Below are 72,089 nucleotides of genomic sequence, written 5' to 3' on the forward strand. Positions count from 1 at the left end.
GGTTCTTGGATAATCGATAGTGGAGCAACTGACCACATGTCCACAGGGTCAAATCTTTTCTCCACTTATAGTGCAAGTCCTAGTAAACCTTGTATCTTGACAGCGGATGGATCTCCAACAATTGTCTCGGGTGAAGGACAAATACCCATAATCAAATCTACGTCTTTATCTATTGTGTTACATGTTCCTAATTTTTCTTCTAGCCTTCTCTCCATCATTCAAATAACCAACGCGTTAAAGTGCAGCATTACCTTTTTTGACTCACATTGTGTATTTCAGGACCTACTCACAGGAGCGACGATTGGACTTGGTAAAGAGAGAGGGGGCCTTTACTACCTGGACTTGCAAGGACAACACAAGATTACAATACAACGGCTTACAACTCGACAAGTATATCTAAAGTAGAAGAGAAAATCTGGTTATGGCATAAACGATTGGGACATCCTTCTTTTGGGTACTTAAAAAAGTTATTTCCTAAGTTATTTTCTGCACTAGATATATCTAAACTCCACTGTGAAGTGTGTGAGTTAGCTAAACATCAGCGTGTCCCATATCCATTAAGTATAAATAAAAGCTTATCTCCTTTCGCAATTATACATAGTGACGTTTGGGGTCCTTCACGTGTCATTAGTTCTTATGGTGCACGTTGGTTCGTTACTTTCATTGATGACTACTCCAGAGTTTCATGGGTCTATTTATTAAAGGACAAAAGTGAAGTCCACTATGTCTTTAAAATCTTTCATAAGTTTATCCTTACCCAATTTAACACGAGGATTCAGGTGTTAAGATCTGATCGTGGTGGTGAATACCTAAACCAAGGATTATCATCTTATTTCTTAGATCAAGGAATAGTTCACCAAACCAGTTGTACTGATACCCCTCAGCAAAATGGAGTTGCTGAACGTAAGAATCGTCATTTGGTAGAAGTTACTAGATGCTTACTGTTTTGTATGAATGTGCCAAAAATGTATTGGGGCGATGCTATTCTTACAGCAACACGTTTGATTAACAAGATGCCTTCTCGGCCTCTTGATTTTCAAACACCACTCGAGGTTCTATCTAATGGTACTTCATTTGAACCTCCTGTACGTGTTACACCAAAAATATTTGGATGTGCTTGTTATGTTCAAGTTCACAAACAGGGAAGGAGTAAACTAGATCTTAGAGCTCTTAAGTGCATATACTTAGGGTCCTCATCTACCCAAAAGGGTTACAAGTGTTGTCACGCTCCCACTGATAAGGTTTTTGTATCTATGGATGTAACCTTTAATGAAGATACTCCTTATTTCTCGAGAGTAACTTCTCTTCAGGGGGAGAGTAAAATTGGTGAAGATTAGTCTGGGTATGATTTATGGTATGACCTATGCACTGCACCTAACATAAGTAAGGAAAGTGAGACTACTCCACCAACGACTCCTTCACTTCTTCAAACTCAACCTCAAGTGTACAAACGAAGAGACAAAGCCCCTCTTTCTCAGCCTTGTCAATTGTCTTCTCCGGTGACAGGTAATTCTGAATTAGAACCTCAGATTGAAACTACTTTAAGTACTGACGAGAATGAAATTTCAGCTGATGAGTCTACCAATGTTGTGGAAGAAGAAGACTCTAATTCTTCTAGATATCCTACTCGTACTCGTAATCCTCCATCTCGATATGGCTTTTCTACAGACCACCCTATTTCCAATTTTGTGTCCTCTCATCGGCTGTCACCTACTTATGTTGCTTTTGCAAACCACTTACCATCTGTGAGTATACCTACAAGGATTGAAGATGCTCTTGGTGATCCGAAGTGGAAGGTAGCTACCATTGAAGAAATCGAAGCTCTAGACAAGAATGGCACCTAAGATATGGTCAAACTGCCAAAAGGGAAGGGGACCGTTGGTTGTAAATGGGTATTTACTGTGAAGTACAAGTATGATGGAACAGTTGAAAGACATAAGGCAAGATTAGTAGCTAAAGGCTACACTCATACTTATGGAATTGACTATCAAGAAACCTTTGCTCTTGTTGCTAAGATGAACACTATTCGTGTCTTGTTATCTTTGGCAACAAACAAGGACTGGCCACTTCATCAGTTCGATGTGAAGAATGCTTTCCTTAATGGTGATCTGGAAGAGGAAGTATACATGGACATTCCTCCTGGATTTCAAACAACCACTAATAAAGGGAAGGTATGCAAGCTGAAGAAATCCTTATATGGTTTGAAGAAGTCTCCAAGGGCATGGTTTGGACGATTTACCCAAAGTATGCGGATATATGGATTTCGGCAAAGTCAGGCAGACCATACCTTATTCCTCAAACGTTCCAGGAACGGAAAGCTGACCATGCTTATTGTCTATGTGATGAAATTATAATGACATGTGATGATGTTGAAGATATGGGGAAGGTAAAATCTTACTTGTCCAAAGGAACTTGAAATAAAGGACCTAGGAGAATTGCGCTACTTCCTAGGAATTGAAGTGGCAATATCAAAAAGGGGCATCTACATCTCTCAAAGGAAATATATCCTAAACCTTCTAGTTGATACAGGAATGTTGGGCTGCAAGCCTATTGAAACACCAGTGGAACCGAATCAGAAGCTGGGAGAAGACATCGATGGTATTCCGGTGGACAAAGAATGATATCAAAGGTTAGTGGGAAGATTGATTTATCTCTCTCACACTCGTCCTGATATTGCATACTCTGTGAGCGTTGTAAGTCTGTTTATGCATGCTCCAAGAGAGACACATATGGATGCAGTGTATCGAATACTTCGCTACCTAAAGTCGGCACCAGCAAAAGGACTTTTATTTTCTCGGAATAACCATACAAAGGTTGAAGCATACACAGATGCAGATTGGGCTGGCTCCGTAATTGATCGTAGGTCTACCTCTTGATATTGCTCTTTTGTGGGAGGAAATCTAGTAACTTGGAGCAACACGAAGCAATCAGTTGTAGCTAAATCTAGTGCAGAAGCAGAGTTCGGGGCTATGACTCATGGAGTCTGTGGTGTGACAGGCAAAGACACACAGAACTTGCAAGTATACAAGGCCAAGTTTATAGAATAGAAGGAAAGCAGGGGAAAGTCCACAGGGAGTGGGAGCACTATAAAAGAAACCTAAGCTAACAATGGTGACAATGCAAGGCAAAGCAATATGGCATAAAAAGCAGCAAGGTAAAACAACAAAGAACCAAGGCTTGAGAGCCAAGGGCAGAGGTGAGTTTGTGCACTGACTTCAGTGCACAATAGGCTTCAAAATGCAAGAACTAAGCAAAACAGTAAAGGAATGTAACTAAGCAGTGAATAAAAGCAGTGAATAAAAGAATGTAACTGAAGTAAGGAATTGTGGCTAAGCTAAGGCTTAGATTCCACCTGGTGTCCTAATCAAATAGCATATTCCTAGGTTGAGTTGAGTCCTATGCATACAATAGAAAGGAAAGAAAAACAGCTTGCTAACAGAAATACCCCTAGTATTGACTGTCTTTTGACAGCACAATCAATCACAAGCAATCATAGCACTGCTTTCTTCCCAATGCACAAGAAAAACAAGCATATGACATCCTAACCTAGCAATCTACCATTTGACAGTGCACCAAGGCTTCATCAAAGCCTCAGCTTGTTGCTAATTAGCTCACACTACACATGTTAACAGCATCAATATTCATCACATATGATAAATTAAACACAATAATCAACATTCAAGATAAAAATCAAAACATCACAACTTTCACTGTTAACTGCATGGATGAACTGAAATTTGGAATTGTGATATAAAACAGAACAAAGGTTTTTCTGGCTAGTCCAGAGATCATCCCCCCCTAATTCACAACCCTTACACCTATTTATACCAATAAACAAAATCCACAAAAATCAGGACCACCACAGCAAAATTAGGGTTTGCTGAAAAATACAATTAAAATCAAAATTGGCTTACCTAATCTACTGATAACCACCCTACTACGTGACCCATACTTCAATTTATACATTCAATCACTTTCCCCCCAAAATCCCCAATTTATGAAATTAGGGTTTGATAAAAAATGAAATCAAATCATACCTAATCTCTGAAAACTGCTACTGACTTCGACCCATGCTTCTCCTTAGTCTCCTGCTCCATTCCCATGCCTTCAATTGCTTTTCTAGCTTGAATTGCTTCATCAACTCCACACCCTAGGGTTCAGTGGCGTGAGTGTGGGTTTGATGAAATAATTTTGGCTAGGTGAATAGGTTTTGCAGTATGGGATGATGGGTTTACTGAATTGGAGGTGGTTAGGTGGTTATGGAGTAGGTGGTGGCGATGGCAGTGGAGAAGGTGGTTCTGCACAGGGTAAGGTGGAGAGGAAGAAGGTGAGGGTCGACTGTTTTGGGAAGAAGGGGGTGTTTGGCGATGGGGTATAGGTATTGGTTGTTCTAGTGTGAGGCGGCTTCATCAAATTTTGATGTTTTGTGACTCTGAGCTGCGGGATGCGATGATGGTTGGTAGATCTAACGGTGAGATGAGAGATGAATCGATGCAACCGTTGGATTTTGAAACACAACGAAGTCAACGGTTTTAGATGATGTTAGGTACTGTAGTGCTAAGCGGAAGTATCGAGATTTGATGCGCAGACAAAGGAGCGACCGTAGGATCTAAATGTGATCTAATCTGAAGGCTTGGAATTTAAGCGCTGTGGTGTTTGGCAGAGACTTCAGATTTTGATGATCTATGAATGAGCGACCGTAGGATGATGAATTGGATCCAATCTGACGGCTAAGAATGGAGGCGGTTTTGGATATAGAAAATGGGTTTGGGTAAGGGTTTTGGGCCTTGGGTATGCCAAGCCCATATCTTCTTTAAGAACAATTCTTCCTTCTTGAGCCCATTCCTAGCTTTTTGGACGTGCGCTCCATTCTTTGCGGCTTCCTTGCGTAATTTCTTCCGGCTTTTCACCACTCTTCAGCTCTTTTCTGCTCCGCAAGTTATCCAGACTTTATTTATTACCTAAAAATGCAAAATTAAGTAAGAAAAATATTTATTCTTGAAAACAATGAAAATACAGAATATGGGATAAAATGTAGAATTACTGCACAAAAGATGAGTTAAATGCCAACAAAAAGGGATAAATATATACAATATTTGGCACTCATCAAATACCCCCAAACCTGAATTTTACTTGTCCTCAAGTAAAACAAAACTAAGGAAATCCTACCTATACCACTGTCGCTGGTCTCTCGAATGCATTTAGCGTATGCACTAAGCCTTTTAAACCACTAAGTGTCCCTAGTGGACGAGTTGAAGTCTCGTGAAGGTTTGCTTAGAACGTACCTACAAAGTTCTAGGTCAAAATATAAGCTCAGATTCCATCAAATGTGACATGTGCAAAACAGTTTAAGCTCACAGCAAAATGGAGATGTCAATCTAGCTATCAAGGCACAATCCTAGCACTGATAACAAAAAAGACATGTGATAAGAGTGTAAAGTGTATCTACACATGTGTAAAGAAAGATCTGAAGTTATGACTACTAATCACCAAGAGATAGTTTCTCAGGCTAAGAACCAAGGTCGAAATCTAGCTAGCTGTCCGGACTTTACGAGAATTGTGAATGAGTTGGAGGTATTTCACAATTACTCGCGTTGTACATCAATGGCATACACCCTCCTTGCTTATTACAATGAAACAACAAAATGATTTACATGACTCTTATTTACATTGACTATTCTTTTTATTTTTGGAACAAGAGATGATGGAATTGATAAATACTTGATTTTTTTGTATTTTTCTGATATTTTTTTTTTTTTTTTTTTTTTTTTTTGAACAAGGACACTTTTGATACATAACAAAAGGAAACAAAAATTACATGACACTTTGCAAGAGGTAGCCCTTTTTGATGCACCCAGTTAAATTCGATGGTTGTCTTTCTTAATGTAACCTCCACCTTCTATCCCAACCAACCAAAGAACAAGCTAGTCAAGTTTCGTTCAGTATTCTAAAGTGATTGGCAATCGTAACTTCCTATCAAACACCTTGAAGATCGAGGCCATACATGTATTGGTAGATCGTGCGCGTGCAAATTTCTTATCACTATGTGAATTGTGCTAGAATCAGGGTGCCTAAATATCTAGACTAAGACTCCTAATAATTACATATTTGCACAAGAGTCAACATTTCAAGGTAAATGAGCTCCATTTTTATGATTTTTTTTTAATTTTTTTTTTTAATTTTTCGATTTTTTCAAAAAAGAAGGAGTTCGTTTTCAATTATAGCATATTATCATGGTATCTACTCTATACCCCCAAACCTAAACTAAACATTGTCCTCAATGTTTCAAAATATGGAAAGAATTATAAAACAATATATGAAGAGGAACATGCTGAGTAGAGTAAAAGGAGAGAGAATACCCGATTGTACGGCGAAGCTCGATTAAAACTCCGTTATTCAAGGCAAAAATCCATCATATTAGGAGTCACAATGGATGAGCACAAAATATATACAAAAGGAAATTTAACTAACACATTATCTACAAGAAAATTTGGTTTTTAATGGGATTGGACTTTTTGGAAAAAATTTGGTTTTGTTGGGAAACATTTGGTTTTGATGGGAAAACGAAAAATTTTGGTTTTTAGGGAAAGATTTGGAAAACTTTTTGGTTATTTAGGGAAAGAGTGGACCAGTTTAGTCCACATAGACTGGGTCCTCCAGGTTGGTTGTTTCAATGTCGGGTGGAAATGGCTCAAGGAATGGCTTTAATCTCTGCCCGTTGACTTTGAAAACGTTCTTGTTGGAGACATCCTCCAGCTCTACAGCTCCATGAGGAAAAACTGTGCGTACTAGGTACGGACCCTTCCATCTGGAACGCAGTTTTCCTGGAAAAAGATGTAATCGGGAGTCATACAGCAAGACTTTCTGACCAGGAGTGAAGGATTTGCAGAATACGCTTATCATGAAAATCTTCATCTTTGCTTGTAACTTGGCACTGTCATAAGCCTCATTTCTCAATTCTTCCAACTCGTTGAGTTGAAGTTTCCTTTGAATTCCAGCTTCGTCCAGAGAGAAGTTCAGCTCTTTGATTGCCCAGTAGGCACGATGTTCTAATTCCACAGGTAGATGGCACGGCTTTCCATACACTAGACGATAGGGGGACATGCCAATTGGTGTCTTATAAGCTGTTCTATAGGCCCACAAAGCATCATTCAATCTCAATGACCAATCTTTCCTGGACGGGTTGACCGTCTTCTCCAGAATGTGCTTAATTTCCCTATTAGACACTTCCACTTGTCCACTAGTCTGAGGGTGGTACGGAGTAGCAACCTTGTGAGTTATGCCATACTTGCGTACTAAAGACTCAAAGTACTTGTTACGAAAATGTGAACCGTCACTGATGATAGCTCTAGGGGTACCAAAACGTGCAAATATGTTTTCCTTTAGAAATGAAAGTACCACCTTGTGGTCATTTGTTCTGGTTGCTATGGCTTCTACCCACTTAGAAACGTAATCAACTGCGACTAGGATGTACAACTTGCTGTCAGACATGGGAAATGGACCCATGAAGTCTATCCCCCAAACATCAAAAATCTCCACAATCAAAATGGGGTTCAATGGCATCATGTTTCTCCTCGAAATGCTTCCTAGCTTTTGACAGCGTTCACAAGCAACACAATAATCATGGCAATCCTTGAACAATGATGGCCAATAGAATCCACACTGCAAGATCTTTGCAGCGGTTTTCTTGGCACTGAAATGGCCTCCACATGCTTGGTCATGACAGAAAGATATCACATCTTTCTGTTCAGTGTTGGGGACACATCTCCTAATGATTTGGTCTGGGCAGTACTTAAACAAATATGGGTCATCCCAAAGGAAATGTTTGACTTCAGCCAGGAATTTAGAGCGGTCTTGTCTCGACCAACGTGAGGGCATCCTACCTGTAGCGAGGTAGTTAACAATATCAGCAAACCAAGGAAGGTCTGAGATAGACATCAGCTGTTCATCTGGGAATGATTCTCTAATCAGCTCACATTCATCAATAGACTCTAAAGTTAATCTAGACAAATGATCAGCAACCACATTCTCACAACCTTTCTTATCACGGATTTCGAGATCGAATTCCTGTAATAAGAGTATCCATCGAATAAGGCGAGCTTTAGCATCCTTCTTGGAAAGAAGATACTTCAAAGCCGCATGGTCTGTGTATATGATGATCTTAGACCCTATCAGATAAGATCTAAACTTGTCTAATGCGAAAACGACGGCAAGCAATTCCTTCTCGGTAGTTGAATAATTGAGTTGGGCATCATTAAGGGTTTTGCTAGCATAGTATATCACATATGGTAGTCTATCAACTCGCTGTCCTAAAACAGCACCAACAGCATAATCAGAGGCATCACACATAAGTTCGAACGGAAGCTTCCAATCGGGTGGTCGGACTATAGGAGCGGTGGTGAGAAGGGTTTTTAATTCCTCCCATGCCTTCACACAAGCAGCATCGAAATTGAAGGCAACATCTTTGGAGAGAAGACTGCACAGAGGTCTGGAGATTTTGCTGAAATCTTTGATGAATCGCCGGTAAAAACCAGCATGACCTAGAAATGATCTGATCTCCTTCACAGAGCAAGGTTGTGGTAGATGTTGAATGAGGTCAACTTTAGCTTTATCCACTTCAATTCCTTTTTCTGAGATGATGTGTCCTAGAACTATTCCTGAATTCACCATAAAATGGCTTTTCCCAATTTAGAACAAGGTTCTTTTCTTTACATCTGGATATCACGAGGGCAAGATGCTTCAAACATTCGTCAAACGAGGAACCAAAAACAGAGAAATCATCCATAAAGATCTCGAGAAAACTATCTATCATGTCAGAAAAAATGCTCATCATGCAACGCTGAAAAGTAGCAGGTGCATTACACAACCCGAAGGGCATACGTCTATAAGCAAACGTCCCAAATGGACACGTGAATGTAGTTTTTTCCTGATCTTCTGGAGCAATGTGAATTTGGTTATAACCGGAAAAGCCATCTAGAAAACAGTAGTGACTGTGTCCAGACACACGTTCTAGCATTTGGTCAATGAAAGGGAGCGGGAAGTGATCCTTCCTTGTTACTGTGTTCAACTTCCTGTAGTCGATGCATACTCGCCATCCTGTGGTTGTACGAGTAGGGACTAATTCATTCTTGTCGTTCTGAACTACAGTAATGCCTGACTTCTTAGGCACAACTTGAATGGGACTAACCCATTTGCTATCGGGAATTGGGTATATGATACCCGCATCAAGTAGTTTCAGGATCTCTCCTTTGACTACATCTCTCATGTTAGGATTAAGTCTCCTTTGCATTTCCCTCGATGGTTTGGCATTCTCTTCAAGGTTAATGTGGTGCATGCAAATGGTGGGACTAATTCCTTTGAGATCTGAGATGGTCCATCCTAAGGCCTCTTTGTGTTCCTTAAGTACTTCTAAAAGCTTACTTTCCTGTTCCGTGTCTAAACATGATGAAATAATGACAGGTAAAGTATCAGAAGAACCTAGGAATGCGTACTTCAACGTACTAGGCAATGTTTTCAATTCAAGCTTGGGTGGCTCAACAATGGATGGAATAAGCTTGGAATCAGAGAGTAAGGGTGGTTCCACTTCATATTTCCTTTCAGTGACGTCCATTTGAGGTACAGATTCGAGCAGAGATAGGACGTCACTACAGTATGCATCATCATAGGAATCTGGTTAAAGTTCTCCATACATGCTTGAAAGGGGTCGACGGATAGAATGTTAGTCAACGAATCTTGCATTAATCCTTCAATCATATTAACTTCATGCACATCATCATCATCAAGATTCACAGGTTGTTGACTAATATCGAACACATTCAATTCTACCGTCATGTTACCAAAAGACAGTTTCAACACTCCATTACGACAATTAATGATCGCGTTGGACGTAGCCAAGAAAGGACGTCCTAAGATGACAGGAATGTGACAGTCTGGGTTTTGTACAGGTTGAGTGTCTAAGACAATGAAGTCTACGGGAAAATAGAATTTGTCAACCTTGATCAAAACGTCTTCGACCACTCCACGAGGAATCTTGACAGATCGGTCTGCCAGTTGTAGAGTGATAGATGTTGGTTTCAACTCCCCAAGACCTAACTGCTCATAAACAGAATATGGCAGTAGGTTAACACTTGCACCTAGGTCTAATAACGCTTTATTGACCGTGTGTTCTCCTATAGTGCAAGAAATTGTTGGACATCCTGGATCCCTAAACTTGGGTGGAGTTTTGTTCAGAATGATGGAACTCACCTGCTCAGCTAAGAAAGCACGTTTTTGCACATTGAGCTTGCGCTTTTGAGTACACAAGTCTTTGAGGAATTTGGCATAAGCAGGGATTTGCTTGATTGCTTCAAGAAAAGGAATGTTGATGTTGACTCTCTTGAACAGATCTAACATCTCATTGTAATGGGTACTTTTCTGTTGATAGATCAATCTTTGAGGAAATGGGGCAACAGGAGAATGAGTTGGCAAAGGGACATTCACAGCAGTAGAATTGTCAGATTTTCCAACTTGCTCAGTTCTTTGGTTTTCTGGGGTTGTGGAGACAGCGTGGAATTTGTATCAGATTCATTAGGTTCGCCCACGTTGTTCTCGATGACTTTACCACTTCGGAGGGTGGTAATGGCATGGACTTGATCGGGTGAGGTTTCAGTGCAGGATGTTGTGCCTGTTTGAAATATCCTCTTTGGATTTTGTTGGGGTTGGCTCGGAAGTTTACCCTTTTCTCTCTCACACATTTGATCCATCTTTTGATCTAGATTTTTCTGACTTTGCATCAAACTCTGGAACATTTCCTCTAGGGTGGATAATCTCTTGTCGGTATTGTGTTGAGGATATGATTGTTGTTGAGAGTTTGATTGTTGTTGAGGGTTTCTCGGGTGTTGATAACCTTGATTGTTCTGATATCCCTGATTGTTTTGATAGCTCTGATTGGGTTGAGATGGTCCTCCTGAGTGGGTCCTTTTGACCATGAAAAGTTAGGGTGGTTTCTCCATCCTGGATTGTAGGTCTGTGAATAAGGGTTATGCTCTGGTTTTTGAAACATGGCATGTGCCTGTTCAAGCCTAGATTCCTGGACTGCAAGCAAATCGGGACAATTTTGGAATTGATGGTTGGGTCGTTACAAGCAGCACAAACAGACGAAGCGACATGTTCTCGGAGAGTAGTGGTGGAAGGTTTTGAATTTTTATGTAGTTCTAACTCTTCTAATCTCCTAACTATTGATGCCATGTTTGCTCTTCCCTCAAAATCCGCTTCAATCCTAAAAGCCTTTGCTTCGGATGTAGTCTTTCTGGTTTCACGGATGGATTCCCACTGTTGCGTCTTTTCAGCTACTTCAATCAAGAAGTCCCAAGACGGTCAGCAGTTTTATCTACGAATAGACCATTACACATCGACTCAACCGTTGTTCGGGTGGACACATCTAGACCTTCATACAAAATTTGCACAAGTCTCCATTTTTCAAAACCATGATGGGGACATTGGAGCAATAATTCATTGAATCTCTCCAAGTATCTAGCTAAGGTTTCACCCTCTAATTGCACAAAGCTATTCAGACTTTGACGAATTGTCGCAGTCTTGTGGTTCGGGAAAAACTTTTTGAAAAACTCCTTTATGAGGTCATCCCATGTCATGATGGATTGAGGCTGTAAAGCATAGAGCCAGGCCTTTGCCTTATCTTTCAGGGAGAAAGGAAAAAGCCTTAACTTCAGGGTTTCGTCGGACATTTGAGTGAAACGCAGAGTTCCACAAATTTCCTCGAATTCTCTCACGTGGTGGTACGGGTTTTCATTCTCAACACCTCTAAAAATAGGAAGCATCTGTATTGTGCTTGATTTCAGCTCATAATGGCCATTAGCCTCGGGCAGCACAATACAAGAAGGTTGACTGGCTCTAGTTGGGTACATATAATCCTTGAGGGTACGGGGTTCTCCCATTGTTTCTGGTTGATCTGGACTGTCTCCCTCAGAACTTAGAATTTCGATAGGTTCGTCTGGGTTAATTCTAACAAGTCTGTTTGTCTGGTCTCTGTAGGTCACAATCATGTCCTAGTAGGTACCTTAACTAACATGTTGGTCAGACAGAGCAATCGGAAACAATTTGGCCCACAAGGGTTACGAAGATTTGGTTTTGAATGGGTGTTGGACTAACAAGGGATTTTGGTTTTTGGTTTAAAATTGGGCTTTGGAAATTTTGAACTATACCTAGCATAAATTAGCACAACTCATAAAAGAAAATAAAAACAATAATAATAATTAAGACAAGCCCATAAAAGAAAAAGAAAATAAACGAAAAATAAAAAAAAAAACAAAAAAAACAAAAAAAATAATTACAGTCCCAAATATAAAAAAAAAAGAAAAAGAAAATAAATAAAAATTATTACAATCCCAAATAAATAATTAAATTAATTATTACAAGCCCGAAATTGAATTTAAATGAGGCCCAAATGGGTTAACTCATGGGTTAGGCTTACTTGGTTTTTGGAGGGAAGCCCAAAAATAGGCTTTTAGTCCCCTTTTAGTTGCACAACCCAGTTGGGCTTTAGGATCGTCCTAAGCAGCTCACGTCCAAGCCCAGCAGCAATTGAAGTGACTCAGCAACACAGGCCCAGCAGAATCTGCAGCGAAGCCCAGCAGAAAATGAGGTTACTAAGCCCAGCTCAGTTGGTTCAAGCCCAGCAACAAAGGTTGGAACAGAGCCCAGCAGCAAAGGTTGCACAATCCCGGCAGCAACAGAAATAGGCGAGCCCAGTTGACAGCTTCAGTTGGCAGCCCAGTTGGCAGCAGCAGGCTTTGGCTTGGCAGCAGGCTTGGCAGCAACAACAGCAGCAGCAGCAACAACAGCAGCAGGCTTTGGCTTGGCAGCAACAGCACAGCAGCAACAGCAGCAGCAGGCTTTGGCTTGGCAGCAACAGCACAGCACAACAGCAGCAGCAGCACCACTCCCCGGCAGCGGCGCCAAAAACTTGGTGTGACAGGCAAAGACACACAGAACTTGCAAGTATACAAGGCCAAGTTTATAGAATAGAAGGAAAGCAGGGGAAAGTCCACAGGGAGTGGGAGCACTATAAAAGAAACCTAAGCCAACAATGGTGACAATGCAAGGCAAAGCAATATGGCATACAAAGCAGCAAGGTAAAACAACAAAGAACCAAGGCTTGAGAGCCAAGGGCAGAGGTGAGTTTGTGCACTGACTTCAGTGCACAATAGGCTTCAAAATGCAAGAACTAAGCAAAACAGTAAAGGAATGTAACTAAGCAGTGAATAAAAGCAGTGAATAAAAGAATGTAACTGAAGTAAGGAATTGTGGCTAAGCTAAGGCTTAGATTCCACCTGGTGTCCTAATCAAATAGCATATTCCTAGGTTGAGTTGAGTCCTATGCATACAATAGAAAGGAAAGAAAAACAGCTTGCTAACAGAAATACCCCTAGTATTGACTGTCTTTTGACAGCACAATCAATCACAAGCAATCATAGCACTGCTTTCTTCCCAATGCACAAGAAAAACAAGCATATGGCATCCTAACCTAGCAATCTACCATTTGACAGTGCACCAAGGCTTCATCAAAGCCTCAGCTTGTTGCTAATTAGCTCACACTACACATGTTAACAGCATCTATATTCATCACATATGATAAATTAAACACAATAATCAACATTCAAGATAAAAATCAAAACATCACAACTTTCACTGTTAACTGCATGGATGAACTGAAATTTGGAATTGTGATATAAAACAGAACAAAGGTTTTTCTGGCTAGTCCAGAGATCATCCCCCCCTAATTCACAACCCTTACACCTATTTATACCAATAAACAAAATCCCCAAAAGTCAGGACCACCACAGCAAAATTAGGGTTTGCTGAAAAATACAATTAAAATCAAAATTGGCTTACCTAATCTACTGATAACCACCCTACTACGTGACCCATACTTCAATTTATACATTCAATCACTTTCCCCCCAAAATCCCCAATTTATGAAATTAGGGTTTGATAAAAAATGAAATCAAATCATACCTAATCTCTGAAAACTGCTACTGACTTCGACCCATGCTTCTCCTTAGTCTCCTGCTCCATTCCCATGCCTTCAATTGCTTTTCTAGCTTGAATTGCTTCATCAACTCCACACCCTAGGGTTCAGTGGCGTGAGTGTGGGTTTGATGAAATAATTTTGGCTAGGTGAATAGGTTTTGCAGTATGGGATGATGGGTTTACTGAATTGGAGGTGGTTAGGTGGTTATGGAGTAGGTGGTGGCGATGGCAGTGGAGAAGGTGGTTCTGCACAGGGTAAGGTGGAGAGGAAGAAGGTGAGGGTCGACTGTTTTGGGAAGAAGGGGGTGTTTGGCGATGGGGTATAGGTATTGGTTGTTCTAGTGTGAGGCGGCTTCATCAAATTTTGATGTTTTGTGACTCTGAGCTGCGGGATGCGATGATGGTTGGTAGATCTAACGGTGAGATGAGAGATGAATCGATGCAAACGTTGGATTTTGAAACACAACGAAGTCAATGGTTTTAGATGATGTTAGGTACTGTAGTGCTAAGTGGAAGTATCGAGATTTGATACGCAGACAAAGGAGCGACCGTAGGATCTAAATGTGATCTAATCTGAAGGCTTGGAATTTAAGCGCTGTGGTGTTTGGCAGAGACTTCAGATTTTGATGATCTATGAATGAGCGACCGTAGGATGATGAATTGGATCCAATCTGACGGCTGAGAATGAAGGCGGTTTTGGATATAGAAAATGGGTTTGGGTAAGGGTTTTGGGCCTTGGGTATGCCAAGCCCATATCTTCTTTAAGAACAATTCTTCCTTCTTGAGCCCATTCCTAGCTTTTTGGACGTGCGCTCCATTCTTTGCGGCTTCCTTGCGTAATTTCTTCCGGCTTTTCACCACTCTTCAGCTCTTTTCTGCTCCGCAAGTTATCCAGACTTTATTTATTACCTAAAAATGCAAAATTAAGTAAGAAAAATATTTATTCTTGAAAACAATGAAAATACAGAATATGGGATAAAATGTAGAATTACTGCACAAAAGATGAGTTAAATGCCAACAAAAAGGGATAAATATATACAATATTTGGCACTCATCAGTCTGTGAGTTATTGTGGTTAAGAATATTGTTGACAGAGATCGGTTTCAGGCCTAGAGGCCCTATGAAGTTGTACTGCGACAACAAGGCTGCCATCAACATTTCTCACAATCCAGTACAGCATGACAGAACAAAGCATGTGGAGGTGGACAAACATTTCATTACAGAGAAGTTGAATGCAAGGATTATCAACACTCTGTTTGTAAGAACAGGATACCAGAAGGAGTTCCTAGTCGACCATTCAACTCTTTCCTCGATAAGCTAGGAATGCATGATATCTACGCACCTGCTTGAGGGGGAGTGTTGGAATGAGTCATGAATGTCACTGTACAGTTAGAACTATAGTGTTAGGTTACTGTAGAGTTAGTGTTAGTGTTAGAAATATTTTGTTCCTAACCCTAAATGTGTAAGTTTAAGGATACTTAATTATATAAAAGAGGAGTCTCTCCTATGGGTGGAAAACAACCCTTTCACTATCTCTTTCTCTATGTTTCTACTCAAGCGCCATTTGTACCTTGGTTGCACCAAGATTGTACACCAAGAGGCTTGCTTAGCTACCCTTAGTTACCGTATTTGATACCCCGACTGCAGCTATTGCATCAGGATCAACATGTATATAACTATGTACACATTAAAAAATATTGTTCACTAAAACTTGATTAAGAGTCCTATAGCGGGCTATTTTGTACACATATAACTTCTGTCACATGTGTACACCAACGTACACTTATATATAGGTGTACAAAAATGTACACATGTCATTTCGGTCACAACAAACGGTCAATGAAGGGGTATAAAAAGTCAAGGATACGACCGTTGAATATGTTCAAAGATAAATAAATATAATGGCCAACACATTCTTAAGCATATCATTTGGTTTGCTCAAGATGTTGGAATTAATCAGGCTTAAAGATGCCATGCATCTTCGTTCATTTAATTAATAAGAACAAGAACAAGAACAAGAAAAGAAAAGAAAAACAACCAAAAATGACTAGTACTGACAACCCTTTTCTGTATTGCTAGTGGATTAGCAATCTGTGCCTTTTATTCTTTATAAAATGATGAAATCCATTTGTTATTTTTAGCAGTTAAAAAGTAACATTCAAAGTGGGTAGTGGGCACATGTGAGAAGATGGTTGAATTGTCGAATTTTGAAAATTTTGGGGAGCTTGTTATTTCACTTCAAGAAAATCAAACAAAAAGCATTATTTACTAGGTGTTCTCTGTCATAGTTCACATCTAACATACCTTACTCATATACGATCTAAGAGCTTTCCATTTAGAAATCCTTGTCTCCAATAAGATCGTCAATACTATATCAACAACCTTCCATGATGGGGTGTTTTTTAGAAGCTGCCAAGCGTACAATAAAGGATCAACAAACAATACAAGCTAAAGGTATAATTCTTACCCGTATAAAGGATTACTTAAAAGGACGATAATAAAAAGTCTAATGTCAATGAAAACAAGATATGTATGATAATTTGAATCATAGACAGTAGAAAAAAGTTAGTGTCATGAAAATTTTGAGCCTTGGTAATGAATTATAAGTTATAACATATTATTTTATCATTCATTTTGTTGAGCAAAGTATCAAACGTGTCAGCGGTCCAACAGCAACAACATTTTCAATAACAATTCACTTGAGAAATAAAAAATTACCTGTTGAGTGATAGACTGATAGTACTCCCACCTCCCTTACTAGACCAAGATGAAACCGCACAAGTAATACCAACAAAATTAACACCGTGTAAACGTTGAAAGAATCGCGATCTTCAGAAGCAATAATAACTTGCCACAAATGTGAAGGATATTTATCACACACTTTAGTTCCAGCTTCTTCAGAAAAATCAATCAAGTTATTCCACCTGTTTGGAAAATCTGAAAGGGTATTAACAATCACTTCTTCTCTACTGATAATAATCACTTCGGATTTCAGCGAATTACGATTTGACAAATTGTACAGTTAGGAGATATAGAGAGAGTTAATCCAAAATTTAGAAAATCTATGGGAAGTTAATCCAAAAATGGTTTATTATTTTTCAGTTGATTATCTCGTGAAATCAACTAAAAATGAATGGAACAATTTTCAGAACTCTTGATATCAATCAAAAATAATTGATCAAATGAAAATTGATTCTCAGACACAGAAGTTACAAAAAATTGAGATTTAGCGGATTCTAACAGAGTAAATCTAAACTGAGGTATGAGACTAAATTCACATATATTGGAAATTGAAAGATAAAATTAACAAAATTATTGAAATTAGTTATGAAACTTACTTTTCTTAACGGATGCAATTAGATCTTCTTTGTTATCTCTTTCGGTTGGTTGTAATTAAACTCATTTATGAGATTTACATATCAGCAAAATTAAACAACACGAACGTAAATTTTCTGTAAATGAAATGAAGAATACTTGATGTAAAATAAAATTGAGGGCTAAATGGAGTTGAATAAACTAAATATGAGATTTCCATAAACATATAATACCTAGAAAATGAAAGAAGAAGAAATGCAGAAATCAACATCAAATGAGATCAAGATGCTGACATGAATTACGAATCTCTCTTTCCAGAAAAGAAAAAATTGAAGATCTGAAAATTGAATATGGAAGCATCAAAAGGGTAATCAAGGTAGTATGGAAAATAACGCATTGTCTGAATCTGCTGAAATTTGGACCAACTCGTACGAATTTGGTATAAACTGTAGGTGTGTTTGTAAATTAGGATTAGCGAGTACTAGGCCTCATATGCGGACTAGAGCGTCCAAAGCCCATCAACAATGGGACTGAACGTAAATTTCTACTTTTGGCTACCCCTTAAAGCTTAGTTAGGCCCCCCTACAACTCTTTTTTGGTCCGCCCTGTTTCCTGGGGGGCCTCCTGGCTCTGCGTCGGTTTAAAAGCAGAAACGCTTCCACGTCTTCCATTCTTTAATCGAAATAAGATCTGAAATCCCGTCCGGCGATCTTAATCGGGAGAACTTTTCTCAGATCTATATTACATACGATTCTCTTGTGAGTAATTCTATATCGTTCCTTGATTTTGGTATAATTTAGATCACATTATGTTCTGATCTGAAATTTAAATTAAATATCAACTGAATTGCATTGATTTCACTTTGATTTTATTATCTCTGGATTTCATCTTTATTGATTCTTTATATGGATTTTCCGGTTTCTTTTAATGGTTTTGATAGTCAAAATCAAAACCAAAACCTGAACTAGAACACAATTTCGACATCTGTAGACTTGAATGCTGCTGAAAATTGAATTTGATAAGTATTTTGTAAATGTTATTCCTGAACTAGAGCACAATTTCATGTTTGACATCTGTAGACTTGAATGCGGCTGACAATTGAATTTGATAAGTATTTGTAAATGTTATTCCTGAACTTGCATATGAACTGAATTGCATGCTAGGGAGGGGGAATTTGCTGAAGAATGACTACTATACTAAGATGCAGTGATGAATGCCGATTGTGCCACAGAAATGAATATTTAGAAGTTTGAGAATTGACATGTAGCTGATAAAAGGAATAGGAGTTGAATTCAATTTAACAATTGTCATCGTGATTGACGATGTAGCTAGATGGGTTAGATTATGTGGTTTGGGAATCTGAAGTAAGATATTGAAGTAGCCCAGGAGACTTCGTTTTAGCTATTTTCTGATTCATGAGTAACACTGTAGTACTTGGAGGATTTATAGCATGAGAAGGAAAGGAAACTATCATGAACAGTTTAAGATTTAGCTTTTCGTCTCAGAGTACTCATCAATTGTTATGGTAGTGTCAGCATGGATTGCACTTATAGCACAAAGGATAGATAGGAGTTAGTGTCATTAACTGAAGTGATTATAGCATTATAACCTTGAGTAAGACTGGGATAAAAATGCTGACAGTTGAATTATCTGTAAATATTATTCTTGGACTTGAATATGAACTGAATTTTGAGTGCTAAGGTAGGGAGAATTTGCTGAAGAATGACTATACTTTTGTACTTGATGTGTGTTTTAAGCTGTATATTTGGGTCTTATTAGTTTCGTGCTCGCTTGCATATTGCTTCCTTCCTTGTTGCGTCCCAACTTTATTTGACTGTTGTTCTGTCTTTTAATTTCAGCAGAAATATAAACCATTCTGTCTTTAGATGGCAAGAGGAACTGCATCTATTTATGATTGCTGATTGTACATGTTATTTTTGGACTTGCATATGAACAGGAGTTGATTTCATTCTGTCAGTTGTCATCATGATTGACGATTCAATTAGATGGGTGTGGTTTAGGAATCTGAAGTAAGATATTGAAGTAGCCCAGAAACATCATTTTAGCTAATTTCTTGATTTATCATTAGACTAACACTTGAGCACTTACATAAATGCAATCAGTTCGAGGATTTTATAGCATTATATTATGAAAGGAAAGGAAACTATCATGAAAAGGATTAGATTTCTGAACAGTTTAAGATTTAGCTTTTCGTCGGAGAGTACTCATCGGTCATAATTTTGAAAAGATCGAGTTATAGTAGTGTCAGCATGGATTGGCACTTATAACACAAAGGATAGGAGTCAGTGCATGCTAGGAAGGGAGAATTTGCTGAAGAATGACCGTCTAAGCTGTATATTTGGGTCTAATAGACGTATTGGCTATCTTGTTGCATTCCGACTTTACTCAACTTTGTTCTATCTTTTACATTAAAAATAAAATAATGCTTTCATTTAGCTAATACTATTTGCCATTGTTGATGCTCTTACAAGTGTTATTCTCCTATTTGAATTTCAGCTGAACTATATATCATCCATTCAATCTTTTAGATGGCAAACAGAGGAACTGCTTCTAATAACTCGGCACTCATTTCTATGATTGCTGATGAGGTATGTCTACATTTAACGGTCAATTCATATTCGGGAATTGGAGTTTGGAAGTCTTATTTATTGATTAGTTCCCTATCTCATAATTCATTTGGTTTCATTGATCTAGTAGTAGTAGAATCTTTGTTGTTTAAAGATGAGAATTGCCTTAGTTCAAGTTGCAATACCCTTAATTCTAGCTAATACATGATATATTCTTTTCTCTGCAGGACACTATAACCGGATTCCTGCTGGCTGGAGTGGGAAACGTTGATTTGCGCAGGAACACAAACTACTTAATTGTCGACTCAAGTATGAATATCTTTTGTTAAAATTGAACTTCGATTTAAAGTGCATGCTTAGCTAAGTATATCTTACACCCAATTGAGAACTGTATAGTTGTCAATGAAATGTTAAGGAAAATACGTGCTTTTTCTTTTTCGTATTTACCTATATTGTACTGTCATTTGAACTTCTTCTTCATAGATTCTTTGGTTAGATGTCTAATAAAAATTCTTTGTTTTGTTTCAGAAACAACTGTAAAAGCAATTGAAGATGCATTTAAAGATTTTACCGCAAGGGAGGATATTGCCATCGTCTTGATTAGTCAATATGTAAGTTGTGTAATTCTTATTTTGAACCAACTTCTGTTAATCTTTAAAGGGACTCCTTTCCAAGGGATTGCTTAGTTTGACGAAGTATGTTGTGTAAAGATTAGAGATATGGCACATCACATCAGGGTTAGAAAAACGTAGGATTACAAAAATAAACCATAGTTGCAACATTATTGAAGACTTTAGAATGGATCACATATTACTTAGGTTGATCGTTGATGTACAAGAAGTAAGAGCAAAATTCATAACCGTTTTGTCATTTTTTTTTCAGGTCGCAAACATGATAAGGTTTCTAGTCGATAGCTACAACAAGCCAGTACCCGCAATTCTTGAAATTCCTTCCAAGGACCATCCATATGATGCACAACACGATTCGGTTCTTTCACGAGTCAAGTACCTCTTTTCTTCTGAATCAGTGGCTGGAGACAGGCGGTAGTTCAATATGCTTCTTCCGCTTCTTCTGGTTGTTTATCTGTATTTATAAACCTCAAGTGCTATTCCCATTTGTATTCCTATTGTAATAAGTAGTCATCCTTTTTATTCATTCGGGAACTGTAACTGCAATTTGACACAGCCTGTTGTGAGAAATATTTCAAATAAATTATTGTGCAAGGCTCAATGAGAAGTTTCTTCTATTGTTTGAGTTGGTTTCCGTGAATACAAGCCTTGTTTGCTTGATAATGATGCTAGTTAGCTTATTCTTTGTCATGTCTTCTTTGATTTTCGATATCCCTGAAGCAACTTTTATTGAAAAAAATCCACTAGTTACAATGAAATAATATCATACCGTATCTATTTATTGGGCAACAGGTGATCTACCGACAGATTCATTCATTGTGTATTAACTCAATGAACAAACCAACAAATTATTATATCATCATAGTGTATCTATTTATTGGCCGCCCAACAGCTATATTAGTATATCATTAATCTCTCGCTACATCGTCCAACTCAATGAACAAACCAACAAATTTGTTGGTTTGAACATCCATTTTTCATGTTCGTTGAGTTCATAGTGGGAGCAAAATCAACAAACTATCAAGTTTGTTGAGTCCATAGGAACTGCTCTTACAAATTTCAATAATTGTATTTTGTTTTGTTTTAAATCTCTTCGTGTTTGCTTTCCTCTTACAGAAAAAGCTCTTCTCCATTAACCAATGTGGAGTAGTCTGTTTAGGCAATATATTTGTAATTTCTTTTTGTCCACTGCTTTATGTCTTTGATGCAATTTTCATCCGCCTTGCCTTTTTTCTGTGAGTCAATACCCTTGTTATTGAAATGGTGTGGCGTGTCTTCAAAATCGTTCTTCCACCTCCGCCTAATTTACAGGCCAATGTTTAGTATATTTTGTTTCTTTGTTTTGTGTCTATTTGGTGCTCCGTTCAAATTCTAATGATGCTAGTTTGGTCTTGCATGTGCGATTGGGCAAGTGAAACGACAAGGTAGAAGACGAAGATTTCTTATTATCGAAAAGCTTTAATTACAAAGCGCTTCTTCCAAGGCTAAATAGGTAGACACGGTTAGCATAATTACACAAAATAATATCTTTCCTAACTAACCTATTAATGATCATATATACAAAATATACAATAATATATGTATCTCCTAATACCCCCCTCAAGTTGGAGCATGGAGATCACGAATGCCCAACTTGCGAAGAAGCAGCTCAAACTGGGTCGCCCAAGAGCTTTGGTGAAAATGTCTGCAAGCTGGGCGGTTGTGCGAACATGAGAAGTAGTAACAGCGCAGGACTGAACTTGATCGCGTATATAATGACAATCAATCTCAATATGCTTGGTACGCTCATGAAAAACAGGATTAGCAGCAATATGAAGTGCAGATTGACTATCACAATAAAGACGCATAGGCTGAGAATAAGACACGCCTAGAGATTTCAACAATGCCTTTAGCCACGTGAGTTCACTACAAGTATGAGCCATGGAACGGTACTCGGCCTCAGCAGAAGAACGAGATAGTGGTATGTTGCTTCTTTGTCTTCCAAGATATAGGTGAGCCTCCCAAGAAAATAAAGTAACCAGTAAACGAACGACGACTAAGAGGGCATGAGGCCCAATCAGAGTCACAATAAGCAGTAAGCTGAAGAGCACTATCCTTGTGTAAAATAATCCCTTGACCCGGATGACCCTTTAGATAACGAAGAACCCGAAGAGCAGCTTTCCAATGAGACGCCCGAGGAGACTGCATAAATTGAGCCAAAACATGCACCGAGTAACACAATTCAGGACGCGTTATGGTCAAATATATCAAACGTCCAATAAGTCGACGATACTGGGATGAATCAGAATACAGAGGTCCATCATCTAGAGCTAAACGACGATGTTGATCAATGGGTGAAGAAGCTGGTTTGGCTCCAAGAAGTCCAGTCTTAGAAAAAATATCCAAGGTGTATTTCCGTTGAGATAAAAACAGACCATCAGCTCCTCGAGACATTTCAATACCAAGAAAATACTTGAGATGGCCCAGATATTTCATATGAAAGCAAAGGCTTAAGTATGCTTTAAAAGCAGTAATAGCAGCGGAATTGTTCCCAGCAATAATCAAATCATCCATATAGACAAGTACGTTAATAGAATTCTCACCTCGTCGCAGGGTAAATAAAGAATAATCAGCATAAGATTGTACAAATCCAAAAGCCTTAAGAGCACCTGCAAGCTTAGCAAACCAATTACGAGGAGCTTGACGAAGACCATACAAAGATTTATGGAGGCGACACACTTTACCAGGAGAATTAGTCGAATATCCTGGAGGAAGTTGCATATGTACTTCCTCATCAAGATCCCCATGCAGAAAAGCATTGTGAACATCCATTTGATGTAACTCCCAATCACGAGCAACTGCGACTGCTAAAAATGTTCTAACTGAAACCATTTTAGCTACGGGAGCAAATGTTTCATGATAATCCACACCTTCCACTTGTCTATTACCGAGGACAACCAGCGAGCTTTATATCGCTCGACAGTACCCTCATAATTATATTAATTTTGTAAACCCATTTACAACCAATTGCCTTCTTGCCTGGGGGAAGATCCGTAACAGATAACGTGCCATTCTTATCAAGAGCACTAATATCCTTAGACATAGCTACACGCCAAACGGGAAGACGAACAGCTTCGGCATAACTCGCAGGTTCTTTAAGAGTAGTAATTCCCGCCAAAAAATGAGTATGATTAGCAGAAAACTTTCCATATGACACATAATTAGTTAAGGAATAAGACGTATCTGAGGACGTTGACGAGTGAGGAGTGGAGGAGACGGGGTCTATTGCTTTGATAGTATTACATATATAATCCTTTAACTGAGTATTAGGTACCGGAGACCGAACACTTCGTCGAACTGTCTTATCAGAACTATCACCAATTTTTTCCCTGACGGATGACGTATTCTGTTGGAGCCCAGAAGAGACAAAATCATCACTTTCTCTTAAAACTAAAGATGATTCAGTGACTGTTCGACTTCTGTCACTTCCTGTGACTGTTCGACTTCTGTCACTATGAAACACATCACGTGAATTACTGCCTGGAGCAGTATTCTTGTCACTGCCGGACAAAATCTGTACATCATTGCCCACTTGACTTCTGTGACTACTAGAATCACCTACATCACTGCCTGGAGCAGTATTGCTGCTACTGGACAAAATCTGCACAGCAGTGTTTGGAACCCACTGCACGGGACACCTGCTGACTTCCTGTCCAACACCAGTTCGGGTTATCTCGCCTGGAACACTCTGACCGTTAACATCAGATGAGACAAAACTGTTTAGCATTTCCTGTGTACCGATTACAGGAGTATCATCTGTCCGTTTCTTTGAATTAACAGCGGGAATAGGAATGCTATCTGACATTGTCTGCAAATCCGTATGTAATATGTTACTCTCCCTATGTGCTGGACTTGTAATGGCTGTGTCAGACAATAACAAATCTGACTGTTTCGTAGGGAGCTCCACTTCAACTCGGCATTCTTCATTATTGTTATTATCATCGGAAGAAACATCGTTAGAAAAAACAACCGCGTAAGGAAATTTATTTTCAAAGAAAACCACATCACAAGATATAAAGAATTTTTCGGTTTCCAAATCAAATAACCGCCAATCCTTTTCTCCACAAGGATAACCAACAAAAATGCATCTTCGACTTCGTGAATTAAACTTACTACGATCACGAGGGATAAGACTTGCATAGCATAAACATCCAAATACTTTAATATGAGTATAAATAGGAGGCTTCTTATGTAACAATTCATATGGAGTTCTCCCATTGAGTAAGGGCATAGGCGTGTGATTAATAATATGAGCAACACTTAATATACACTCACCCCAAAACCGAAGAGGTAAATTGGCTTGAAATCGTAAAGCACGCGCCACGTTCAATACATGACGATGTTTGTGTTCAACTCGCCCATTTTGTTGTGGTGTATCCATACATGAAGTTTGAAATTCTATACCCCGTTCAATAAAAAAAGGAATTAATGGAAGAAATTATGTACCATTATCACTGCGCATCTTCTTAACTTGTCTATCAAATTGTGTCTTCGCCATAACACAAAAGTTCCTAAAATTTTGCACCACCTCAGTTTTATGTGCCATCAAATAAACCCAAACACAACGAGAGTAATCGTCGACAATGGTAAGAAAATAATGTGCACCACAAGAAGATGGAGTACGATAAGGACCCCATACATCACAATGAACTAAATTGAAGAAGTCATCCGCTTTATTCTCACTAACTGGAAAAGTAGTCCGAGTTTGTTTAGCTTTAAAGAAAATATCACATGGTTCATTAAGAAAATTCCGACAATCAACTTTATTCTTACCCGGAAGTAAAGAAACAACCTTATTAGGCGCGTGACCTAAACGTCTATGCCATAAACAATAATCTTCTCCAGCAGATACTCGATTTGCAGTAATGAGCGTTCCACTATGAAAGATGTAGACCCCGTCTCGTTCCTCACCCACACCAATCACCGTCCTCGTAGTGCGGTCCTGTATCACACATAATTTATCAGTCAAAGTGACAATACATCTCAAATCTTTAATTAAACATGCTAAGAAAATCAAATTGCAGTGGAGATCAGGAACGAATAAAACACGGAATAATTTCAAATTGTTTCCAAACACCACAGTGCCTTCGCACGGAGCATGAGAATATGTGCCATTCGGAAGCTTTACGGAAGAAAACCATATTTCATGAGTTTTAAACAAAAATTCTTTAGTTCCTGTCATGTGTCGTGAAGCCCCTGTATCAAGTATCCATTTACCAGAAAGCTTCGAATCATTATTCGAATTTTTAAGCATTTGCACAATGATTTCCCATTGGGTATCGGTAAGAGTATTATCAAGACCTAGTCGATCTTGAAACGATAAAGATCCCCTACTAGAATTGATGCTTGTGATCGCTACATTAGCTACACAAGTCATGGTGCTAATCTTAAGCACAATTTGCTTAAGCATAATTTTCTAATTTGATTTTAATTAGGTTAAGTCTTTCCTGGCTCAGATGCCATGAAACGACAAGGTAGAAGATGAAGATTTCTTATTATTGAAAAGCTTTAATTACAAATCGTTTCTTCCAAGGCTAAATAGATAGACATGGTTAGCATAATTACACAAAATAATATCTTTCCTAACTAACCTATTAATGACCATATATACAAAATATACAATAATATACGTATCTCCTAATAGTAAGTCATTCAATATGCCACAAGTACTTTAAGCATGATAAAACATGAATCAATATCATGGGGTTACTATTAGGGGTGCACATACCCTACCCATACCCGCCAACCCTACCCTACCCGTCAGTTTTTTAACCGTATCCTATCCTATCCACTATTTGGCGGGTAGGGTGGCGGGTAAAGATTTTCTTAACCGCCAGTAAACGGGTAGTTTTTTAACCGTATATCCTTGTTGTCGTGCATTTCCAAAAATGCGAGAATTTTTGGGAATGTACAATAACAAAGGATACTAGTAATTATAGATTTTTCAAAGTTAGCTAGTATATAGCTTTTCAAAGTCACTCATCGGATTTGTTCCGAACAACTATCTTGATACCTGAACTCAGAACCCGATTCATTTTATTTTATCAGATTTGTTTTGAACCTGATTCATTTTTATTTTTTCTAACATTCGCACTGGAAAGCAAACCAATACTAACGATCTTGATATTTCTGAAACCTAAATCTTGAACCGTAGCTGTTAAACTAGTCTATTTTGATATTCCTCAAAGCTGAACCCGGAACCCGACCCAGTACTAACCAATTGCTTTAGTCAACAACTTCTTTTTATGCTTCAGAGTTATAACCCCAAAGATGTCACTATCCATCCATAAAAAACTCATCAAAACAAAAGTAACACAAAAACCCATCAAAACAAAAGTAACACAAAAATCCCAAAGAATTTTGATGAAACCAATTTTGAAATTTGGAGTTTTTGTATCACTTTTTAAAAATTTGGGGGTTTTTGTATCAATTTTGTTTAAGATGGAGTTTTAATTGATCCCAACATTTGAACGGGGTTTCTGTAACACTAGTTTGGTCACCTTGGGTTTTTATGACTAGCTGTCAAAACAAAAAAAAACAACTCTTTTTCTTTCAAAATTCACACTGGCAGAAGGTATTGTTCACCCATGCTATAAGTCAGTTTAGAAACACATCCAATCATTCACATCCGTTAGATTGTTAACCAACTTAATGAATTTCATCAAATCTCTAGATCATCTCATTCACCTCTCTTTTCATCTCTTTTTCTCTCTCTCTCTAAAACAGGCCAAATAAAAAAGCAACCTTTTTTTTATTCCTCTTCAATCATCATTTTCCTTTGGATTTTTGATCGATCAAAAAGATTTTGATCGATCGATATCCAATCAAGGGGTTGTTTCGTTTTCTCCTGAGATTCGAAAGAGATAAATTATAAGAAATTTGGTTGAATGTGATGGAAATGGATAATATTGAATGTGTATCATCAATTGAAGAAGGAGGAGAAGATATTCATCAACATCATCAATTTGGTTCTTCAAAACCTTTAATTAATAATTTGATTTCTCCTGCTACAAGTGTTTATGAATTGCTGGAATGTCCTGTTTGTACTAATTCTATGTACCCACCTATTCATCAGGTATGCATTTTTAATTTCTGTTTCCATTTTCATTCTAGGGTTTTCTCTGGATTGTTGTAATTGTTGAAATTAGATTATTGGATTGGATCAAGTTTGAATTTTTCTTTTTATGTTTAGGGTTGAATTTTGGGGATAAAATGGTAATGTGTTTGATTTTGTTCTCAATTTATGGGGCTCATCATGGTTATAATTCTAGGGGTTGATTGGTGGAATGTTTTCTGATTAATTGGAATGATTTAATGATCAATTCATGTCATTTTGTTGTCGGAAAGGTGGCGGCGCTCCACCATTTGGTATTATTCAGTAAATTGATAGGGCAATGCCTAGGAAGTCGGTGGTTCATTTAGATAGTCCGTGTTCATCGTAACTAGGAGGGAACTTATCATCCTTATGTGTTCGATTCTGAGAAGCCTATGAGTTGTTTGATTCTGAGAAGCCTATGTGTTATGCTTTAGATGCATTGCAGTTCATCATAACCAAGATTATTTGTGTCGCTGAGTTTTGGAGTTAGAGCCGTGTCCTTGTGCTATTGTTACTTTATTCATCCTATGAATGAAAACCATGTCCCTGTGCTATTGTGACTGTGTACATCTATGAGTGAAAGCCGTGTCCTTGTGCTGTTGTGGCTGTATTCTCCTAATATTAGGTCATGCAGATGTATTTTGATGCTTTCTAATGAGTAAGGGAATTTTTGCAGTGTCACAACGGGCACACGCTATGTTCTACATGTAAAACAAGGGTACATAACCGGTGTCCCACTTGTAGACAAGAACTTGGAGATATCAGGTGTTTAGCGTTAGAGAAGGTTGCCGAATCCCTTCAGCTTCCCTGCAGGTATGGCTCGCTGGGGTGTCCTGATATATTTCCGTATTACAGTAAGCTCAAGCATGAGGCTTTGTGCAACTTTAGACCATACAACTGCCCCTATGCTGGATCAGAGTGTGCTATTGTAGGCGACATTCCGTCTCTGGTCACCCATCTTAGAGATGATCATAAGGTAGATATGCACACTGGATGTACGTTCAACCATCGATATGTAAAGTCTAATCCTCGTGAAGTTGAAAATGCTACATGGATGTTGACTGTAAGTGTGATTTCCTTTCTATCTCGTATTCTCTATCCTTGGCCTCCAATAATTTTGTACTACATTGTTGGAGAATATTTGGTGTTTACGCCATCTTCTGTAAATTTAGACTGTGAAAAATGGTTTTGAAAAAAAAACGCATTTCTTAGGCGTCCTAAAGCCGTAATGAATATTGTAACAGCTGAGTGTAGTTTGAAATCAAAATAATACTACCATTGTTGCACTGTTGTTATTCAGCAATAAGAGTTGTTTATCATCACTTTGCACTATTTCGCACTCAGAAATATATGATTACGTAACTCTACATCAATGAATCGCTGGTTGCATCAACAAAAAATGATCTGATTTTGAGATGAAGCCATCAATTCTTACTTACTAGGGTTTCCAACTGTTTCTTTCGTCTTTTTTTGCGCTTCAGGTCTTCAACTGTTTCGGTCAGTACTTCTGCCTACACTTTGAAGCCTTCCAGCTCGGAATGGCCCCTGTTTACATGGCCTTCCTCCGCTTCATGGGAGACGAAACTGATGCCAGGAACTACTGTTATAGTTTGGAAGTAGGAGCAAATGGTAGGAAACTCATTTTTGAAGGTACACCGCGGAGCATTCGCGATAGTCACAGGAAAGTCAGAGACAGCCACGACGGACTCATCATCCAGCGAAACATGGCTCTCTTTTTCTCTGGTGGAGATAGGAAAGAGCTGAAGCTTAGGGTTACAGGGAGGATATGGAAAGAACAACAGAACCAAGAAGCCGGGGCGTGCATCCCAAACCTTTGTAGTTGAGATGAGTGTATCACACACAAATTTGCTCTTGACAGTGCTGCAGGTTGGATTCAAATTGGCTTATAATGTAATTTAATGGCAATCAGATAGAAATTTTTGGGTCTAATTTGAATCTTACAGCATGAAGTTGAAATCTTATGTACGGTTTATTTTGCTGCTGGCACGGTGGCAGCGAACAAGCAGAAGAAGTTTCTGTTTGGATTTTCTGGACTGCATTTGTAGGTTATAACATTAAATTTTCCATGTCAGGCAAAATCTACCTTAAATGCTAGCTTGCAACACCTTGTTGTTCTAGTTAGTGATCATAAAATACAAAAGTTTGATTATCCGTGTTTTGAATATCATCCCTGGGACGTCGAGGATGCTGCAAAGTACATTCCCTCTGGGACGTTATGCAGAATAATGTCCATCAGTACAACTGAAATGGAGATAAATTGATAACAAGGTCAAGAGACAGATGATGGTGAATTGATGGCTTTGGCTATTCGACTTGGTTAACAGATTGTGACCTGGTCTACATTGCATCATCCATGTTCATTGAAAACATAAAGAAACAGAAGGTTGCATATTCAAAACTTGCCAGGAGACTTCCTTGCTTGCATAATGGGAGAATATCCAATCCTGATGAGTACTGTTTCAAACACCATTTATAGTGCCGCCGTACGGCACGATCGACGTCAACGCAGCGTCAGTTGATTTTGTTTCTATCTTCATCTCAATTGTTTCTCTATATCTGAAACTGCAAATTCATGGCGACCTTGTTTCAATTTTCAAGGTGGATTGTCTATGGTATAACCTTGTTTGTCGACATGATCACCATCTCCATTTTATCTACTTCTGATCTAGTATATACCACCATTTCTTTCTGTTCCTCCAAAGTCATTGACTTTTACTGCAAGGTATTGGGGAGACTATATGTCATGTTACTTTTGTGTTTTTCTATGGTGCCTATGCACATATACACCGGTGTCGCTCTCGGATCAATGCTTTGGTACTTTCTCAAGGTTCATAGAGCTCAAGGAGATGTGCACTGGTATCAAATTTTCATGATTTTGATTGTTTGTGTATCAATCTCTTTATTTATCGGATTAGTTTACATGACCACTGCTTGGAAGAAAATCACGGCTGAAATTGCGAGAGTAGAAGAAGACTATGCTGAAAAATCGTTGCTTAAGAGTACGATGAAGTTGATCAAAGGAACAATACGGGTTTCGTTTGCTGTGTTTATTCTGATTGATCTTGCAAATGCAGGTACAAAATCCACACTCTTGTTGCTTCTGATATATGGATACATATGGAGTTTGTCAGGTACAATATTCGGAGGAAATGTTTGGTACTCGGTTGCAACTATTTTGATTCATTCTTCTCTTGTAATCCGAATAGTTATTTATGTTTTTTCTAGCAACTCTCATCACAACAAGGACAATTTGAATATTGTTGCACCATTTGAAGTGTCAATGTAGCATAGCACAACAATGTTTCTATTTGGTCAATTGTCTATGAAATGAATAAATATAACACTAATTGCCAATAATCCAACAGAACTGAATTTTGAAATGAAGAGATTAATTTTCTATAGATAAAATTACCTGAGCAGTCTTTGAAATGAAGAGATTAATTATAACCCAGGAACTTGTTGCTATGATAAAGCCTTTCCAATGAAGAGCTCCATTCAAAAACCAAACGGACAAGTGACCAATAAGACCTTGAGGAATAGAGGAGTATCGGTGCATGGTTTGGATAGTTTTCCATGACATGTTTCCTCTACACATGTACATTTTGTAGACACAGATGCTGATAATATTGAAGGATAATCTATTGGGCAAAACTCAGGAGTGCGGTCAGAATCGCTACATATAAGCATGAGATTGGGGATTTTCTTGTTTTGATTAACGTGATCCTCAATAAATATAGGGTTATAAAGTAGTCTGCACAAGGGTTTGCAAACACATCTAAATCTTAAAATAGATTTCACAGGTAACCTTAAAAAAAACATCTACCTGAATCTCTTCTGCCAGCCTCAACATCTTTTTCTTCTCTTATTCCCCTTAGCTTGCTAGGGTTTCAACAGATGGAGTAGATCAGGATGAAGGAAAGTGAAAATGGTCCATTTATATATACTCCGTAGAATATCCTATATACAGAAACTAATAGATAACCTAAGGCAATAGAATCTTCATGATGTTGGAAGATTTTGGACTTTAGAACCAGTCCAGTCCATTCCGATGGGTTTTTAGTATAGTACAAGAAGAAAAAGGAGTATTGACCAACTGTGTTCAGTCCCAGAATGTTGTCTACAAAAGCACTCAAATACCACTGCCTGTCATCCAAGTTTTGGAGTTTAAATTCGTCCGACTTAGAATAGCTAATAGCTGCTTCAATCTGGTGGAGTTGGAAGCAAATAAATCAGTAGTACGGGCAAACGAGGAGAAGGTTCCAGGCCAGTATTTTAAACACTTACGGCGGTGATTTGATGGTTTGCAGATCAGGTCATAACTTAAGTTTCTTTATGTTTCAATACAAGAAAATACCCAGGTCAAAGGCTAATAAAGTATTATGATGATATGATCTCAAAACTTGTATGGTTGTCTTAGATGGATATCATTGCACTGCACGATCTGCACGTAACTAAAATTGTTATGATTATATCCTCAACACACCGACAATGATTTTGCATTCCGAGGGTGATGCTTACCTTGAGTTGGAACGGCACGACGTTATGGTATGCGGAACCGGATTTGCGCCTAGCGGTTAAAGTTCGAAATCAGTTATTGGATTCGTTCCAAACAGCACCTAAATTTGTTTAATCTAATTGATTTAACTTGAAATCAAACTTATGACCAGTGTAACAGCTTATTTTATTCATGCTAGTGTGGTCAAAATCACAAATATGAGAGTTAGTTTCATGTTATGAATGGCATGCATTTCCTGCAAATATCGGAGTTTGCTTAAAACTTCGCTAACCCATCAAGGTACAAATAGATTACTTCAAAAGGACACAATATGAAATTACTATTCAAATAATTTACTAATTGAAGGCACCGTTGATCCAGTAGCTTCACAAGTTGCAAGAGAAGAAGAAGAAGAAGAAGAAGAAGAAGAAGAGAATGGAGGTTCTGCCATAGCTACAACAACAACATTATTCCCTTCATTAACCGAGTTGAGTAAGTTCAAGGACATGCATGATAAATTGATAATTCCTTCCCTTACCTGGAGGAAGTATATATCAGAGAATGCGGGTAGTTTGACATCTATACCAGATTAGAAAGGGGGAAAAAGGGAAACATATGATCAATTATGTAATGTCTATAATGACTTCCAATGGGAATGCCACCAAAAGGTTCTTTGCTTTTTTTCTAGCTCGACTGACTCGCCCGGATCTAATTTATAACACCTTGATCTAACTTATGATATATCTGACTCAAAAAGTTACTCCCTCAATTGTTTTTTCTAGCCAACTGTGATGACTCTTTCAAACACCATTCAAAATGTCGCCACGATCAAATAATGTCAACGCAATATTAGTCTTAGTCGAATGTGTTCTCTTTTCATCTCAATTGTTTCTCTCTACATCTGTAATTTCCGGTGAAATTAACAATCAAATAAAATCATGGGATTGTCAAGCTGGATTGCCTATGGTCGTATAATCTTTCTCACCTACAAGGTATTAGGGATCGGTGTGGTTCTCGGATCAGCACTTTGGTATTATTATCATCTCAACATTAATGGAGCAGCTCAAGGGGACGATGGGTATTGGAATAATCAAATATTCATGATCTTGATTGTCTTTTTATGTATTGGAATATTAGTAGTTTACATGACCAGTGCTCGGAAGCAGATGATTGCCAAAGTGGAACAACAAGGAGAAGAAGATTATGCTGAGAAGTCGATTATGGTGCAACATCCAGTAGTACCAGCAGCTCAAGATGATATGAAGCCAAATCCAACAACTCCAGCAGCAAAATCGATTGCAGTTCGAACATTGGAGGGCCCTGTCTCGAGCAGGACTCGAGGAGCCAAACGCAAATCCGGACCAATAGCAGAGAGAACCCGCAGCAAAGTACGTTGTCAAGAATTAAGGGGCTACTTTTTTGAGTTTTTGCAAATATAGCAGCAACAGTGGAGGAAAGAGTTCAAAAGAAACTTTGTGAATACATCAAACTTATACGTCTTAAGAAAGCAATTTGCGATTCGTTGATTAATGATGTGTGTGTAGTTTTAAGAACAAGTGGTTGTAAGTGTGCGAACAATCTGTATGAGGTGTAACCTGAGTTTTATAATAGCTATATTTTATTCATGGCCTCCTTATTACTCGTCTCTTTAGAACACTAGTGTTAAGAAACACTAATGGTTCTGATTTGCAGGTCACTAGAACTTGGCAGAAGCCTGACAGTCTCTATATAAAAATTAATTGTGATGCTGCATTTGATGAAATTATAAAAGGGCATTGGATTGATTGGTAGAACTTTTACAGGTAACTCAGATGGAGCTAGATGCTGCAAAGACAACGCCTTAGACCCCGAACAAGCCGAGGCTAAAGCTATGTTGGAAGCTGTTTTATGAGCCAAGAGAAAAGGACATAGGAATGTGCACTTGGAAGGAGATTGTCTAAATGTTATTAATGCCTTGAATGGAAGTCTAGAGTCAATAAAATGGACCACAAGAAACTTAGTTATTGATTGTGCAATGTTTTGAATTCTTTTGATAGTTGAAAATGCACTCATGTGCACAGAGATGTGAACCATGTCGCCCATGCTTTGGCAAAACATGGTAAAAATTCTATGTCTGAAGTTGAATGGTTAAGCCATCTTCCTAGTTGGGTGAAACAACGTATCCAAAAGGATGAACTCATGTAATTCTTCTTCTACTTAATCTCAATATTCGTATTAAAAAAAAGACATCAACATAACATTACTAGGGCAGATACCATTTAGCCGATCCAACGGTCAGGATTGTTTAAGATCTTTTTGTCCATGTAAATCTCGATTCCTACGGCTAAGATAAAACTGTTCATGTGGATAACTTCGGTTAACTATTATTGAGCCGTCTCAATATACACGTTTAGGTACGGTTACCCATATCTAAATATAAGTATGTTTCATTTGTGTGTAACAATCTAAGACTATCTAACGACGGAGATTAATTGCTTAATTTCTAAGAAGACTTAGCTTGAATATTAAATCAGGATTTCATCTAATTTTGAATATTGAATGCTTTGCTACTAAGCTATCTTAGCTTTGATTGTAATCAACCCTGATTTGAAAGACTATATAAGGGAGAACTCTAGCAACTGGAAAACCTAATCCCGACACTTTCATGTGTCCTAGTTGCAAACTAGACTCGATTCTTCTTTAACCTAGGTTTTTCCAAAACCATATTAGATTAACGAATTAAAGACTTCATTTGGGATTCGTGAAGCCAGATCCAACTATTTTCTCTGTAGTTGCGTCTTCTGATCTTATTTGTTCTATCGTTTTGAGTTTTATCTTCTCTAAGATTTACTCGAGATTTATATCCTATAGGTAAGATATAAAAAGTAATCACAATAGTTCTTCGTCTCAGACTCTTGTGATTCCGCAATAACTTTTTATGCTAATCAGTTGGGTTATTGAGAGTTGACTAATATTTTTAGGCTGCTCTTCGGGAGTATAAAACCGGATTATTAGTTGGGTCATGTTTACCCTGATTTATCAAAAGATGGAACAAAAACCGTATAAAGAATAGACATATCTGTGGGAGACAAATTTGTTTATAAGTCTTGGACTTTGGGTCATAGCAACTGTTAGTTGCGGGTGAGATCAGCTAAGGGAACCAAGTGTGCAGAATCCGGCGTAGTTTTAGAGGAATAAGGAACACGATTGTACCTTAATCGGTGTGAGACTTGGTTAAGGCTCAACTATATTTCAGTCCGAAGTTAACTTGTAGTAAGATAGTGTCTGTAGCGGCTTAATATAGTGTGGTGTTCAAAGATGGAAAAGGTCCCGAGGTTTTTATGCATTTGCGGTTTCCACGTTAACAAAATTTCTGGCGCCTGTATTATTTCTTGTCCGCATTATATTTATTTATATAATTGAAATATCACAAGTTGTGCGTAGTTCAATCAGTTGATAAATACGACCTTGTTTGTTGGTTATAACTTAGATTGACACTTGGGCATTGGTCTTTGGTACCGTCCAAGTTATTTCTCATATCAATCAGGCTCACGGATTTCAATTTGTTCGATTTGCTGATTATATTAAGAAACAAAGATAAAGCTCTTTGATATATTTCTTGATTGAGTCTCACTTTTAAGTTGGTGCTCTCGGAATTATATTTGAGTTTGGTCCATACATATTGTCGAACGAATTATTGAGTGTGGTTGTTATATACCCCGCTTTTTCAGATTACATGATCTTCATATTTTCACTGAACAACTTGTTATGGTGGTGATGGTTTAACAATATCAAGTGAAGATGCATGTCGGCTAAATTGGTTAGTTGTAAATTATGGAAAAAGTCTTAAACGTAATCCGTCATGATTGGCAGGGCTCTAACCTCGTCTTAAAATCTCAGCCCTCCTTCTACTCCCGACCGTACAAACCAATGATACATGTCACTGAAATAAACAAACATAAATCAGATCCAAGTACTTCGTACACATTGGTTTTTTCTGCTTGTCAGTGCTCTTAGTCTGTCATTGATATTTTGGAGGAGATTATCATCATCAATATCGTACAATAGTGGTATAGTGTATACGATTTATTCTGCAGTCGCTCCCCGTCCATTATGTTGTTCCAAGTGGAAGAACGGGTGGAGTATCATATATAAGAATACAAAGAAAAGGAATCAAATCGAGGTTTGCAACTTCAATTAAGAGATCCAAAAGGTAACTGATTCAGCTCTCTAGTATGTTAAGTTGCTAGTGTTTGGATTTCATCTCCATAATCATCATAGTTCAAATACGACTAGTTTTACCTTATTCCGGAAACTAATACACTTTGTTATATGATATGTAACAACACGTACAATAACACTACATATAGGATAAACAATTTATATGCTACGACTGATATAAACACTCTAAGCAACATTTCATATTATACTAAGTTATAAGAAGGAAATAGAAAGACCATTATTATCTGTAATAGGTTTAATGAGCTTGATTGTTATTAATACATCTTAACTTGAACGAATTATAATTTGACAAACCATAAAATGCCAACTGTTATTACTGCTATAAATTGTTTATTTTGTTGTAGTAGTCTTCTGAAGTTGTGATAACAAATTAGTGCAGTTTCTAATGTGCTTATTTAATTGGAGTATCTGTTATGCATATTTTAACGGAATGTACTTCTGAAGGTGAATGTTAAGGACATGCTTGCAAATCTCAAGAAGGAAAAGCTTAATGTTAAAGAGGAAATTAGTAGGACTCGTCCTGTACTTTAAAAAATGCTTGTTTTTTTGGATCCTAATTTTTCCAGTGCCAACCAGCTTTTCAAAAATGATTAATCATACTAGGATATAACTCTCCTTCATGAACTTTTTCATCAAGCTATTGTAAGTCATATTCTGAATATCTCGATTCATAGTTATCAAGAAGACATACTCATATAGTTGCTTGAGAGGAATGAAAATTTCTCAGTCAAGTTTTGTTACAAGAAAATATTTGAAAAGACACATACTACAGATTATGTAGGCCCGAGAATGCATAAGATATTATCTACACTATGGAGATTGCCAAATCTTCCAAGAATAAGACAGTTTCTTTGGAAATGTATCTTTGAACTTCTACCAACTAGAGACGTTCTCATTCCAATCATCTTAGGCTTGGTGGATTCCTGTACTTTTTGTGATCAACAGTCTGAGACTTCAGCTCATATTATCATGAATTGTCACATGTCTAAAGCAGTCTGGTTTACCACGCTTGGATGAAATTCAAACAATTCAACTAATCTGGTTGAATAGGTATGCAGTTGGTTTGAAAGTTTCTCTAGCAAACAAAGTACAAAATTTGAAGTTTTGAAGAGGAGTATTGTTGCTTGGTGTATCTGGACTGAGAAATGTGACTAAGCATTCACTAGCTTCGCCCCTTATAGATACTATTACTATTAACTGTGATGGATCTTATTATGATAATTCTGGTGGCATTGGTCTTATTACTCAGAATTTGCAGTTGCACAACATGCAACAAGGTGCAACTACCTGAGGGATGGAAGAAGTACATAACAACCGAATGTATGGGACCATGGGAGGCTGTTAAATGGGTTAAAGAGTTGAATCAAGAGAGCGTAAAGTTCGAGCTTGATTCTAAATTTGTGCTAGATGTCGTTCTCAAGGAAGATTACTCCATAGACTGGAGATTACAAAATTTTATTTAAGATATTACCTTGTATTTCAATAACTATACCACTTGGCAATGTCTCTATGTATCAAAAGAGGCTAATAAGGTGGATGACTGTCTGTCTAAGTTAGCTAGAGTAGACAAACAAGATTACATTTGGTCTACTTCTGGCCCGAGTGATATATCTTCACAACTAAAGGAGGATACAAGTCATGTTTCTGGTTGATTTTTATTTAATAATAAAATCTTTCATGCTTCAAAAAAAATTTACCGTATCATAGTGCGCAGGTCGCTGTCGGTGGTTGGGATCAGGAAGTGGTAGATGCGCTGGAGCTGGTCCATTGGAAATCTCTCCAAAGATAAACTGAATTTGTTTTTCAAAGTCATATTTACACCTCAAAAATCCTGTAAGATGAGCAAATAATCTGGAGAAAAAAATGAAATCAAATTGTGATTGTGATCGTGATTTATTTTTTTTATTGATTACTCAAAATTTGAATAATCACAAAAAGATAAAGAAGAAGATGGTTGTTTAGTAATAAGTAATATAAGATTTGTCCATTTTGGAAATCTCACAAGGAGGATTTATTAAACCAGCTTAAAAGGAAAACAAAAAAAAGGAGGGGACGTAAAGTCTAGATCCTCCAAAGAAATTAAAAGCATCGCCTAAACCGATAAGTAGAGCTGCAAAAAATAAGAAAATGCGAGGGATAAGAAGAACTATAGAATCCCTTTATAGGACATGAAAGTGGAAAATAACTTTCGTCTATAAGGATTTTCATTTTCTTGTTCTAAAACTTCTTTGGAACCGTAGATCGAAAAAAATCTCACCTGAAACTGTGCACCTATGTTGTGAATGAATTCTTGAATGAATCAATTTTACCAGCGAAAAATTCAATTGTCTAATGAAATATCATAAAATTTATTAGCTTATGTTCTTTGATGTTTAATTTTTTTAATTTTACTTACTGGATACCGAGAAAGTATGATGTATATATTTAAAACCTGAGAAAAATCATTAATAAATTATAGTAGCTTGCTACAAAGTTGCTGTGCAAGTTCAAACAAATTTTTTTTCTTCACAAATCTTTTGATTGAACAAAGGTGAATCCTAAATTGAGAAATCTGTAAGATTCGAGTATTCCATTTTAATAAGTTCCGATTCATCCAAGATATTGGTAATTTCTCTAACCAAATATTTTCTATGTTCCAATTGTTTTTCTAACATTGCTTGAAGCACCAGTTCCCTTTCCGGTGCATCATGTAAATGCATATAAGAGGTTTTTAATCCCTAATGAAGATTATCAATACTTTTTATCATCCTATATTTCTGATAAAAAAAAGTATAAAGTTCTTGTACAAAGCTTGACATAGACTCATCAAACAAGGTATCTTCCGTATCCTTGATTGAAACAAATTCTTCACTCGTATTGTTCAGGATTTCCCATATATACCAGTTGTTAAGTCATCTTATATGAAACCTACTCTGATACCAATTGAAAGAAGAGAATTCCAAATCCAATTTAAATATTGACGAGTTAGATGTATGAGCCGAACTAGATCATCAAATATGATATTAAAAAAATTAAAAGACTTCAAAAATAGTTTCAAAAGGAAAAAAAAGCTACTTTCATTACCAAACCAAGTTGTTCATGGTGAAAAAAACTTACGTCAATTTGTATAAATTCGAAATTGGTCAACAACCTTTACAACTTATATCAATGGTGATGTGCTCTTCACGCACTTTGTCTCTAGGTCAAAACTATCATCATTAATTCCCACTCATTAGATTTAAAACCCACTAAAGTCCATCAAAAATTAAATGTTCATTGGTCATCCATCTCCTATTTTCTTTCACCAAAACACACACAAAAAAAAGGAAAAAAAAAACAATCTTTTTCATCATCTTTTTTGGATTAGATCAATCAAACCCCTATAATCAATTAATATCCAATTAAGGTGTTGTTTGTTCTTTTTTTTTTTTATCAATATAAATGTTTAAATATTTCAACAATAAAGAAAAACCATCTCATCATTTTCTTCACCATTTTCTTCTTTTTAGGAAGACAGATACATAAATGTGATGGCGATGAAAAAATTTATGAATCTTTTCCTTGTGATCCATATTTTATAAAGTTAACGATGACTACAATATGTTTTAGTTAAGTTTTTAACATCATTAACTTTTTTAACATGTGAGATAAGTTTTTTTTTTTAAGTAATTTAGCAGTTGAGCTGCAGTTTTAGATGCATAGGTATTTGTTAATGTTTGTTGATTAAAGAGACTGGAAGGAAAATTTTGTATTTGTATTTTTATGGTGAAGATAACGGTATCTCAAATGAATTTGAGTGTAATGATTATATGATCTTCATGGCTTCACTAAACAACTTGTTATGGTGGTGAAGGTTTAACAATATCAAGTGAAGATGCATGCTGGATAAATTGGTTAGTTGTGAATTGTGGATAAGCATCTTACAAGCACGTAATCCTTCATGGTTGGCAGGGCTCCGGCCTCGCCTTCAAATCTCATCCCTCCGCATGTTCCCGACCGTACGAATTGATTCGGTTGTTCCAAGTGGAACAATGCATGGACTATCATCTGTAAGAAGACAAGGAAAAGGAATCAAATGGAGGTTTGCAACTTCAATCAAGAAATCCAAAAGGTAACTGATTCAACCCTCTAGCATGTTAAGTTGCTAGTGTTTGAATTTCATCTCCTTAATCATCATAGTTCAAATATAACTAGCTTTACCTTATTCTGGAAACTAATAGACTTAGTATTATGATATTTAACAATACGTACAATAACAACACATATAGGATAAACAATTCATATGCCACGACTGATATAAACACCATAAAAAACAGTTTCTATTATACCGAGTTAGAAGAAGGAAATATAAAGACCATTCTTATCTATAATAAGTTTAATGAGCTGGATCATTATTGATCCGGCTTAACTTAAACGAATTATAATATAATAAACCATGAAATTCTTACGGTTATTACTATCATAAATTGTTTGTTCTTTCGTAGTAGTCTTTTGAAGTTATGATTACACATGCAGTTTCTAATGTGCTTGTTTAATTGGAGTATCTGCTATGCATATTTTAATGGAATGTACTGATGCAAGTGAATGCTGGTAACTTCTTTTTCAATATCTTTGCATTGATTGTGGTTGTGCTTCAACGACTCCAACACAGAGATGATGTTTGTTGCGCACCAGTAATTTCATTATTGCCCACATAAATGTATGCATCTGTAAGATCATTTTCTTCTTGTTGACAAAGATTTTTATTAACCATATTGAATAACACTAAGAGATAAAATTGGAGTACTACAAGGATAACAAAATCATAGAACTTTAGTACTAGAGAGATAAAAAAAATCAATGGAACCTAACTGATTGAGATAAGGTGCGTTTGAGAATAAGAATTTTCTTATATAGAAAAAATATCTGGAATATTCGTTGGGATCCGGCGGTTGAAAAGAAGGAACCGTAAAAAAAAAATGCATGGTTATGATCGGGTGTGAGAGGAATGCAACAAAAAGTGGTCAAGCAAAGATTAATACTGATACGAAAACTTAATTTCCATCAGTTTTGTGAGTTTCTGTATTAAGTAAAATACAGAAACTCAGTTTCTATCGGGCATCACGTAGTTATATCAAAGAACAAATATGTTCCCCTCTAAACCAAGCCAAGCACTTTCTCATGCCTTAAACATAGCGATGCCCCGTGGTTTTTTTTTTTTCTTTTGACACAATGTGTGCGGGAATTGAGCTTACAACCTATAGATTGGGAGCCAAACTCTTGTCCAACTGCGCTAAAGCCAGTTGGTTATGCCCCATGATAGTTGGATTTTTCTGAAAATACGACTATACCCAAGCCAAAACCCAACCATAATGCTTAGCCTTACCAAAACACAAAACAAGTTGGCCAAGATAAACAAAACTCACATCAATTTATGATACCAAGCATAGTGCTTGGCCTTACCAAAGAACTAAAGTACGGAAACTCAGTTTCCATCATGCATCACTTAGCTATAACGAGGAACAAGTGTGTTGTTCCTCGTTTATATCCAAGCCAAACATTTTCACCGACTTTAAGCAAAGCGATGCATTGTTGTTGGCGCTAGAACATGTATGTAGCCAAGCGATCCATTTCTTAGCCTTACCAAAACACAAAACAAGTTGGCCATGATAAACAAAACTCACATCAATTTATGATACCAAGCATAGTGCTTGGCCTTACCAAAGAACTAAAGTACGGAAACTCAGTTTCCATCATGCATCACTTAGCTATACGTCCGCCCCATCACGGGATCATTTTATACCTTCGCCCCACCGTCCATCAGGATCACATTATACCTTCGCCTCACTAAGAATCACATTATACCTTCGCCCCATCATCAGACTCACATTATACCTTCGCCCCACTCATCAGGCTCACATTATACCTTCGCCCCACCATCATACGGATCAGGCTCACATTATACCTTCGCTCGGTATCAGACGCACTTATAATGTCCGCTCGACTATATTTGGTTTTGGTCTTGGTCCCAGACCAAATATACTCTGAGATTTGGTTTTAGTTCGGATTTTGCTCTTTATTCCGTCACGCTGTGTCTGCTTTGTGGACCATATTTAAAGTTTTACTCGCCCACTGAGGTTGCTCTTAGCCTTACCATAACACAAAACAAGTTATTGATGGTGAACAATTCAGGACACCAAATTTGAAAGTAGTCAACAACCTTTACAACTCATATCCATGGTAAGGTATTAGTCACCCACTTTATCTCCAAACCAAAATTCCCACTACTCATTCCCACCCATTAGATGTAACACCCACTTTATAAATTCCATCAAAACTTAGATGTTCAATGATCATCCATCCCCTCTTTTTTCTCTCTCTCTCTAAAACAGGCCCAAAAAGAAAAAATGAAAAAAAAGAAGCAATCTTTTTCATCATCTTCTTTGGATTTGATCGATCAAATCCCTTTGATCGATTGATATCCAATCAAGGGGTTGTTAGATTTTCTCTGTGATTCTGTAGGGATTAATTTAAAGAAATTTGGTTTATTAAATGTGATGGAGATGGATAATATTGAATGTGTATCTTCATCAGATGGTGGAGGAGGGATGGAAGAAGAAGATATAAGAACCCATAATCATAATCATAATAATCAATTTTCATCATCAAAAGGGTTAAATAATAATGGGATTTCTCCTGCTGCTACAAGTGTTCATGAATTGCTTGAATGTCCTGTTTGTACTAATTCTATGTACCCACCTATTCATCAGGTATGTTTTTAAGGGTTTCATTCATTTTTTTTTTTGATTTTATTCGGTGAATTTGATGATTGAGGTTGAATTGTGTTTTGGGGTTCGATCAAGTTTGGAATTTGTTGTGTTTAGGGTTGAATTTAGGGGAAAATGTTTGTGGGTTTTCATGGATGTTTTTGATTTAGTGTAGTTTTAGATGAGAGAACACAATTTGAATTGAACAATAGGGATAGCGAAGAATGAGATGCCGGAGACCGAAAATTGAACACTCTCAAACATTGAACACTTGGTCTGATGAAACATTTAGCCATAGTAATGTAGGTTGTTCACATTTTGGATGGTATTGAGATTCTGTGTTTAACCAGTGGAAAGTATTTGTATTGGCATGAAGAAATGGCTGGATCTTTGTTATTGTGTTGCTAATTGTTCCAAGGGTGCTCCACCATTGGTGTACGACTTGATGTTATGGAGCAAGTTGATAGTGCAAAGTCTGTTAAAATGTTTCTGAGAGCCGAAAATAGAATAGTTAGCTTTGACTTTAAGAAATGCAGTTTTTGCGTAACAAGTCATGAAGAGACCATGGATATGTTGTGCTACAAGTTTGGGAATTGGAAGAGAGATTAAGTTCTTGTATTTGAGTAGGGTAAGAACCCAGATTGGTCAATCTGTTATATACGATGGGATGGGACAGGACGGGAACCCGCGTGGTGTGATTTTTTTGAATATTGGATCATAGATGGTATTTTGTCACTTCACATTGATACATTGTGTTTAGCATTACTTGGGGTATCCATATTGCGTGTTGTTTGGGAACAATAGGCTTTCATCATCTTATTACTATGAAAACCTAAAATGCCTGTAATAAGTAATTGGGCATTCCCATGTTCAAAGGTGTTTGAAGTGAAGTTACCTAAGTAGCAAGTAAGAATGAAATGGAAAAGGTCTGAAAGTCACTAGTATTTTTCATTTACATTTTTAATTGAAAGCTGGTGACATTTTGAACTTAGAATTGTGGTTAGATTTTCTTATCTATTGAACCCCAAGTTTTCCCTTCATAATTGGAAATATTGGAGGTTTACCTATTCTGTTCGGTAATTTGAGGAAGCAAAAAACAAAAAAGTGTGTTTCGGTGCTTTCTAAAAGAAGAAGGGCATTTTGGCAGTGCCACAATGGGCAATCTGTTGTGTAAGATGGGATGGTGGGATCATGGATGTTATTTTGTCACTTCGTGCAGATACGTTGTGTTTAGCATAACTTAGGAAACTAATCCATGCATATTGTGTGTTGTTCAGAATTTAGCGTCTTTATATACATTGAACATCTAAAAGTACTGTAATAAGTAATGGGGCATGCCCTTGTTCAGAGATGTTGGAAGCGAGTTATCTAATTAGCAATTAAGAAAAATATGGAGAAGGTTTGGAAGTCACTAGTCCTTTTGCTATACATTTGAGTATTATACTATGACTCAATCTGTTGAATGTTATCCCATGTTTTACTTACATGATTAGAAATGTTGCATGTTTACCTTGTTCCGCTCGGAAATTTGAGGAAAAGAAAAACCAAAAAAAGTGTGTTTCGATGCTTTCTAATGATTAAGGGCATTTTTTGCAGTGCCACAATGGGCACACACTGTGCTCGACATGTAAAACAAGGGTACACAACCGCTGTCCTACTTGTAGACAGGAGCTTGGAGATATCAGGTGTTTAGCATTGGAGAAAGTAGCTGAATCCCTTGAGCTTCCCTGCAAGTATGGCTCCCTGGGATGCCCAGAGATATTTCCCTACTACAGTAAGCTCAAGCATGAGGCTCTGTGTAACTTCAGACCTTATAACTGTCCTTACGCTGGATCAGAGTGTGCTGTTGTTGGTGATATTCCGTTTTTGGTCACCCATCTGCGAGATGATCATAAAGTAGACATGCACACTGGATGTACATTCAACCATCGATATGTGAAGTCTAATCCCCGTGAAGTTGAAAATGCTACCTGGATGTTGACTGTAAGTGTGATTTTTCAATATCTCTTTTTTGTTTTCCTTGCCTTGCAATATAATTAATGTTACAAGAATCTCTTATAAACCATCCTTCTCTTTATTGGTAAATTAGTTTAAGCATCTGGTGTTTATGAAATACATTCTGTTTTTATGCCATCTTATATGAATCCAGACCAATAAAACAGGTTTCAACTTTGATACTTTCTTAGTTGTCCATGACCAGTGTCAAACTGTTTGGCAGTAAGAGTTCTTATTACTTTGTTATTTCGCGTTCAAGAAAGTGGCACGGCATCATACTATCATTGGTCAATCAGTCATTGCACATCAGCAGCAAACGTTCTGATCTTTAGAAAGAAAACTAAGGTCTTATTAAATTGCACCTTTTCTTTTTACACTTCAGGTCTTCAACTGTTTCGGTCAGTACTTCTGCCTGCATTTTGAAGCGTTCCAACTCGGAATGGCCCCTGTTTACATGGCATTCCTTCGCTTCATGGGAGACGAAAACGACGCGAGGAACTACAGTTACAGTTTGGAAGTAGGAGCAAACGGAAGAAAACTCATTTGGGAAGGTACACCACGGAGCATTCGCGATAGTCACAGGAAAGTCAGAGACAGCCACGACGGACTCATAATCCAGCGAAATATGGCACTATTTTTCTCCGGCGGGGACAGGAAAGAGCTGAAGCTTAGGGTGACAGGGAGGATATGGAAGGAACAACAAAACCAAGAAGCTGGGGTGTGCATACCAAACCTTTGTAGTTGACAGGAAAATGTATGATTGCTTCTTGTTTATGTTGTTTCGATCAGTTGATGATTTTTCTTCTTTCTTTTTTTTCTCTTTCTGTCTCTCTCTCGACTCGCCTTAGACTGTTTGCTTCATGTGTGAAAACAAGTTTGCTGATAAAAATGTAATCTAATGGCAATGAGATAGAAATCTTTGGAGGATTCATTCAACTATAAATATTTACTTACCTATATTATTAATATCACTTGAATAAATTTCTTACAGTTTTTGTTTCTCTGACTCATCTGATTCATTGCCGTCAAAGAGGGGTGTTCATTTTTTTTTTGCTGAGTCATCTGACTCATCTGATTCCGATTCTGATTCTGATTGTGATTGATCCTAAGATTCCTAACCCAGACCTAAATAACTACTATAAAAAGACCCCAACCAATTCTACTTTGCTGAAGATAGGAGGAAAAAGAAGCAGCCGCAGAAGAGTAAGAGATGACGGTTTCAAGCCTTCCGGTAGATATTCAGGTAAGATCTGGCGTAAACTACTTCGTAGCCGTAACTTCACCAAGACACACTTTGATCGTGATATTCATAACCCTAAGCTCATGCTTAAAACTTACAACACCATAAGAGTCGAATCAAAATCTGACTACACCCAAATCCATAACTGTCTGTTTCGATCTGTAGATTATTCTTCGATATCATCAGCTTTGTCGACATCGAATACCGCATGCACATGTAATGGGGATATTCCAAGGGGTTATATTTTCCAAGATATTGAATGTAATGGATTGATTTGCATGTCTTTAGAATTGTCTGGAGAAATGCATATATGTATTTGGAACCCAACAATTGGTGAATATGAATATAGAAACACACCACTTCCGTCACCTGATTTCTTGACGAGAGCACCGGGCTGCTATAGTCTTGGACATGTGTTTTATTATGATTCCATTGCTGATGATTACAAGTTGGTAAGGATATCTGGGAGAAAACGTTATCGTGATTTTCAAGTTGATGTTCATACACTAGGCTCTAAATCATGGACAAGAAGCGAGAGCGCAGGCGATTACAAGCTTCCGCTTCGAAGGGATATTTCTGCTTTTTTCATGAATGGGGGCTCTTCATTGGATAGGTTATATCAACAACAGGGAAGTTATGTGTCAAAACAACAGGGAAGTTATTTCCGCAGTTATAGTCTCTTTTGATGTCAGTAACGAGAGATTTGTGGATTTCTTATTCCCAGAGGAAGTACAAATACCTGATCAGGTACTTTGGCTACATCAGTGTGTTGCCGGTGTATTGGGGAATTGCCTTTGTTTAAGTAATTATTATAATTCTAAGCGCATTGACATATGGATAATGCAAGATTATGGAGTGAGAGAATCTTGGTCTAAGCGATACAGTTTTCGCACGACAGACGTACTTGTTTTTGAGGACTGGAAACTGCTATGGTCTTTTACAAACGGTGAGCTTCTGATCGATACTGGCGTAAGCAAACTGGTACATGACCCCAAGAGTGATAGGTCCAGAGTCTTGAAAATCGACGGTATCGATGACAGCGAAATGGAATTTAGCGTGCCGCTGAATTATGTAGAGAGCTTAATTTCACCTGACACGGTTGGTATTAAATATTGATTATCATATCTAAGTTTCTTAAAGTAAGTTCTTGTTTATCTTTGCTCAACCATTTCATTTTGGGCTAAGAAGATTTTGGTACGGTCTCAAAATACTGGTATAAATCGATTCGTATTGATAGATGTTTAACAGATGCTCACTTTCTTCATTCGCGAAAAACATCCAAGTTTATGATCTTTAGTCTTTTAACTGGAAAGTAGTTTTTATTCCTATGGAGAACGTGATGCCCATATTCTACCCAGCCGTTGTGAAATCGGTTCTATCTACAAGATTTTACTCTACTGGTTTGATGGGAAATATCTACAAGTTTATCGCATTCAAACAATAATAATCACAGTTCAGCTGTCTTCCCTGTTGGGCTGATCGGATTTGCAGGTAACATGTTGGAGTATACTATTATTGTAGAAATAACTAGAGGATTCATTGAAAATATATTTTATACAGTTTTTTTTTTCTTCTTCTCACTCATCTGATCCATTGCCATGAATGAGGGGTCTTTTCTTTTCTGCTGAGTCATCTGACTCGCATCTGAATCTGATTCATCCTAACCCAGACCCAAGTAACTACTACAACCAAATTCTACTTTGCTGAAGAGAGGAGGAAAAAGAAGCAGCGGCAGAAGAAAAAGAGATGGCGGTTTCAAACCTTCCGGTAGAGATTTATGAAGATATCTTTCTCAGGTTACCTGTGAGTTCCATCTTGTTAGCTTGTATGTGTATGTAAGGTCTGGCGTAAACTATTTCGTAGCCATAACTTCAATAAGACTCACCTTCTTCATGGTATCCGTAACCCTAAGCTTATGCTTAAATGTCCCCTCCTCGCAAACGAGGGTTTGTTTCTTTCAATAGATTATGCTTCTACGTCATCATCAGCTTCATCAACATCATCCAGGTGTAACGGAGATATTCCGATGGTTATCCGAGATATGTTGAACGACTCTATTAGTACTCGAAGGTTGGGTTCTTGTTGTATGTACACCTTTCATCATCCACCACGTGTACAGAAAGAGACACGTGGAAGGCATGCAAAACAAGATATCAAAACATGATAACAAGAATCTCATCAAAAGATGCCACCAGTCAGCAGATCTGACGGTCAGGGACAGAGGATCATAGAGGTATGATAGCTTAGAGGAGCACCAGATAATACCCCATGGGTGTTAATACACCCAATCCCGAGGAAGATCCCAGATCAACGGCTGAGAGGAAGTTTGACTGACACAGATGTGACCAGACAAAGAGACACTTGTCTGACACGAGCAGACATCCATCTACCCGCATTAAATACCAAAGAGATATACACGTGTCAATCAGCTCGTGGAAGAGACGAGGATAACCCTTTGTATTCAAGCTTAGGCCGCAACATATGCCGAAGACCTCTGCGTAATGGGAAAAAGCACAAGAAGATAAGATTACAACGGCACCTCAGAAGTAGGACCCACGTTCCAACCCTATAAATACCCTTCTCCACTAAGAGAGAAGGGGTCGACCGATCCAGAGAAAAGATAGGAGAATATAGGAGAGAGAGATAGGAAGAGTAAATGATCCCCCTACTTCCACAGACCTACGTGTACTCTAAAGTCATTTGACTATCTTTGTAATCATTCAATACATAGTGAATCACCAACCCCGTGGATGTAGGCTTAGTGCCGAACCACGTAAATCTTTGTCTCATTTATATTTCAGCACTTTACATTCAGCATTGAACGTCATGTGATTTACATTTATGTTTGATTCTCTGTTTACCCCTTTTATACGAACATTATTCATGATAATATTCGACTAGACAATGACAAGCCCGAAGGCTTAGAGTCGATGAATCGATATAATCATACCCTTTACATATACGATGTGCGATTTCAGAATTAGAATGTATGCGAATATTGTTTGTGAACACATGGATGGCTTCGAGATTTATGTGTTCACAATCTGGCGCTAGAAACAGGGACTTTGTCCCGGTAAAAGATTTATCTTATCCTGTGATTTCACCTTAAACGCGCATTATGGTTGTGCCCTATTCTGGGTTCAGCGTGCTTTCAAAACCTTTTTTATTCTGGGTTCATGGTCTTCATTTTCACAAACACCATTTCAAAGCAGACAAATCCACGGCTATCTATCACAGATTTGCACGTGAGGCGTTTTTCTTTTAAAACTAAGACTTAATAATCCAGATTCATGAGTTCTCGCTACGGATCTGCCTTTTCAAGAGTTTTCCTTTTCAAAAGTAGTCTGAAAACAAGGTCCATGATTGTTTATTAGAATATTTGTATTGCGAAAACTAAACCGATGGAGTCTTTATGTTTCTCTTTTATTAAGTCCCTTGGGAAGCTCATTTCCTTTTATTCCACAAATTTTACGGATACGAATGGCACTAATCCGATCCTCGTGGATATCTTTGGTTCTCTTTATTTATTCCCCTATGCAGAAAAGGACTAAAAATGGAAAAGATACTAGAGGCAGGAAAAACCAAAGCCTCATCAAAGGAGACACCGACGATTACCCCGGTCATGACCCGAAGCAAGCAGAAAGGAGACAAAGCTGAAACAGCTACTCAGAGGCAGGATGCTGTGGAAATCACCTCACCTATGAACACCAACTCCATTGCAGCCGCGGCTCTCAAAGCAGCAGCCACAAAGAACAACCCAACTGTTGCGGCCCTCTAGGCTACAGAAGCTAACAAGGCTTTGGTTTCAAACCAAATCCATCAACAAAGAGAAGGGGTGGAAGAATCTATGACACTTCTGCCCGCACATCCACTAGTCTTCGGAATGCCGTCAACCAACTGTCAGAATCAAACCATACCAGTGGTTTTAGTACCGCGGGTGGAAGCTCAACCGAGGGGACCAAACATGGATATACCAACAATTGAAGCTGATCCTCTACCACCCTTAATACACACATTAGACGAAAGGGGAACTATGGTCATAGGGGTACAAGCCGGAACTCCCAATCAGGGATCAAACCAGTCCCACCGACTGATGGTAGAGCTCGAAGAATTGAAAAAGAGCCAGCAGGTTTACGCAGATGCCGTAGATCTTCTGGCCAGAGAGAACCAAGACTTGAAAGATGGGATTGCCCAAAGCACGAAGACTAGCCAACAACTGGACGAAGCAAATTATAAGGCGCCAGAGCCTAATCGAGACCGAAGAATCATCCTAGCAAACGCCGCTAGGGGAAGCAGTGCATCCGATCCAGAATATGCCGCCGAAGACTTAGACTATTATGACAGTGAAGATCGAAGAAAGAAACGCTCAACTGAGCATGAGAACGTGGGACATTACTGCGCAATGGAAGAGCTGCGTGATGAGATGATGGCTGAGATCAGGCAGTTAAAAGCCAGACAAGGCGGAGGAAGGCTTGAAGAGGTGATGAAAGAGTCTAATTCCACGCCCCTAACTCATCGCTTGGCTAATGCCCTCATTCCGTTAAAGTGCCATGTCCCAACTTTTGAATGCTATGACGGATCCAGTGATCCAGCGGCACATATCCGGTATTATATTCGTATCTTAGCCCGATCGAGTCAAAACGACGCCGTCCTCTGTAGGTATTTCCCATCAAGTCTGAAGGGATCGGCTTTGTCTTGGTTTGACAACCTGCCACCTGATTCCATAAACTCCTACGATCAACTCGCAGAGAAATTCTTGAGAACCTACATGTACAACAAAGTTGTCAACACCGGAATGGATAAACTTTTTTCTATGGAAATTGGTTATAAGGAGAACACGAGGGAATACACCAACAGATGACACAAGATATGCCAGGCCATAGGGAGTGTGGATCCCGTAGTGAGCATCAACTGCTACAAGTGGGGATTAGACCGAATGAGTCCACTATTTGTTGAGATCCACGGAAGCGTACCTAAGACAGAAGGAGATCTTCGAATAATTATTGAGAAGTATGCTCGTCTTGAAGAAATCCAGCGTGAGAACCCGAGGGCACAAACGCAGAGGTCTCACCGTACCAATTCCGCAGAACAAACCAGCGGGGCCAAAAGAAATAGCTCAGTGGAACGACCGCACGAAGATAGGAAGGAACGAAGAGATGAACGACGAAAAGACGATCGAAAATTCGAAGATCAGGTTTACACGAAGCTCAATGCTAGCTACGCTCGGATCTTGCGAGAGATCAAAGGAAGGGAAAATTTGGAGTGGCCGTGGTCTAAGGGAAAAAGCCCCCAAGGACCGAGAAGTCTAAAGATTACTGTGAGTATCATTGCTTCAATGGACACCAGACCGAGAAATGCAAAAACCTCAAAATAATGATCCAAAATTGATTGATGCTGGCGAACTCAAGCAATACATACGAAAGGAGTCACCGAGGACAGATCCAAACGAACCAAGCAAGTCCAACTTCCAGAGGGAAACCGCACAATCAACACCATCTCGTGTTCCGAAGCCGCAGGGCCCTCACTTACAGCGCAGATAGGAAAGAGGCTACGAAAGCAATTCGAAGACCACTGCGAATTATATAAGATTGATGGCGTAGAGGTGGACGAGCACGAAGAGTGGATGGACGCACCTATCATCTTCGATACTGAAGATATCGAAGAAGATATGGAAGACCATAACGATCCCTTGGTCCTCACACTACCAGTGGCCGGATGTAACCTCAAAAAGATCCTCATCGACGGGGGAAGCTCAGTGAACGTTCTATTCTATGACGCCTTCAAACGGATGAAGCTCCATGATGAACACTGATGACCTCTTATTACACCATCTACGGGTTCAACGGAGCGCCCACAAAGCCATTGGGAGACATCGTGTTGCAGGTGAACGGGGCCCATGAAAGTAGAAACACGATTCAGCGCGGTAGACACCCCATCCCCCTATAACGCCATTATTAGACGAAAGTGGGTACATAAACTCAAGGGAGTGGCAGCAACTTACTACCAATATCTCAGGTTCCCTACACCCGAGGGAGTAATGGAAATCAAGGGAGATCGGGTCTCTGCAAAAGAGTGCCAGGCCACTCAGTATCATATCAACAACGAACAGGAAGAGCAGCGAAAAACCCGAAGGATCAAAAATAAAGAAGCTGCGAAAGAAAAGGCCATAGACCTGTTCCTCAAGGAAACCGCAGGGAAGGGCTTGACAAAAGATGATAATGTCCTTAACACAGAGGAAAGTACTTCAGCAGCCAACGAAGGACAGAAACATACCAAATAGCAATTAAAGAACGTCCCTGTCCTTGAGGAACCGAAGCCGGTATTCACACCAGTGGAGCCCGTAAAAGAAATCAACATATGAACGGAAGAAAACCCGAAGATGATCAAAGTAGGGACCATAATGGACGAAGAAAGAGAATATTCCTTAAGCAAATTACTTAAAGAATACGCGGATATATTCGCCTGGAAGTTAGGAGACATGCCGGGGATTGATCCAAAAATAATCCAACACGAGCTGCGCATCAAACCAGGCACGTCACCTTTCAGGCAGAAAATAAGAAAAGTTGCACCAGAGTATCATAAGGCAGTAGAAAAAGAACTTCGGAAACTACTAGAAGCAGGCTTCATCAAGGAAGTCAAATACCCTACATGGATCTCCAACATGGTCGTCGTTCCTAAGAAAAATGGAGGGGTTAGGATATGCATCGACTTTACTAACCTCAACAAGGCATGTCCAAAAGACAGCTATCCCCTACCGAGCATAGATCAACTGGTTGAAGCAGTGGAAGGGTACGAAGAGCTGTCATTCATGGACGGATATTCTGGTTACAACCAAGTAGCCATGGCAGAAGAAGATCAACTACACACAGCATTCTACACCCCGCATGGCTTTTATTGCTACACTAGAATTCCCTTTGGACTTCGAAACGCAGGGGAAACTTACCAGAGAATGGTCGATGCTATCTTCAGGCCATGGATTGGTAGTACCCTAGAAGTCTACGTTGATGACATGCTCGTCAAAAGTAGGCTGCGCAAAGATCACCACCAGGACCTGAGAGATATTTTCGAAGCAATGAGGAAACATCACATGAAAGTAAATCCAGAAAAATGCACCTTCGGTGTCACCTCAGGGAAATTCCTCGGATATTTGGTAACAAAAAGGGGTATTGAATAAGACCCCGCGAAGATTAAGGCCATAGTGGAAATGCCATCTCCGAAGAATTTAAAAGAAGTGCAAAAGCTCAATGGGTCCTTAGCAGCCTTGGGCAGATTTATTGCCCGTTCCTCGGACAAATGCAAACATTTTTTCAATATTCTCAAAAAAGGGAGTAAGTTTGAATGGACCGCAGAATGCGAAGAAGCCTTCCAAAGAATCAAGGAATACCTGGATTCAATTCCAATCCTGCAGAAGCCTGATCCTGATGAGGTTTTGGCATTGTACATAGAAGAGACAGAAGACACAGTTAGCGCAGTGTTGGTCAAAACCAATACGAAGATAGCCTATCTATTATGTCAGCAAGACCCTCAATTCTGCGGAAAGGAATTACACGAAGATCGAACAACTCATCCTAGCATTAGTATGGGCTACTCAAAAGCTGAGAACCTATTTCTTAACTCACTTCATCCGCGTCCCATGCAAAGCACCACTGGAAGCAGTCCTCAAAAGCGCGGGAAAAGTAGGTAGAATAGCCAAGTGGAACACCCACCTGGACCAATTCAACATCATTCATGAAATTCAACATTCCCAAAAATCCCAAGTATTGGCGGATTTCTTAACAGACCCCCCCTGGACAACGATGAAGAGATTAGGGGAATACCAGAAGCCGACGAGGAAAGCAAGGATCCAGTTGATGTCCTCAAACCCGCGAGTCAAAGACAATGGGAAGTCTTCGTTGATGGTTCCAAAAATAAGGAAGGGGCAGGAATAGGCATTGTCATCACCACCCCAACATCGTCGAATACGAGGCAGTCGTACATGCCCTCCGCTTGATAATAGAGATGAGGGTAACTGATGTAAGACTGACAAGTGATTCGCAGCTTGTCATACGGCAAATAGGGCTCGAATACAATGTGTACGACGACACCCTCTCAGCTTACATGGCCTTGGTACAAACATTGGCATCACAAATTCCGAACATCAAGTTCCGACACTTATGCAGAAGGGATCTCAGGCACGCGGATGCCCTAACATATATATCATCCATGCTGAAGGAAAAGAATATCGAAGCTATCAAAATAACAAGGGTATATGAGCCTTCAATTGCATCACAATTTTCCTTTGCTACAAATCAAGATACAGTGGAAGAAAATATCGAAGATCAGGTGGGAGAAGACATCCGTAACGATTTTTGACGAAGAAGATATCCTGTCAAGAGCAAATCAAGACGAAGATTTCAACAACGAAGATGATTGGAGAATGATGATCCATGCGTTTCTCAAGGATGGAACCTTACCCGCGGATCATAAACAAACCAGGAAAATACTCTCCAAAGTAGGAAGATATGATCTTTTGGATGGGGTCATGTACAAGAAATCTTTCCTCGGACTGTTACTACGTTGCTTATCCAGGAAAGAGGGGCATCGAATTCTAAACGACATCCATTATGGTGACGCAGGGAATCATAGCGGCATGAGATCACTAGCCGACAAAGAAAAAATGCAAGGATATTACTGGCCCACAATGATACAAGATGCTGCAAGAATGTCCCGACGATGTGAAGAATGTCAGCGTTTCGCCAAAAAGATACACGCACCAGCAACAACGTTGAATTCTGTGAATAGTCCGTGGCCATTTGCAAAATGGGGCATAGATATCGTTGGTCCTTTCATCGAAGGATCAGGGAAAAGACGATTTTTGATAGTACCACGGACTACTTCAGTAAATGGGTGGAAGCCAAAGCCTTAGCCAGGATCAGAGACGTGGACGTGTTTAATTTCATATTCCAAAACATTATTTGCAGGTTCGGCATACCAGCGGAAATGGTGTCCGATAATGGTAAACAATTACAGGGGAAAAAGATAGACATGCTCTTTGACACTTTCAAAATAAGGAAAAACAAGTCCACCCCCATATACCCTAAAATCAACGGACAAGCGGAAGCTACTAACAAGACCCTCTCCCTTATCCTCAAAAATCAATTAGACGAACACAAGGGGCGATGGTGTGAACAGCTACACAATGTATTATGGGCATATAGGACAACACGAAGATCTGCCACTGGGGAGTCCCCATTTCTCCTCAGTTATGGAGATGAAGCAGTCATCCCAACAGAGATCCTCATGCCAACCACAAAGACCGAAGCATGGGAGAAAAATCTCACAACAGACATGATGTTAGAGAGACTGGGCGACCTGGAAGAAAGGAGGAAGCAGCATTGCAAAAGATGGAAAATTATCAACGGAGATTAGCGAGAGAGTACAACAAAAAGGTTAAGCTTCGAAATTTTGTAGAAGGGAAGTATGTGCTAAGAACAATCCCGCAGTATCAACGAGAGAAGAAATGGGGAAAGTTAGCACCTACATGGGGAGGACCTTTTATAATACACGACATTGCGGGAAACGGTTCCTACTATCTTCGCAATCTGAAAGGCGAGGTCCTCCGGCACCCTTGGAAACACATCAAAAAATGATCCGAAATTATATAATCAACAAGGATCAACTTTCTATGACTAATAAGAGAAATCTATTTGGACGATACAGCTCCATCAACAGGGTTGTCTTTGCGAGATGAGGGTACGCTACCACCTGAAGAAGGCCCATAAGAACCAGGCAAGGGCGCGAGAAGGGGACGACGCTGATAATTCTTGACAAGACCATGTTCGACTTTAAGATCAAGTTCAATCTTATCTAGGACTTTATTGGTCTCTTCAGGCAACTGACATCGAGCTTTATAAGTGATAACAGCAGTCCGCTGTTTGGCCTGAGACAGCAATGAAGATAGGCGTTCCGCCTCTTTGGAGGCAATATCTGCTGCTTCCTCACGAGACGCGGCTAACCCTTTGAAATAGTTGGCTTGTCCTTCCTGCTGCACTAAGGCAGATTGAGCTTTTTTAAGCTTATCATTTGTTGCGTGAAGCCGTCCCTCGAGTGCTGAAAATAAGAAATACCAAGGGGTTAAAACGAGGTTATACCTTCGACATTAGCCGAAGCCTCTTCATACTCATTAACAACTGCGTCCCGAGCCTCATCAAGAAAGTCATATTCGTCGGATAGTTTCTTATAATCCGTTTGAAGGTTCGTAAGAGCAAATTGACTCGCGTCTAAATCTACCTGCTTCATTGAATCCAAGTGACGAAGATGGTTGACTTCGTCATTCATCTTCCCCATCCTTTTATGGAGTCGATACACATTCACTTCAAGATCTCTTTCAGATTCCACTTGGCGAGCAACATCAGCTCGAGATGCTGCTAGGGCTTTACTAAGAGCACCAACCTCAGCCCTAGCATTATCTCTTTCCTCGGAAAAATGCAGCATACTATCCCTAACCCCGGGGCCTAAGAAAGAACGAGCTTGTTGTAACTATCCTTCCAAAAAGCGCACTCTAGCCTCTAAGTCTGAAGCATGTCCTCGAGTATCACGCAGGTTGTCACGCGTCCATAACAGCGTACCATTAAACAGACGACGGTCATGATTGTACTTATTTTGCATATCAACCATCAGTGTTCGCTTTTCACGCCACTCAGCTGCTAAGGCATTGTGCTCATCAGCACGAGCATTCCACTTTACGGCTTCGCTTTTCAACTTACCCACCAACTCTGCAATGCGGGATTTCTGTCGTTCCCTTTCTTTCCGAAGCCATATGAGCTCGGGGACTCCACCCACTGAAGATAGGGTGGGGAGACTGAGATAGAACACCAAAGTACAAATATGGAATCACGAGGAGTAAAAGACCAATAAAAAATACGAACCTGTGAGGGACAATACATTTCTGCGAGCTTTCTCCAATTCGTTGCGTACTATAGCAAGTTCCGAACGGAGACTCTCCTCGGCATTACCCAGCCGCTCCTTTTCCTTCAGGCGACCCTTCAGTTCACTTATTTCCATCTCGGCCGCAGATAGTTCTTCTTCTTTATCAAGAAGCTTAGCCTCCAACTTTAAAGACTTTGCTTTAAAGAATTGGTATAGAACATGGTTACAATGTTCGCTCCTCATCATCTATGTCAAAAACAACAAACATTATTATACCCAAGGGATTGGATATCGCGAAGAATACAATGTTCGTATATCATGAGGGAATCAGTACAAGGATTTACCTCTAAGTCACGCTGCTGGGGAAAACCGTATTGGTACCCATCAGCTATGGCCATCATATCAGCAACAGAGGAGGGAGGGTCAACCACTAGGTTAGCTTCTGAAGCTCTCATATTCTTCTCCCACATCTCAACAACGCGGACTTCAGAAGACACTTGCATCATCTGATGAGTATAAGCGTCAGAATTCTTCTCACCAGGGACCACTGGGGCAGGGTTGAGGACGAACATCATATTTTTCTTCTTAAGCCAAGCCAAAATAGCATCTTCGCCTTCAGGCATTAGCGAGTAAGGGAAATCCTCTGAAGGAGATTCAACCGCAGACTTCCCTTTGGATGTTCTCCCCTCACTCGTGCAAGTCTCGACATCACCAGCCTCAGTATGACCACTGGCGTTTTCAGCCTGCTGACCGGTGGTATCTTCTTTACCAATATCCCCAAGCACATCCAAATCATCATTTGGGGAAAGCAATGAGAAGTCTTCCGCAAGACCCATGGCAACATTCACATCAAAGGATTCCCCCGCGGAATATATCCTACCAAAAGAAAATTCAGGGGAAATAACGGGCAGAGTACCCACACCAACAATATTATCCCCAATAGGGGCAGATCCACCCCCGCCAGTACCACCAACAGTAATATTAGCCTCAGACTCACCATCACCACCCGCGACAATTTCTTCTTCACCATCACCACCCGCGGCAACTTCTTCTTCACCATTACCACCTTCGTCATCAGGGTGAGAAGTATCAGTACGCTCTTCTCCATCAGACATTTCTTCATCCTCAGCATACCCTTCGTTTACAGGACTCGTAACCTCCTCATAAACCTCAGCCTCACCGGTAACCACAGTAGAAGATTGTTTGGGTCCAAGTTTCTTCTTCTTCGACACCTACAAACCAGTACACATCCCCATAAAGGCTCATTTTTTCCCTCACTTCAAAAATGAAAATTATTTCAAGCAAGGAAAAAGGGGCAAATAGAATAAAGAATATAAGAAGAAACTATACCTTGGCAGCAGCAACACTCTTCGGTGGATGGGTAGCACCAGAACCCTCCTCCTCATCTCCATCAACGACATCAAGAGCGTAAGGAAAATTCATGCCCGCAAAATTCGGAAGCCAATGACAGAAATCTCCTTAAAGAGCAGGAGGAGTTTCACGAGGCTTGCTGTTTTCAGAAGGACGCCAACCGCGCGGACCAGGAATCCAACCATAAGCCCAAGGACCAACGACCTCAATAACAGTAGCATGCCATTCATAATCATGGTCACGCTTAATCCTTTCACGAGGAGGAAAGAGTTTCCATTTAGCAGATCCCTCAGTACCAGGAACATACTTCAGCTTGGAATCACTCACCTCACTCAAAAGACGAATTTCACCACGAGGAGCAGCAATGTTACGAAGACTAACACTCCACGGATTACGGTTTCTACTGTTGACATAATCCCCAAAGGAACTGTTAAAATTCTGAGGAGTGTACCACTCTCTCTCAGCAGGATTTGGAACATAACAGGTCATCATAGTCTCTCCCTTGCTTCGCAGGTAACATTCCTTCAGTGCACGAAGATAATTCCCAGATAGTTGTGACACGGAACGATTATGAGTATTTGTGGAAGACCCTTCGCGACTAGCCAACAAGTCATAATAAAAGGAGTCACCCGACTTATATAGGGGCAACATGAGACCCGCCTCGAAGTCTCCAACCGTAGTCAATAGATGAAACTCGTCAAACTGATACTTAGCAAGGAGCTCGTAAGTGATATCATCGTCAGGGGCATAGAAGCGAACCTCAAAAGCTTGAAGCTCATGTTTTTCCTTGAACATCTCAAGATCAATATGCTTCAAAGTGACCTTATTCTTACCAACTGAAATGTTGCGTATCACGGGGACAGTTTCTTCTTCGTCTGCGGAATCAGAAGTAGGACTTAATTCCGAAGATTTCCTTCTAGAAGGAAGATTTTTAGACGGATCAGCTCTCGACATAGTACCCTTGGAGTACTTACCTTTGAAAGAAACCGTTGGAGGAGGCGGCAAAGATTTCTGCGGAGGCACTGAAGGAGGAGCCATAGAACGAAGGGGCGGAACATCCAATGCTTCATTACGAGGAGGAGGAGCCCGCGTACTCCTAGAGTCATCACGAGGACGAGAAGGGGCACGGTTAATAGCATATCTAGACCCCAGAAGGACCCTTCGTCACATCCCCTTTCTTAGTAGGCACAACCTTCGCACCAGAAGAAGATGAAACCCTATGACCCCGAGGATCCGATTGCGAAGACTTGTAAGGACCTTCCCAAAGTGGAGATCTGTCAGAATCTCGACGCGGAGGGGATCTGGGCGGACTAGACGGAGGGGTTTGGTAAGGAGCCCGCGGACGATCAGACATATCTACAAGGAAACACAAAAACAGTTTAGAGAAGAATACGAGGAGATCACTAAAGATCAAAAAACCCATAATTGATGGTTCATCCGGATAAACATTAAAAACCCTAAGAACTAAAAATAACCAGAAATACTCCATCAAACTCCAGGGATAATACTTAGATACAGACTCACAGACTTTGTAACAAAGAATAGGGGCAAGCATACATGCTTCGACATGTGTGTTCTTTATCACAAAGCCAAGAATACAGCAGCAGGAAACAAACGGGTAGATACATAGATAAATCAATGATGAGAAGCTAATGAAAAACCCCATACCTGTATAGAAGAGGACGACAAGCACCAACCACAGTCGAAGAAAGGAGGATCGGAGATATCAAAAGCTAGTTGTCTGCGATACAGGGGCAACAACAGGCGAGAGCGAAAGAGACAGAAAATTGAATGTTGTTATCTTCCTCACAAGAATGACGATAATAAATGACTAAAGAACAAGAATAGAAAACAAAGAAAGGATGAATACTGACAAGAAGAGGATGGACACTGACAAGAAGAGGATAAAAGTTTTTTTTTTTCACATTCTCTTTCCTATTTATAAAGCTAGAGAAGACAATATATGTCCCTCATACCAAGGAGCAGTTATGGGGAAAGTTAATGCAAAGTGGGAAACGTGCCCGTATTTATAGGGGAAGTTATTTCAGGAGAGATAAAACGTGTAGGACGACCTTTCTTCTTCTAAATTTCAAAATGCGCCCAAGTCAGAAGAAGAGGGGCAAATTGTATGTACACCTTTCATCATCCACCACGTGTACAGAAAGAGACACGTGGAAGGCATGCAAAACAAGATATCAAAACATGATAACAAGCATCTCATCAGAAGATGCCACCGGTCAGCAGATCTGACGGTCAGGGACAGAGAATCACAGAGGTATGATGGCTTAGAGGAGCACCAGATAATACCCCTTGGGTGTTAATACACCCAATCCCGAGGAAGATCACAGATCAACGGCTGAGAGGAAGTTTGACTGACACAGATGTGACCAGACAAAGAGACACTTGTCTGACACGAGCAGACATCCATCTACCCGCATTAAATACCAAAGAGATATACACGTGTCAATCACCTCGTGGAAGAGGCGAGGATAACCCTTCGTATTCAAGCTTAGGCCGCAGCATATGCCGAAGACCTCTGCGTAATGGGCACAAAGCACAAGAAGATAAGATTACAACGGCACCTCAGAAGTAGGACCCACGTTCCAACCCTATAAATACCCCTCTCCACTAAGAGAGAAGGGGTCGACCGATCCAGAGAAAAGATAGGAGAATATAGGAGAGAGAGATAGGAAGAGTAAGTGATCCCCCTACTTCCACAGACCTATGTGTACTCTAAAATCATTTTACTATCTTTGTAATCATTCAATACATAGTGAATCACCAACCCCGTGGATGTAGGCCTTAGTGCCGAACCACGTAAATCTTTGTCTCATTTATATTTCAGCACTTTACATTCAGCATTGAACGTCATGTGTTTTACATTTATGTTTGATTCTCTGTTTACCCCTTTTATACGAACATTATTCATGATAATATTCGACTAGACAATGACAAGCCCGAAGGCTTAGAGTCGATGAATCGATATAATCATCCCCTTTACATATACGATGTGCGATTTCAGAATTAGAATGTATGCGAATATTGTTTGTGAACACGTGGATGGCTTCGAGATTTATGTGTTCACATTTGTAATGGTTTGATTTGCTTGGTTTTACAAGGAAGCAAAGATATTTGTATTTGGAACCCATCAACCGGTGAATATAAGAAGATGCAAATTCCATTGTTTAGCGAATCTTTGATTACGCAACCTGACTATGCATATAAATATGGGTTTGGTTTTTATCACGAAATCCTTTCCGATGATTACAAATTGGTGTGGGTGGAGGAAAGAGTATCCGGCTGTTATCAAGTTAATGTCTATACACTAGGCTCTAAGTCATTGAAAACTATCCGAACCACAAACCACCGTTACAATTTTAGTATTCGTGATATGAAAAGATCGTTTCCTGCTTTTCTCGTGAATGGAGCTCTTCATTGGATAAGCGTTAAAAACAGTAGAGGAGTTAGTTCCAGAGTAATAGTCTCTTTCGATGTCAGTCGTGAAGAATTTGTGGATATCTTATTCCCAGAAAGAAGCGAGATGTATTGGGCAGATGACTGTGTTCTTGGGGTGCTGGAAGAGTGCCTTGGTTTAGGTATTTATCATAAGAATATTCATCTCATTCATGTATGGCTGATGCAAGAATACGGAGTGAGAGCATCTTGGACAAAGCGATTCAGTTTTAGTACCATAGACATAACTGTCCACAATGAGTGGAAACTGATATGGTCTTCCACAAACGGCGAGCTGCTTATCCATGATGGACGTCATGGTAAACTGATATATGACCCCAAATATCATAGCTACAGAGTCTTGAAAGTCCATGGCATCGATGACATTAAGATGCAATGGAGCACACCGCTGAATTACTTAGAGAGCTTAGTTTCACCTAACTCAATCGGGAATTGATAACATGGAATATATGGAGCTTAGTGTAAATTGCTTGCTATAGTGCAATGCTTTTGTTACTAGTTTTTCTTTTCTTTTTTCTTTTTCTTTTTGGCAAAGCTCACTCGGGATATTTTTTTCTTTTGATATATCATAGTTCGGTTGTCTTATGTCTTAGATTTACAAGAATGATATGATTTTGTCTCACAATTGTGTAGACTCTGTTGTATTTTTTATTTTTTTAATAAAAAAATATGCTTATTATTGATAAAGGAAAATTACATGGAAGTTTTATCCTAAGGGTGGAAACCCAGTCAGGAGTAGAGTTCAACCATTGCAAACAAATAATTCGAGATCTAGAAAAGTTAGCTAAACTGTCTGCTAAATGATTTGCATCTCTATGCACATAAGTGCAGGACCAAAAATTGAAAAAACTTAAGATATTTAATGCATCTTTAATTGAATTATATGAAGTCCATTTCACAGCTGACTGCTTCCCATTTAGAGCTTCAATCACATTCCAACAATCTCCTTCCAATTGAATCTTTGTCAAGCCTTTTTGTTTTGCCCACAAAACTGCTTCCAAAAGTGCACGAGCTTCTGCCTGCTCCGGATCTATTGCAGTAGATGCACCTCCTCGCAGTCCATCGCTGTCACCTGTAAAAGATCTACATATTAGGCCCCACCCAGACAATGTTTTATCCTCAATGAAAGATGCATCAAAATTAATTTTGGTCTTGTCACCCGAAGGGGGAGACCAATTATGCTGAACTTGTCTAGTGTTTTGATGATACTGTGTTTGCACAAGTAATGAACGTTTCCAATCACTCATCTGCATAACAGCAGAGTTAGCAATGGCCTCAGCATTGAGATTCACATTGTCAAAAACTTTTGCGCATCTGGATTTCCAGATATGCAAATGCAGAAAGCAGCAGATTCATATAAGTTGAAATCAAGAGGAACAATGCTAGTTCCTGTCTTAAAAAAATTGGAGAACCACTCATGCAGATTATTATTCATGAGTTGACCTAACAAGGAACTGTTTACTTTATTCCAAACATTCCTAGCAACAATACAATCCAGGAAAAGATGTTGAGGATGTTCAATATCATGATCACACATAGGACAAGTGCTGTTCTGATGAGTAGTAAACCTAGCTAGCCTAGATCTTGTAGATAAGCAATTATGAAAGAATTTCCACATAAAATGATGTATTCTAGGTGGTAATTTGTGTCTCGAAAAGCTTTTCCAATTGATCGACATATTATTCCTGCTGGGGTTTGCACTAAGGTTTTCTTGCAAAATTGCTTTATAAGCACTTTTAACAGTAAAGGTGTCATTATGACTTGGTTCCCATCTTAGTCTATCTTCCCCTGAGAAGGGTATCCTAATGTTCTTAATTCTGTCGACAGTATCCCTGTCAAAAAGAGTTGTTAAAGTACTCATATTCCAACATTTCAAGTCATGGTCTATTAACTGACTATCATCGATCATGTTAGAAGAATAGAAATTGGAAGATGGAGGTTTATGCATATTTGGAATCCAGTTTTCCTTCCAAATATGCACAGATTTTCCATCTCCAATCTCCCAAACATAAAACTTTTTAACAAACTCCAAACCTGAACAGATTCCATTCCATATCCATGATCCCTGCTTAGAAACACAGTCAGTTAATGGATTAGAATTAGCAAAGTACTTACCTCTAAGAATGCAAGCCCATTTATCATTAGGATTTTCTATTAATCTCCAAGCTAATTTAGTTATGAGTGTCATGTTGAGAATATCAGTTCTCCTTATATTTAAGCGGCCTAAATCTTTAGGTAGTGCAATGTCTTTCCATCCTTTAGGATAATACCCTTTTTCATTATCTTTTTTCCCCCACCAAAATCTCATCTGCAAACTATCCATTTTATCAGTCAATTCTTTTGACATAGGGAAGACAGCAAGATGATCACTTGCTAAGCTACCTAAGACAGACTGATTCATGACTGTTATACCTGGTGGTGCTAGATATATAGGCTTCCAGTTTGCTAATCTACCTTTTGTGTTATCTAGCAAATGAGAGAAAGACTCTATTTTTCTTTTCTGAAGAAGGAGAGGGACACCTAAATATTTCTCACTAAGTGACATTCTCTTGATCCTTAGGATATTTGATATCTCATTTTTGATATTGGTAGGCACCTTAGAACTAAAAGCTATGGCAGATTTCTCAAAGTTCACTGCTTGACCAGAGAATTTGCTGAACTGTTCTAATAAAGAGGCTAAATTCCTAGCATCTCTATTTCTAGCTTTAATAAATATTAAACAATCATCAGCAAAGAACAAGTGAGAGATAAAAGGACAATGTTTATTAGCCTTAAAACCATGAATAAGATTAGCATTTTCAGCTTCAATCAAACCTCTAGATAGAGCCTCCATGCATAGGATAAACAGATATGGAGACAAAGGGTCTCCTTGTCTCAATCCTCTTTGAGGATAATACACTTTACCTGGTGCCCCATTCAGCAAGATAGAGGTAGAAACACTGTTGCATTCAGAGCCAAAAGAAGGTCTCCGCGGGGATTCAGCCTTTACTAGCATATAATCAGGATCTAAGCTACACTTTGGTCCAGGCTTATCCAAAACTTCAAATCCAAGCTGAACAAAAAATTGAAAAGTTATGCAAACTGCAACAATAAAATAAATTCACAAACTGATCAAAGTTATGATTTAAAGATACTTACGTCTTCAAAGAATTCCAGGTACTTTAGCTTAAACAGAATTGGCACTTCATTAACTTTATCACTGTTCAAAACGATTCATTCCATCAGATCCTAAACTAGAAACCCGCTAACAAACATATAACATAAGCAATAGTCAGTGATTTATGGCATCACTGATTCAGTGTTCAAGAGACGAAAAAATATCATTGCATAAAATTTGATTAAGAGTAAAAATATTGTACACTGTCCAACTTTGGCAACTCGGTTAACAAAATAGGTGCAGGTTCCAGTGCTCCTTAGATATCAACACATTCGTAGAAATGTCAGTCACTAATTTAAGCTCCAGTTATTATTCATTCTAGATGCCAAACTTAATGAATTCAAGAGATAATATTCCTTAACTGTTTCAGATACTAGACTTCTGGAGACAAAAAACAAGCCTGTAATAAACATAAACATGTACCAGAAACAGATCATAAAACTTACATCTTATCGGCCCTCCTCATGTATTTCATCGACCAGCATCTTCCCCATATCCTCAGTCAAGTATTGCAGGTCAGTTATCCTGCAATACCTCTCTTTGCCTTCTTGTTGGATACAACACCCACTACCTGCAAAAAGAAGTAGAAAATTTTGATTAAAAATCAAGAAGTAAGGACTAAGGAGTAGATTTGATGAAGCGGTGAGTAAGTTTAAACTTACTGTATCCCATTATTCGGCTGCCAGAGCGAACAGCAACCAGAGAGTAGTCGGGAAATGCTGCTGCGTGCGCCATCTGAGACCTAAGACTTCTCAATTGCTACATTATACATCAACTTTTGTATCAGTTACTTATTTGTACTTTGTTAAAAAAAACAGGATATCAAGTAAATGGTTCTTACTTTTTTGGCAACTAAATGAAGTTGAATGTGCGTGATGTCAAGGAAATCATCGATGCAGAGCTTCCGAATGCTTGTCATTCTTATATCATAGAAAGTGTGCAAGTATCTCTGATTAGAACAACTCAGAAGTGTGCACCAAACGAAGTCTATTTTGAACCTGCAAAGTACACAAACAGTCGATAAATATAAATTACAAGGTTCAGTAGAATGTGTCACTGTAACTGAGTAATGCATACAGCAGTTCCTGTGTACATGGTCTTCTCTCTATCATACGCCAATTCGATCAACTATTCTTAGTTCTAATGGGAATGGTTTGATCAGAATAACAGAGAAACGACTATATGAGGAGAAAAACTGAATGACTAAAGACTTATTGTGTCCAAATATAAACTACAAACTAAAAACACATATCATTAAGACATCGAGCAAAAGTTTTCATGTACCGGGTTCAAATTCATACTTGATCAGTGAGTCTAACCCTGGAAACTCATCAATATACCAAGCAGGAAATTCATAATGGGTAATCAAACTTATGCATGAAATTTATCACAACGAAGTCTATTTTCGCCCTGAAAAGTACTTATTACGAATCAATAAATATAAATCACAAGATTATGGAACTACCATGTTGGGTTCAAATCAAAATTTATGCACCCTTAATGCTAATACACAATCATGCAACGTTGCCTATAACCATTGACTTCTAAACTGATAAGCAAGGTTCAGTGAAATGTCTCACCGTATCTGAGTAATTCATAAAGCAGCTGCCACATACATGGCCTATCTATCATAACCCAAGTCAATCAAGTATTCTTAGACTTCTAAATTGATAAGCAAGGTTCATAAAGCAGCTGCCACATACATGGCCTATCTACCAGGTTCAAAATTCATAATATACCAAGTTGAATATTCAAATAGATGTTACAAAATTATAATCACATTCAAATAATACTAAAACCCCAGAAAACAAATAAGCAAGGACTTCGATTACCAGACGGTGAAAGGATCAGCAGAACAGGAGATTATCAACAACAATCTTCTCAAAATGCTGAGTCCTGATTATTCGGGTTTCAGGTACACGAGACCAAGAAATGGTTCAGCCTGAAAAGTACCAATGAATTGGATTGAAACTTGAAATCAATTGACAAAAAAGATTTACAACAAAATTAGATCTTCAATTGATACAATTTCCACAAAATGATAACCCTACAAAATTCATGAATTTCAATAAAGAAAATGACCAACTATGCCAACACCACCAGCGCCACCACCACCCACCGCCACTAGTACTAATCATCACCACCACCGATCCTAAACCCATAAACGAGAACCCCTGTTTGTTTCTTCGAAATTGAAAAGAACAAAAATTACAGACAAATAAGAACAACCCAGCACTCAAGAAATCATAAAGAAGTTCAATCTATAATTACGATTTCATACATGGGTTCATTCAATGATTCGTTCAATACAGAAGAAGTTAAACATAGAGATAAATTACCAGTGATTGCAGGAGAATGCTCGGAGAATCTTGGAACTAAAGCAGGCAGAACCTCTGATTTGCTCAAAGCTGTATACTGGATCCTTCATTTGCAGCTATTTCATGTTATTAGATAAGGGGATAACAAAGGGACTATAGAAGTTATATAGCCTTTATCAAGTATGCAAAAAGTGATGTGCCAGAGACAAGTAACTGCTACTCTCTTGTTTCCGTTTTTTCCTTTTTCTTCTTGTTTTTGGTCTTTTAACTATGTACTTGAAAACAAAACAAAACAGATTGAAACCCTGTGATACGCACATACCTTGTCATCTTTCAAGCTTCATCTGGAAAATCAAGCAAATCCTTTTGTGGCCTTGACTAATGAATGCTGCATATGCTGTCATTGCAATGCATCATAATATTGTTTGGCCTATCTACAAGGAAAATTTTAAGTTGGTTGAATCTTAAGGTGATGCATTTATTTTTCCCAACCGAATTGGGGTCTTTGTTTTGCTGGTGGTTGGCCTTGGCTGCTTGGTGCTTTTACGTTGATGATTAATAGAGACAGTTGAATTAAAATCTTGTCATTTAAGCTCCATGACCAGAACCCAGTCTTCTGAAATGGACCAGCTGCGACGGCTATGAAGTTTTTTCCTTCTTTATTTCCATTTTTTTCACTTTCCTGACAGTATTTTCTCTCCTGTTGAAAAATTGATACTAACAGAGACCATGTGTTTTTCCAAGGCTTATGAACGCGGGATCTTTAGACTACCCACGCAATGGGACGATTCTCTTCCAACAATAGTAGGTAATTTTTGGATGGTATTTCATGAATTAGAGCCAGCCAGATAAAATGTCTTAAGTTCATGAATTAGACTACTTCCACTGATGCAGAACAAGTAAACGAAGAAGTAGAAGCTTAGCTGAATTGGAAATCAACTCTTGTTAATGAAACTCAATCTCTCTCCCTTCTTGGAAGACTGGAACGAACCCATGCAAGTGGGATGGAATAACTTGCAACGGTGAAGGAAGCGTAACAAAGCCAAATATATCTGGTTTGGGTTTACAAGGTACACTTAATGATTTCAACTTCACCTTTTTCTCAAACTTTGTTAGTCTTGACTTAAGCGAGAATGAACTCTTTGTTCCTTGACTTAACTAGCTTGGCACTTAACAGAAACCAACTCTCTGGTACTGTTCCGCAAGAAATAGGAGCGTTGACGAATCTTGCGGATTTAGATTTATCCACCAATAATCTCACTGATTATCCCTGCTTCTTTGGGAAATTTGAGCAATTTAGTTACCTTAATCCTGTTCAGAAACCAATTGTCGGGTTCGATACCGCTTGGAATAAACAATCTAACCCGGTTGTGGAAACTTGATTTCTGTATTAACAATATTTCGGGTTTTTTAAACTCAAGGTATATGTCAAAGTGGTACACTAGAAGAATTCGCAGCAGTTAGCAACAATTTTACTGGTCCGATCCCGAGAAGCTTGAGGAACTGTACTATCTTAAGAAGACTCTGTCTGGACATAAAACAAATTAGTTGATAACATATCGATAGGTTTCCACGTGTATCCGGAACTATTCAGGTTTGGAGTGGGTAACAAAGTGTTGTATGGTGATATCTCGAAAGACTGGGGGATTGTCGAAAAGTGGTGGAGAAAATGAGTTATTTAATAAATGATTTTTTGGTTTGGTGTGGATTGATCTCATGACCTAAGGGTCTAAGAATACTCACTCATTTTTTAGTGAATGAAATGTAACCTTTAGTCCCACATTGTGGAAAACTAAAGAGGTGTTCCACTATATTACTATGTTCTCATAGATATGTTGTAAAATAATATGGGTGGAGCGGGTACCAAACCTCAATTCCGTGTCTACTTGAGTTATTTAATAAACAATATGGAGGGTCTAAGGATACACACAAGCAGCGACCAACTCTAGGTCTACTTTTCTTCAACTCGAAAAACACATGTTTCGACCCATGCCCATGCGCGTGTACCAAACACCAAGTCCGTGTCTACTTGAAATTATTTTTTGCAAGTTTTTAACTTGATAAATAATTTATTTAAGAGTTTAATTTATGGAAAAAATTCATTTTTTGTGTTTAATTGTTTTACAAGAAACAAAACTCGTTTTATAAGAAAAAACCTAAAACTAACTTGATTTGCAAGTTAATTTTCCTATAAATACAACTCGAAAATCTCTTTTCAAAACACACAAGAAGCGACCATCTCTAGATCTACTTTTCTTCAACTCGAAAAATACATGTTTCGACCCATGCCCATGCGCGTGTACCAAACACCAAGTCCGTGTCTACTTGAAATTATTTTTTGCAAGTTTTTAACTTGATAAATAATTTATTTAAGAGTTTAATTTATGGAAAAAATTCATTTTTTGTGTTTAATTGTTTACAAGAAACAAAACTCGTTTTATAAGAAAAAACCTAAAACTAACTTGATTTGCAAGTTAATTTTCCTATAAATACAACTCGAAAATCTCTTTTCAAAACATACAAGAAGCGACCATCTCTAGGTCTACTTTTCTTCAACTCGAAAAATACATGTTTCGACCCATGCCCATGCGCGTGTACCAAACACCAAGTCCGTGTCTACTTGAAATTATTTTTTGCAAGTTTTTAACTTGATAAATAATTTATTTAAGAGTTTTATTTATGGAAAAAATTCATTTTTTGTGTTTAATTGTTTTACAAGAAACAAAACTCGTTTTATAAGAAAAACCTAAAACTAACTTGATTTGCAAGTTAATTTTCCTATAAATACAACTCGAAAATCTCTTTTCAGAACACACAAGAAGCGACCATCTCTAGGTCTACTTTTCTTCAACTCGAAAAATACATGTTTCGACCCATGCCCATGCGCGTGTACCAAACACCAAGTGCGTGTCTACTTGAAATTATTTTTTGCAAGTTTTTAACTTGATAAATAATTTATTTATGAGTTTAATTTATGGAAAAAATTCATTTTTTGTGTTTAATTGTTTACAAGAAACAAAACTCGTTTTATAAGAAAAACCTAAAACTAACTTGATTTGCAAGTTAATTTTCCTATAAATACAACTCGAAAATCTCTTTTCAAAACATACAAGAAGCGACCATCTCTAGGTCTACTTTTCTTCAACTCGAAAAATACATGTTTCGACCCATGCCCATGCGCGTGTACCAAACACCAAGTCCGTGTCTACTTGAAATTATTTTTTGCAAGTTTTTAACTTGATAAATAATTTATTTAAGAGTTTAATTTATGGAAAAAATTCATTTTTTGTGTTTAATTGTTTACAAGAAACAAAACTCGTTTTATAAGAAAAAACCTAAAACTAACTTGATTTGCAAGTTAATTTTCCTATAAATACAACTCGAAAATCTCTTTTCAAAACATACAAGAAGCGACCATCTCTAGGTCTACTTTTCTTCAACTCGAAAAATACATGTTTCGACCCATGCCCATGCGCGTGTACCAAACACCAAGTCCGTGTCTACTTGAAATTATTTTTTGCAAGTTTTTAACTTGATAAATAATTTATTTAAGAGTTTTATTTATGGAAAAATTCCTTTTTTTGTGGTTAATTGTTTTACAAGAAACAAAACTCGTTTTATAAGAAAAAACCTAAACCTAACTTGATTTGCAAGTTAATTTTCCTATAAATACAACTCGAAAATCTCTTTTCAAAACACACAAGCAGCGACCATCTCTAGGTCTACTTTTCTTCAACTCGAAAAATACATGTTTCGACCCATGCCCATGCGCGTGTACCAAGCACCAAGTCCATGTCTACTTGAAATTATTTTTCGCAAGTTTTTAACTTGATAAATAATTTATTTAAGAGTTTTATTTATGGAAAAAATTCCTTTTTTGTGTTTAATTGTTTTACAAGAAACAAAACTCGTTTTATAAGAAAAAACCTAAACCTAACTTGATTTGTAAGTTAATTTTCCTATAAATACAACTCGAAAATCTCTTTTCAAAACACACAAGAAGCGACCATCTCTAGGTCTACTTTTCTTCAACTCGAAAAATACATGTTTCGACCCATGCCCATGCGCGTGTACCAATCACCAAGTCCGTGTCTACTTGAAATTATTTCTTGCAAGTTTTTAACTTGATAAATAATTTATTTAAGAGTTTAATTTATGGAAAAAATTCATTTTTTGTGTTTAATTGTTTTACAAGAAACAAAACTCGTTTTATAAGAAAAACCTAAAACTAACTTGATTTGCAAGTTAATTTTCCTATAAATACAACTCGAAAATCTCTTTTCAAAACACACAAGAAGCGACCTTCTCTAGGTCTACTTTTCTTCAACTCGAAAAATACATGTTTCGACCCATGCCCATGCGCGTGTACCAAACACCAAGTCCGTGTCTACTTGAAATTATTTTTTGCAAGTTTTTAACTTGATAAATAATTTATTTAAGAGTTTAATTTATGGAAAAAATTCATTTTT

At 38.4% G+C, this 72,089-nt stretch overlaps 5 protein-coding genes and 1 long non-coding RNA gene across 6 annotated transcripts; 5 read left to right on the plus strand and 1 right to left on the minus strand.

Annotated features, from left to right (window-relative positions):
• Positions 1-14,896: 14,896 nt before the first annotated feature.
• Positions 14,897-16,856, minus strand: LOC113322159. Its single transcript, XR_003347053.1, has 3 exons — positions 16,747-16,856; positions 16,333-16,437; positions 14,897-14,937 (listed from the first exon to the last, which is right to left on the minus strand). It is a non-coding gene; the product is annotated as an uncharacterized LOC113322159 (long non-coding RNA).
• Positions 16,857-17,947: 1,091 nt separating this feature from the next.
• Positions 17,948-21,196, plus strand: LOC113320855 (V-type proton ATPase subunit F-like). Its single transcript, XM_026568751.1, has 5 exons — positions 17,948-18,101; positions 19,861-19,952; positions 20,159-20,240; positions 20,460-20,542; positions 20,814-21,196. Exons 2-5 carry the CDS (start codon positions 19,893-19,895, stop codon positions 20,976-20,978), a joined length of 390 nt encoding a protein of 129 aa, XP_026424536.1. The 5' UTR covers positions 17,948-18,101; positions 19,861-19,892; the 3' UTR covers positions 20,979-21,196.
• A 6,121-nt stretch (positions 21,197-27,317) lies between these two features.
• Positions 27,318-29,787, plus strand: LOC113323088 (E3 ubiquitin-protein ligase SINAT5-like). The gene is made up of 3 exons (XM_026571339.1): positions 27,318-27,674; positions 28,372-28,758; positions 29,177-29,787. The coding sequence occupies exons 1-3, from the start codon at positions 27,492-27,494 to the stop codon at positions 29,537-29,539; spliced, it is 933 nt and encodes a 310-aa protein (XP_026427124.1). The 5' UTR covers positions 27,318-27,491; the 3' UTR covers positions 29,540-29,787.
• A 12,978-nt stretch (positions 29,788-42,765) lies between these two features.
• On the plus strand, positions 42,766-46,120 carry LOC113323087 (E3 ubiquitin-protein ligase SINAT5-like). Its single transcript, XM_026571338.1, has 3 exons — positions 42,766-43,160; positions 44,754-45,140; positions 45,535-46,120. The coding sequence occupies exons 1-3, from the start codon at positions 42,948-42,950 to the stop codon at positions 45,895-45,897; spliced, it is 963 nt and encodes a 320-aa protein (XP_026427123.1). The 5' UTR covers positions 42,766-42,947; the 3' UTR covers positions 45,898-46,120.
• Positions 46,121-46,983: 863 nt separating this feature from the next.
• LOC113325118 (F-box/kelch-repeat protein At3g06240-like) lies at positions 46,984-47,508 on the plus strand. The gene has a single exon (XM_026573343.1). The coding sequence runs from the start codon at positions 46,984-46,986 to the stop codon at positions 47,506-47,508; it is 525 nt and encodes a 174-aa protein (XP_026429128.1).
• A 14,554-nt stretch (positions 47,509-62,062) lies between these two features.
• Positions 62,063-62,581, plus strand: LOC113325119 (F-box protein At3g07870-like). Its single transcript, XM_026573344.1, has one exon. The coding sequence runs from the start codon at positions 62,063-62,065 to the stop codon at positions 62,579-62,581; it is 519 nt and encodes a 172-aa protein (XP_026429129.1).
• Positions 62,582-72,089: the final 9,508 nt, after the last annotated feature.

This window comes from Papaver somniferum, chromosome 11 (genome assembly GCF_003573695.1).
Source record: "Papaver somniferum cultivar HN1 chromosome 11, ASM357369v1, whole genome shotgun sequence".
NCBI lineage: Eukaryota > Viridiplantae > Streptophyta > Magnoliopsida > Ranunculales > Papaveraceae > Papaver > Papaver somniferum.

Bases quoted from the DNA above. Each gene is read 5' to 3' on its own strand.
- LOC113325119 (XM_026573344.1), top strand. From the start codon at position 62,063: ATGAAAAGATCGTTTCCTGCTTTTCTCGTGAATGGAGCTCTTCATTGG.
- LOC113325118 (XM_026573343.1), top strand. From the start codon at position 46,984: ATGGGGGCTCTTCATTGGATAGGTTATATCAACAACAGGGAAGTTATG.
- LOC113323088 (XM_026571339.1), top strand. From the start codon at position 27,492: ATGGAAATGGATAATATTGAATGTGTATCATCAATTGAAGAAGGAGGA. The intron at 27,675-28,371 runs GTATGCATTTTT...GAATTTTTGCAG, and splicing joins TGTACCCACCTATTCATCAG to TGTCACAACGGGCACACGCT. The intron at 28,759-29,176 runs GTAAGTGTGATT...TTTGCGCTTCAG, and splicing joins ATGCTACATGGATGTTGACT to GTCTTCAACTGTTTCGGTCA.
- LOC113320855 (XM_026568751.1), top strand. From the start codon at position 19,893: ATGGCAAACAGAGGAACTGCTTCTAATAACTCGGCACTCATTTCTATG. The intron at 19,953-20,158 runs GTATGTCTACAT...TTTTCTCTGCAG, and splicing joins TTTCTATGATTGCTGATGAG to GACACTATAACCGGATTCCT. The intron at 20,543-20,813 runs GTAAGTTGTGTA...TTTTTTTTTCAG, and splicing joins TCGTCTTGATTAGTCAATAT to GTCGCAAACATGATAAGGTT.
- LOC113323087 (XM_026571338.1), top strand. From the start codon at position 42,948: ATGGAGATGGATAATATTGAATGTGTATCTTCATCAGATGGTGGAGGA. The intron at 43,161-44,753 runs GTATGTTTTTAA...CATTTTTTGCAG, and splicing joins TGTACCCACCTATTCATCAG to TGCCACAATGGGCACACACT. The intron at 45,141-45,534 runs GTAAGTGTGATT...TTTACACTTCAG, and splicing joins ATGCTACCTGGATGTTGACT to GTCTTCAACTGTTTCGGTCA.